Source organism: Macaca nemestrina, chromosome 4, assembly GCF_043159975.1.
Source record: "Macaca nemestrina isolate mMacNem1 chromosome 4, mMacNem.hap1, whole genome shotgun sequence".
Taxonomy (NCBI): Eukaryota; Metazoa; Chordata; class Mammalia; order Primates; family Cercopithecidae; genus Macaca; species Macaca nemestrina.
In genome coordinates, this window is record NC_092128.1 from 123,833,445 (window position 1) to 123,905,533 (window position 72,089).

The window sequence follows — 72,089 nt, forward strand, 5'->3', positions numbered from 1 at the left end:
TGTTAAGGGCAGCCAGAGAGAAAGGTCGGGTTACCCACAAAGGGAAGTCCATCAGACTAACAGCAGATCTCTCGGCAGAAATTCTCCAAGCCAGAAGAGAGTGGGGGGCAATATTCAACATTCTTAAAGAAAAGAATTTTAAACCCAGAATTTCATATCCAGCCAAACTAAGTTTCATAAGTGAAAGAGAAATAAAATCCTTTACAGATAAGCAAATGCTTAGAGATTTTGTCACCACCAGTCCTGCTCTACAAGAGATCCTGAAGGAAGCACTAAACATAGAAAGGAACAACCGGTACCAGCCATTGCAAAAACGTGCCAAAATGTAAAGTCCATCGATGCCAGGGAGAAACTGCATCAACTAATGAGCAAAATAACCAGCTAATATCATAATGACAGAATCAAGTTCACACATAACAATCTTAACCTTAAATGTAAATGGACTAAATGCTCCAATTAAAAGACACAGACTGGCAAATTGGATAAAGAGTCAAGACCCATCAGTTTGCTATATTCAGGAAACCCATCTCACATGCAGAGACACACATAGGCTCAAAATAAAGGGATGGAGGAAGATCTCTCAAGCAAATAGAAAACAAAAAAAAAGCAGGGGTTGCAATCCTAGTCTCTGATAAAACAGACTTTAAACCATCAAATATCAAAAGGGACAAAGAAGGCCATTGCATAACGCTAAAGGGATCAATTCAACAGGAAGAGCTAACTATCCTAAATATATATGCACCCAATACAGGAGCACCAAGATTTATAAAGCAAGTCCTTTGAGACTTACAAAGACACTTAGACTCCCAGACAATAATAATGGGAGACTTCAACACCCCACTGTCAACATTAGACAGATCAACGAGACAGAAAGTTAACAAGGATATCCAGGAATTGAACTCAACTCTGCACCGAGCAGATCTAATAGACATCTACAGAACTCTCCACCCCAAATCAACAGAATATACATTCATCTCAGCACCACATTGCACTTATTCCAAAATGGACCACATAGTTGGAAGTAAAGCACTCCTCAGCAAATGTAACAGAACAGAAATTATAACAAACTGTCTCTCAGACCACAGTGCAATCAAACTGGAACTCAAGACTAAGAAACTCAATCAAAACCGCTCAACTACATGGAAACTGAACAACCTACTCCTGAATGACTACTCGGTACATAACAAAATGAAGGCAGAAATAAAGATGTTCTTTGAAACCAATGAGAACAAAGATACAGCATACCAGAATCTCTGGGACACATTTAAAGCAGTGTGTAGAAGGAAATTTATAGCACTAAATGCCCACAAGAGAAAGCAGGAAAGATCTAAAATTGACACCCTAACATCACAATTAAAAGAACTAGAGAAGCAAGAGCAAACACATTCAAAAGCTAGCAGAAGGCAAGAAATAACTAAGATCGGAGCAGAACCGAAGGAGATAGAGACACAAAAAACCCTCCAAAAAATCAATGAATCCAGGAGCTGGTTTTTTGAAAAGATCAACAAAATTGATAGACTGCTAGCAAGACTAATAAAGAAGAAAAGAGAGAAGAATCAAATAGATGCAATAAAAAATGATAAAGGGAATATCACCACTGACCCACAGAAATACAAACTACCATCAGAAAATACTATAAACACCTCTATGCAAATAAACTAGAAAACCTAGAAGAAATGGATAATTTCCTGGATACTTACACTCTCCCAAGACTAAACCAGGAAGAAGTTGAATCCCTGAATAGACCAATAGTAGGTTCTGAAATTGAGGCAATAATTAATAGCCTACCAACCAAAATAAGTCCAAGACTAGATGGATTCACAGCCAAGTTCTATCGGAAGTACAAGGAGGAGCTGGTACCATTCCTTCTGAAACTATTCCAATCAATAGAAAAAGAGGGAATCCTCCCTAACTCATTTTATGAGGCCAACATCATCCTGATACCAAAGTCTGGCAGAGACACAACAAAAAAAGAGAATTTTAGACCAATATCCCTGATGAACATTGATGCAAAAATCCTCAATAAAATACTGGCAAACCGAATCCAGCAGCACATCCAAAAGCTTATCCACCATGATCAAGTGGACCTCATCCCTGTGATGCAAGGCTGGTTCAACATATGCAAAACAATAAACGTAATCCAGCACATAAACAGAATCAAAGACAAAAACCACATGATTACCTCAATAGATGCAGAAAAGGCCTCTGACAAAATTCAACAGCCCTTCATGCTAAAAACCGTATTGATGGAACTTATCTCAAAATAATAAGAGCTATTTATGATGAACCCACAGCCAATATCATACTGAATGGGCAAAAACTGGAAGCATTCCTTTTGAAAACTGGCACAAGACAGGGATGCCCTCTCTCACCACTCCTATTCACCATAATGTTGGAAGTTCTGGCTAGGGCAATCAGGCAAGAGAAAGAAATAAAAGATATTCAGTTAGGAAAAGAAGAAGTCAAATTGTACCTGTTTGCAGATGACATGATTGTATAATTAGAAAACCCCATCATCTCAGCCCCAAATCTCCTTAAGCTGATAAGCAACTTCAGCAAAGTCTCAGGATACAAAATCAATGTGCAAAAATCGCAAGCATTCTTATACTCTGGTAACAGACAAACAGAGAGCCAAATCATGAATGAACTACCATTCACAATAGCTTCAAAGGGAATAAAATACCTAGGAATCCAACTTACAAGGGATGTGAAGGACCTCTTCAAGGAGAACTACAAACCACTCCTCAGTGAAATAAAAGAGGACACAAACAAATGGAAGAACATACCATGCTCATGGATAGGAAGAATCAGTATTGTGAAAATGGCCATACTGCCCAAGGTAATTTATAGATTCAATGCCATCCCCATTAAGCTACCAATGACTTTCTTCACAGAATTGGAAAAAACTGCTTTAAAGTTCATATGGAACCAAAAAAGATCCTGCATTGCCAAGACAATCCTAACCCAAAAGAATGAAGCTGGAGACATCATGCTACCTGACTTCAAACTATACTACAATGCTACAGTAACCAAACAGCATGGTACTGGTACCAAAACAGAGATACAGACCAATGGAACAGAACAGAGCCCTCAGAAATAATACCACACATCTCCAGCCATCTGATCTTCAACAAACCTGAGAAAAACAAGAAATGGGGAAAGGATTCCTTATTTAATAAATGGTGCTGGGAAAATTGGCTAGCCGTAAGTAAAAAGCTAAAACTGGATCCTTTCCTTACTCCTTATATGAAAATTAATTCAAGATGGATTAGAGACTTAAATGTTAGACCTAAAACCATAAAAACCCTAGAAGAAAACCTAAGTAATACCATTCAGGATATAGGCATGGGCAAGGACTTCATGTCTAAAACACCTAAAGCAATGGCAGCAAAAGCCAAAATACACAAATGGGATCTAATTAAACTAAAGAACTTCTGCACAGCAAAAGAAACTACCATCAGAGTGAACAGGCAACCTAAAGAATGGGAGAAAATTTTTGCAATCTACTCATCTGACAAAGAGCTAATATCCAGAACCTACAAAGAACTCTAACAAATTTACAAGAAAAAAACAAACCCATCAAAAAGTGGGCAAAGGGTATGAACAGACACTGCTCAAAAGAAGACATTCATACAGCCAACAGACACACGAAAAAATGCTCATCATCACTCGCCCTCAGAGAAATACAAATAAAAACCACAGTGAGATACCATCTCACACCAGTTAGCATGGCAGTCATTAAAAAAATCAGGAAACAACAGGTGCTGGAGAGGATGTGGAGAAATAGGAACACTTTTACACTGATCATGGGATGTAAACTAGTTCAACCATTGTGGAAAACAGCGTGGCGATTCCTCAAGGAACTAGAACTAGAAATACCATTTGACCCAGCCATCCCATTACTTGGTATATACACAAAGGATTATAAATCATGCTCCTATAAAGATACATGCACACGTATGTTTATTGCAGCACTATTCACAATAGCAAAGACTTGGAACGAACCCAAAGGTTCATCAGTGACAGACTGCATTAGGAAAATGTGGCACATATACACCATGGAATACTATGCAGCCATAAAAAAGGATGAGTTCGTGTCCTTTGTAGGGACATGGATGCAGCTGGAAACCATCATTCTCAGCAAGCTATCACAAGAACAGAAAAGCAAACACCGCGTGTTCTCACTCATAGGTGGGAATTGAACAATGAGATCACTTGGACACAGAAAGGGGTACATCACACACCAGGGCCTATTGTGGGGAGGGGGTTGGGGGGAGGGATAGCATTACAGGATATACCTAACGTAAATGACGAGTTAGTGGGTGCAGCACACCAACATGGCACATGTATACATATGTAACAAACCTGCACGTTGTGCATATGTACCCTAGAACTTAAAGTATAATAATAATAATAATAAAAGATAACTCATATAAATGGAATGATGAAGTATTTGTTCTTCAGTGACTGGTTAATTTCACTTCACATTATGTCCTCCAGTTCATCCGTGTTGTCACATAGGGCAGAATGTCTTATTTTTTAGGTTAAATAATACTCACTTATATTTATATACCATAGTTGTTTTTTTCGTAATCCCTTCATCTGTCAACAAACACATAGGTTGTTTCTATATCTTGGCTATTGTGAATAATGCTGCAATGAACATGACTGTGAAAATATCTTTTGAGATGCTGATTTCAACTTTTAAAATATATATCCAGAAGTGAGATTGCTGGGTCACATAGTGATTCGCTTTTTAATTCTTTAAGAAAACTCTGTACTGTTTTTCATAGTAGCTGCACTTTTTTACATTTCTACAAATAGTGTACATAGATTTTAATTTCTCCACATGCTCACCAACACTTCTGTCTCTTTGGTAATTGTCATACTAATAGTATGATTTTGATTTGCATTTCCCTGATCAGCGATATTGAACATTTTTTTAAGTACCTGTTGGCCATTTAAATGTCTTCTTTGGAGAAATGTCTATTGAAGTCTCTTGCCCATTTTTTTTCAAACCATGTATAAGGATCATCATTATGGTATGTACGGTTTTTCAGGTATTTCCTTCATTCTATAGGCTGCCTTTTTACTGTGTTGATTGTTTCCTTTGCTATGGAGAAGCTTTTCTGCTTGTGTAATTTTTCTTTTGTCATTTGTGCTTTTATTGTCGTATCTAAGAAATAATTGACAAATCCAATGTTATGGAGCTTTCTCTGTATGTTTTCTTTCAAGAGTTTTGCAGTTTTAAGTCTTATGTTTAAATTTTTCATCTATTTTGAGTTTGGTTTTATACATTGTTGTAAGATAGTTATTGTTTTGGTGGGTTTCTTGTTTTGTTTTGTTGCATGTGCTTATCCAGTTGTCGTGAATTCCTATAATTTTGTGTTGACTCAGCATCAATTTTGAATATAAGTTGGAGTTTCTCATTCCAGAAGCAGGTTTCGGTCACCCTTGGGACAGTTGGCCCCACAAAGTGTGCTGCCTTCTTTTCTCCAGAATCTCTAAATATTAAAATTGCTTCTGTGATTTTTGTGTTTTGACCTGCGAGGTCTCTTTTGTGTCTCACCTGACCCACACACCCGAACCAAACTCTCTTCCTGGCCAGGGCTTTCCTAGAGAGTGATTATCTTGGTAGGAATAAGCTGGACACAGAGGAGACAAGAGCCATGATGCTGTCTGATAGTATAAACAGCTTTTCTCTCAGAGAGTTACTAGGTCATGGGTTGAACAAAAAGGCATTATGTCACTCACCAGCATAAAGAAGTGCCCAGGATGGGTACACTATTAACATCCAGAACCAAATCCCTGGAGTCTGTCTGGGCTAGGGTTCCTAGAAGTTCTCCAGTGAGAGACCTCATGAGCAAATTTGAAGAAAACACAACACCAGCTTTCCCAGTACCATTTGCTGAAGAGACTACCTCTCCCCATTGTGTGTTTTTGCACCTTTTTGAAGTGTACATGCATGGATTTACATCTGAACTTTCTGTTCTATTCTGTTTGTCTGTACGCATACTTTTTTGCCATGGCCACACTCTTTTGGTTACTGTAGCATTACACTATAATTTACAATCAGGAAGTGTTATGCCTTTGTTCTTCTTTCTCAAGACTGTTTTCCCTATTTGGGGTCTTTTGTGGTATCATATAAATGTTAAGGTTATTTTATTGTTGTAAAGGTTGTGTTTTTATTTATTCTGGCTATTATAACAAAGGAGCATAGGCTGGGAGTCTTATAAAAAGCAGAGATTATTTCTCACAGTTCTGGAGGCTGGAAGTCAAATAGGTGCTGGCAGATTTGGTGTCTGCTGAGAGCACATTTCCTCATAGACAGCCACCTTCTCTCTCTAACCTTCCATGGCAGAAAGGAGTAAGTATCTCTCTTGGGTCTCCTTTATAACAGCACTAATCCCAATCAAGAGGGCTCTGTTCTCATGACTAATTACCTCAAAAGCCTAACCTCGTAATACCGTAGACTTTGCGGGTAGAATTTCAACATATGCATTTTGAAGGTGCAGAAGCATTCAGACCATAGCAGAATGCCATTTGAATTTTGATAGGGATTGCACTGAATCTGTAGATCACTTTGCCTAGTATGAACATGTTAAAGATATTAAATCTCCCAATTCACAAACACAAGCTATCTTTCCATTAATTTCTTTTATTAAAGTTTTGTAGTTTTCATTATACAAATCTTTCACCTCTTTGATGAAGCTTATTTTTAAGCATATTCTTTGTTTCGTTATCATTGTGAATAAGATGACTTCTTAATTTTATTTTTGAATTGTTTGTTTGTAGTATAAATGTCTTTATTTTTAACCTAACAATTATTTATTTTCAAATGTTCTGCAGATACGTTCCATATTACTAAGAATGTTTAAAACTGAGTTCTGGAAGTACTCCTGATGTTTTATTTTGTTTATCTGTATTTTCCACATTAACCACAATGAATATTTATTTCCTTTTGTAATCAGATAAACTTATTTAGACAAATAATTCATTTCGAAGCTTGTAAGCATTTTAAAGTACTTATCAATACAGTATTTTGTTTCCCAGTGTTTTATCATGCTACAGTATGCCCATGGAGTGAAATTAATGAACATAAACATGCAAGAAGGCTTTAAATGCTTGCGGTAGCAAAGAAGGAAAGGTATTTTGATCTATGACAAATTGCTTTGCCACTTGTTCAAATTTATATCAGTCCTCAAACATTTTGCTAATAAAAGGTGATTCTGAGGGCTACGCTCTGTGAATTGAATGAGATGGAAATATCGTACGTGCCACCTAGTATACGGCTTTTCAATCTCATATCCTCTGAATTAGTCATGCAATTTCTACACCTGTCATCTAAATTTGCTCAGGAATTTCAAAAGAATACATACTGCTGATTTTGTTATTCTCTACTTGAATTAGGATATTATGAGTTGAATTGTAAAGCAGTAGAAACCACATAACACATTTAAGATAGCTGGAACTGGATAGGCAACTGCTAAGGGAATAAAATACATATAAAACATCAAGTTTGAAAATAAATGTTACCTAGATTGCAGTATTTTGTACCAAATTATCATTGATTAGAACTCAAGTCTAATTATTTAAGTGTTTGAGATTTATGCAAACTTTAGACATATATGTTATGCTGATTTTTGCAAAAATACTAATTCACAGTGCATATTACACTTTTATAGATACTGGTAATATTCCTCCAGAATTTACAATAGGTAGTGTAGTAGAGGTTGCAGGAAGATTGTGTTGCTTTTCTATTGCTGGAGAACAAATCACTACAGATGCAGTGGCTTAAAACAATACTCATATGTGGTGCAAGCCTGTAATCCCAGCTACTTGGGAGGCCAAGGCAGGAGAATCTCTTGAAAACAGGAGGCAGAGGTTGTGGTAGAGCCAAGATCAAGCCATTCCACTCCAGCCTGGGCAAAAAGAGTGAAACTCCATCTCAAAATACATACATACATACATACATACATACATACATACATACATACATACAAACAAACAAACAACAAAAAAGCAATACACATGTATTTCCCGTAGTTTCTGAGGGTCAGGAGTTCAGGCACAGGTTAGTTGGGTCCTCTGCTCAGTTTCTCACCAGGCTAAAATTAAGATGCTGATGAGCACTGCAACCTTATCTGAAACTCAGGGTCTGCTTCCAAGCTTATTTGGGCTGTTGGCAGAATTCATTTCCTTGCAGTGGTAAGACTGAGATTTCTGTTTTCTTCCTAGTTTGTATCTGGGGATCACTCTCATAATTTAAAAGCTATTCTCAGATTCTAGCCACAGGGACCTCTGACAAGACTCACTTCTTGAAAGTCAACTGGATAGTTTACTGCTCTTTACTACAACAGAGTCTTATGTAACATAATCTAATGAAAGGGGTGCCTAGAAAAATCCTGCTCAGTGGACCTGCTCACACTCAAGGGGCAGGTATTACACAGGTGTCTCCTCTAGTGGGTGGTAACCTTGGGGTCATTTGAAATTCTAGCTGCCACAGAGATGGAGCTTTCTGTGGGCTAAGAGACAGATTATGTCTTTCCCAAGGTCAGGACAAGAAAAGCCTATGAGAGCGTGGAATTAAAACTGCTCTGTGTCACATAGGGTGTTTTGTCCTCAAATAATAAGAATACTAATAAAAACTCCAACTAAAGTTATAGTAAATCATAGGAATATTTGTGAAGTGATGTTGCCAAAAATCTGGAGGAGGAGTAATTGTGGTGTTGGTGAATTCAGCTGCTCATTGACAGCCTGTAGTTGAAAGTGCATTCTCTCTATCTCTCGTGCTCAGCATGAAGATTATAGGTAAGAGACTCTTTGCAACTAGAATGTAGCTGACTTCATTAACAATGCTTATCTTTAGGTTCTGGATACATCCCACAGCAGATCTGAATAAACTGCCCCTTGTGGAAGGATATTTTATAAGGAGGGGAGAAATCTGTTTGCTGCAGGACAAAATGCCGCTGAATGGGACCGAATAAACAGGCAATCTTGGCTCCCTGGCCTGCTCCCTGGTAGGATTCTCAGACCCCTAGAGACTGGTGGAGGTGAGACAAGAAATGTCATCTTCTCTTTTGTTTTCTTTGACTGCTGCAGGTGAATGGATGCTTACATATGAATCCCCATGGAGAAAATGTCTCAAAATTTGGATGGAAGAATAAGCATTCCATCTAAATTGGAACAGAGCTTTAATAAACTCCATTACATTGAGCACAGAAAACAAAGTCTCAAAAGAAAAAAGGAGTAGAGAAGAAGTAAATTATCCAATAATATTTTTTCTTGGTTTTTCTATGGCCCTGGTTAAGGACATGAGAATGTAATGTACTGTGCATGACTGGAATTGTCTGAAAATGGCCCTAGTGTTCCTCTTTAATGGATGAGCTCATGGTTAACCAAGTTCATTAATATTCTCTTGGATTGATGACCAAATAATCTGTTTAATATATAATTTAATTTAATGATGTATATAAATTACTAATTTAATAAGTCATTATTTTAGTATTAAACCATGAGAAATCCTGCTACTTGAAAGTCATTACTAAAAGATTTGGAATGTGGATTAAGAATTCCTGGATTATGTCAGTGTCCAGTAGGTAAAATGTGATTAACAGAGGAAGAAGCTACTAGTTTGGAGTGTAAAATAACTTATAATTCTGTCCGAGTTAATAGTGCATCATATCCTTTTGCCATTTTCTTACATTAGCTTCATTTCAAAATGTTACAAATAAATTTTTATTCATGACCACATTCTCTAATATCGTAGATTATCAGCTTGAGAGAAGGGAGTCATTGGTCATAGTTTGGGGACCGGGACAATTTGGCATATGACTTTTATCCCTCCTTATTGCAGCTGATGGCCTCACACTGATCTTTCTGTATTGATTTCTCTTCTGGTCCCATAGATGGCATTGATGGCTAATTGTATGTGTCCACTTGACTGGGCTAAGGGATATCCAGAGAGTAGGTAAAACATTACCTCTGGATGTATCTGTGAGGGTGATTCTGGAAGATATCAGCGTTTGTATTTGAAGACGGAGTGAAGAAGATTGCCTTCACCAATGATGGTAAACATTAACTAATCTATTAAGAGCCAGAATAGAACAAACATATAAAGGAGGGGCAAGTTTTGCTCTCTCTTTTTGAGCTGAGACATTCATCTTCCCCTGCCCTCTGATATCAGTGTTCCTTATTCTCTGGCTTTTGGACTCCATGACTTACACTAACAAACCTTACTCCTGTTCTCAGGTCTTTAGACTAAAACTGAATTACACTTCTGTTTTGCTGCTTCTCCCAAGCTTGCAAAAAGCAGACTGTGGGACTTCTGGGCCTCCATAATCAGGTGAGCCAAACCGCATTTTATATGTGTGTATCTTCCTGTTTCGCAGGAGAACCCTAATACAGCTGGGTATCTTTGAGAGATCCCACATCACTGCAATATTTACAATGTTGCTTTGCATTTGCAGGCTTTTGAGACTGAAATCTCTTAGAAACTTGAAAAGACACTAACTTTATGTATATCAGGATTTCTTAATTCTGTTTTCTTTACTTTGTTTTGTCGTGGATCTTTAATCTCATCCTCTGTTTGCTATACCTGAGTAAATGATATTATTTGAATACATACATTTGGTACTATTATTTTCAATTTCAAATTCTGTTTCTTTGGGCTAATAATGTCAATAATAATATAATAATGGAAGTTTTGATAAAAACATGTTGGCTAATATGATCCACATGAGATGAAGAGTGTGGAATGATCTTTTTATGGCAAAATATATCGTGTTAGTACAATTTGCATTTACTCTTCTAGTCTTTAGATCTCAAGATTAGAACTGCATACATTTTCCTAACTATGATTCTGAAGGATAATCAATATATTTTAAAAAGAATGAGTATTCTTCAGACATGCCACTGTTCTTGTGGTGAGTGCACAATGTGTTTGTTATGCACACTGTTAGGTTGGGATGTGAATGCTCCAGCAGATCCCCATTACACAGGTGCCCTCCTTTCCACATCTGTGACCTTATTTGAGCTCAAGCTTTGAACAAACCCACAGATAGCATTTGTAGAAGAGCTTCATGAAAATCCCCCTGTTGCCAGTCTCTTTCTGCCCTGGTCAAAGGCATAACTGACACTTTCCTAATTACTTAATAAGCACGTACTCAACATTGTCCTCATCGACCCCCAACCTTTAAGCTGGTTTGTGCCAACACCTCATGTGCGTCCAGGCCCGTTAAGCAGCCCTCACCTTTATGGGTTAGTCAAGTCGGTCTGCTTATGATTCATTAATCACCCCTTTCATATTCCTGCCTGAAAACTTGGCCTGGGTTCCTTGTCCCATCCTCTTAGCTGTCTCTAACATTTTTTCTCTTTCTTTGACATCCAAAACTATGTGTCTCAAAAAATATTCCCAGGTTATCAAAGATAGAAATTTGTCTTTATTCCAATACAATTGATTGGTATACATTTCAAAAATAATCATCCTGACCTATATTTGATTATATCTTGAATTATATCTTGAATATAGAGATGATATATTGCCAGTTGTGCCAGGAACATACTTTCAAAAGGATGCTTTTCTATGAAATTCTTGTTGAAACGACAACTACTAGAGATGGGAAAAAGCTATTTTCTTCCAAGAAATGTTTTGGTTCACTACAGTCTTAGGTAGGTGCGGTACCCTTTTCTCAGTAGGTCTGGCCGGAAAGATGTCTAACAGTCTGGATGTTTCTTGTCTTTCTCCAAAAGCAACTTCTTCCTTATTTTCTTCCTCTCTGTCTCCCTCCTTCAATCTTCCCTTACCACAACTGCCATCGATTTTCCATGGCAAGCCTTCCTGGACCAGCTTTTGGTTTTGTACATAGGAGCGATAGGAGTGAAGGACCTTAGTGAAGCTTTGCTGTGGGCACCACTGTTCTCTCCCTTACACTTGCACCACAAAGGAGATTTTCTTCTGCATCTCGCCCTGTTCCCATATTTCTCAAGAGATCTGTGAGAAAAGGGTGCTGAGGGTTTCTATACTGTCACACTTGCCCACCCTTGGCCTCAATTATTCACTCAAAATTTAGCAGACTTCTTGTCATCAGCTGTATCTTTTCCCACAAATGCTCGCCTCCTTATCTCCCTGGAGGTTCTTTTTCTTCAGTTTGTTTTCTTGTCTTCAGCACTCTAGTAGGTTGAAGAAAGTGGTAATTTAATAGACAATCCAGCATGTTTTTGTTGTGTTTATGTAAGGGTGGAAACAATATTCCTTCCAGCTTTCTATATTCTAAGTAGCAGCTACATACACTGCATATGTTTAAAACCATGAAGCATAATTAAGACTTTTGTCAGAGAAAACTGATAATTTGATATTATTTGTATATATATACATAATCTCAAACTCATTCACTTTCTACTTCCCACACATCAACCACTGAGATTCTCTTTGTTGCCTTTTAGATCCAGAATTTGAGAGCATTGGACTTATTTCTATATGTTTCTTTTTAAGGTCACCCCCAGGCCACCTCTCTTCTCACCACTAATATACACGCACTTCAATGTTCTGTGTGATGGGTGGTATAGATAGGACACTCCATCTTGGCCCCAAGGAGAAACAAAAATATATCTTTCTTTCCGGAATAGAAATATTTAGACACAGTAATAAGATGGTACAATCAATGGGAGGTCTTGGATCCATTTCAAACATTTGGAAAGGTGCTCGCATCAAGAGGTGCTGAGCAGTGTATTAGTGTATTCTCACACTGCTAATAAACATACTCAAGACTGGATAATTTATAAAGGAAATAGGTTTAATTGACTCACAGTTCAGCCTGGCTGAGGAGGACTCAGGAAACGTACAGTCATAAAAGGGAAGCAAACACATCCTTCTTCACATATGGCCGAAAGGAGAAGTGCCCAGCAAAGAGAAAAACCCCTTATTAAAAAAATCGGATCTCCTGAGAACTAACTCTATCATGAGAACAGGATAGGAGGACCCACCCCCTTGATTCAATTATCTCCACCTGGTGCCTCCTACGACATGTGGGGATTATGGAAACCACAGTTCAAGATAAGAGATTTGGGCAGGGACACAGCCAAACCATATCATTCTGTCTCTGGCCCCTTCCAAATCTTCACATCATCACAATTCAAAACACCATCATGCCTTCCCAACCATCCCCTAAAGTCTTAACTTATTCCAGCATTAACCCAAAAGTCCAAGTCCAAAGTCTCATCTGAGACACAGCAAGTTCCTTCTGCCTATGAGTCTGTAAAATCAAAGCAAGTTAGTTACTTACTAGATACCATGGGGGTGGAGGCATTGGGTAAATACACCTGTTCCAAACCGGAAAAACTGGCCCAAACTGAAGGGGCTAAAGACCCCATGCACATCCAAAGTCCAGCAGAGCAGCTATTAAATCTTAAAGCCCCAAAATGATTTCCTTTGACTCCATGTCTTACATCCAGATCACGCTGATGCAAGCGTGGACTCCCATGATCTTGAAAAGTTTCACCCCTGTGATTTTGCAGGGTACAGCCCCCATCCTGGCTGCATTCATGGACTGGCATTGAGTGTCTGTGGCTTTTCCAGGTGCACGGTTCAAGCTGTCGGTGGGTCTACCATTCTGGGTTCTGGAGGACGGTGGCCCACTTCTCACTGTTCCACTAGGCAGTGCCACAGTGGGGAGTCTGTATGCGGTTCCAACCCCACAGTTTCCTTCCACATTGCCCTAGCAGAGGTTCTCTCTGAGGACTCTGCCCTTGCAGCAAACTTCTGTCTGAACATCCAAGCATTTCCATACATCCTCTGAAATCTAAGCAGAGGTTCCCAAACCTCAATTCTTGACTGCTATGCACCTGCGGGCTCAACACCACGTGGAAGCTGCCAAGGCTTAAGGCTTGCACTCTCTGAAGCCATGGACTAAGCTGTATCTTGACCCCTTTTAGCCATGGCTGGGATGCAGGGCACCAAGTCCTGAGGCTGCACAAAGCATCGAGGCCCTGGGCCTGGCCCACTAAACCATTTTTTTTTTTTTTTTTTTTTTCTGCTAGGCCTCTGGGCCTGTGATGGGAAGGATAGCTCTGAAGATGTAAAAAGTAAAGTAGAGGTTCTTCTTAAAAAACTTTCCTCACCATCTAGTTAAAAATAAATAGTAACTTCTCTTAGAAGTAAACTTTATTCAAAGACCTGTGCTAACATTCTTAAATATCTGCTAGCCGTAATGAAAAAAAATCAGTGTACTTTATTTTCTGAACTCCGACAATTTAGCCTAAATATTTGCCCTGGCATGCTTATACTAGTCCAAGTAAGCATTGGGTCATAGCCTGTTCCTCTTCCTTATTTAAAAGTGTTTTTACCTTTCTCAACATTCCACAAGTTACTTCCTCCTTCCTTTATTCTCCTCTATCTTTGCCTCTTTTAAAAGTTCTTAGTTGCTAGCCAATCAAGACAAATACAAAATATAAATTCCCGTTCCAGCCAATAAAAACCGGACACAGCAATAGGGTAAACGTGTCAGGTTATAAATGACCCTGTTTCCTTTGTTCAGTGTAGTCTCATGGCAAAACTGCTGACAAGTGTACCCCTTCTGCAAAAAGTAAAAATGGCCTTACTAAATAAATTAAATGTATGTTCAAGTGCTATTTCTTTCTGGTACCAGAAAACAATCATTTCAAACAAAGACCTCTGACATACCCTGGAGACATTTTCCTCATTGTCTTGGCGATTAAGATTGGGCTCCTCTTTACTTATGGAAATTTCTGCAGCTGGCTTGAATTTTTCCTCAGAATTATTATTTTTTTTTTCTATCACATCATCAGGCTGCAAATTTTCCATACTTTTATTCTCTGCTTCCCTTTTAAACATGAATTCCAATTCCAAACCATATCTTTGTGAACACATAAAACTGAATGATTTTAACAACACCAAAGTAAATTCTTGAACACTTTTATTGTTTAGAAATTTCTTCCTCAAGACACCCTAAATCATCTCTCTCAAGTTGAAAGTTCCACTTATCTTGAGGGCAGAGGCAAAATGCCACCAGTCTCTTTGCTAAAACATAGCAAGGGTCACCTTTAGTGCAATTCCAAACAAGTTCCTCATCTCCACCTAAGACCACCTCAATCTAGACTTCATTGTCCATATCACTATCAGTATTTTGGCCAAAGCCATGCAACAAGTCTCTAGTAAGTTCCAAACTTTCCCACATTTTCCTGTCTTCTTCTAAGCCCTCCAAACTGTTCCAATCTCTTCCTGTTACCTAGGTGCAAAGTTGCTTCCACATTTTTGGGTATCTTTAAAATAGCACCCCATTCCTGGTACCAGTTTACTGTATTAGTCCATTCTCATGCTGCTAATAAGGACATGTCCAAGACTGAGGTAATTTTTTTGATAAAGAGGTTTGACTTGCAGTTCATCATGGCTGAGGAGGCCTCAGGAAAGTTACAATGATAGTAGAAGGGAAGCAAATACCTCTTTCTTCACAAAATGGCAGCAAGGAGAAGAATGATTGCTGAGCAAAGGGTGATGCCCCTTATAAAACTATCATATCTTGTGAGAACTAACTTTCTATCAAGACTATAGGATTGGGGAGACCTCCGCCATGATTCCATCATCTCTACCTGGTCCCCCCCACACAACATGAAGATTCTGGGAACTACAATTCAAGATGAGATTTTTGTGGGGGCACAGGCAAACCATATCAAGCAGTGACTATGATTTACACATCACATCACATATATCACCAACAGTAGCAACAGAGCTACCCTGCTCTTCCTTCATTTCTCAATGCACACTTGGTCTAGACCTATGCCTTGAACACTCAGAAGCATCTAAGCAAAGTTTTCATGACACTGAATTACAATGAAGCATGAGCTATTTATACACACATATTAATGGTATGGCCACTGTGGGGAATGCATGTATATTATTTGTGTTCATTGATCAGGGCTGAGAGGAAAGGGGGAACAGATGCCGCTGACCAAGAGGGAAAGAAAGACCAATTAATTAAGTTCAGTTAAGTGTTACTTGAGAGGTCTGGGTAAGGCAGGGTTAAATAAGTTTCTTCCATGTCTTGAAAAGCCATCAAGGAAGCAAGCACATCAAAAAAGTCACATTTCTGAATGGGAAGGAATATAATATACTAATTGATTTTATAGCAACAGGAGAACGTAGGTTCCCATGATTTTTGAAATGCTAAAGAATTGGAGAGTAGATACCATTTAATAAAAGTTGATGTTGGCTTAATAATTAAAATGCATTATGGGCTGAGCATTTTTTTGTATATGCATTGCACTCGAACAAGACTGTGAGGGATCTTGTGAGCTTTTGCTTTGCTTTGTGTGCTTGCTTCTGTTTTGGCAGAACCTGGAATTGAGAAAGGGACCTGATAACTAATGTCAGAGGAGAATAAGGGACAATGGACTCTAATTAAATCCTAGGTAAGGAAAATTCATAAGAACTGCCATCTTGACATACCTATTTCCAGGCAGATGAGGCTCTAGGAGATGAATTTATGAATAAAAAAGATCCCTGAGGCCTGGATACACAGTCCATCACCCAGGAAACACTAACGATAAGATTCAGTACTTAAACTGGGAGAGGTCCAGCCATAAATTTCTCAGGTAATAAAGAAATAAATAAAAGAAAGATAGTTCTGACGCTTACCTGAAGCTAAATACTCGCTTCTGAGGCACCATGTGCTCTCCTTTGTGTAATATAACTTTTAGAGGAACAATTTACAAGTTGAGTAGTCAATGAAATTACAAATGCCAGTTTGCAGACTCTTAATGCAAGTGCTGCCTGAATTGCAGTGACCTCATCTATGTATTGTAGGTCGTTCCATATTTGCTGCAGAACTACATTGAGGAAGACATGGGGTAATGTTTGTGATGTATTCAGTAAAGTTTCTAAATATGGTGGATGATCAGAAATGGATATGGCAACTATAAATTTTTACATTAAATTATAGCAATCCATAATGAAAGAATAATTAGAATCATTTTTTTAAAATCTTGAACATAAGAGCCAATCAGTATTTGTCTATTGGAAATAAAGATGGTTGCCAATAAATTAAGTGAAAAGGACATTTGAGAGTCATTGAATATAGGACTTGAGGGGCAGCACCTACAACAGAAAAGGAAATGACAGCAAGTCAGGCGAGACAAGTTCTAGTATTCCATAGCACTGTAGAATGACTGTAGTTAGCAATAACATACAGTTTTGCATAGCTGGAAGAAGGATATTTAATGTTCCCAACAGAAAGAAATATTAAAAGTTTGAGATGATAGATATGCTAATTATCTTGACGTGATCACTATACATTACATGAATCAAAACATCAGTAGGTATCTCATACATGTGTACAATTATTATACATCAATTTTAAAATTAAAAAATTGAGCAAGAAAATAAAAGTTCAGAGCAGGAGACTCAGGATTCTGAATATTAATTTCAATGACATTATAGTTTAAACCAGGGCAAAACCCTGGAAGATCAACCTAAACTTATCTTATTCAACAGGCAGCTCCCTTTAGAGTAGCATCAAGTTGCCAAGAAAAGAATCCTGGGCCCTGGCCCTCACTGATTCTGAGTGGGCCAGCACGTGAAGGGGTGTGTGTAATGGGAGATAGGTGCTTTAATACCTCTGGGCATATTTTCCTTTTAATTCAAATGAAGGAGTTTAAATTATTTACAAAAAAAAAAATCTTAAAATAATCATTTCTACATTCTAATTTTTGTTGGTACTTATAGGCAGTTTGACAACTTAATGGCCTTGAATTGATAGAATATGAAGTATATATTAAAATAGATAAATGCACTCTATATGTTACATTAAAATATCAATCACTCAAATTTAATTTTAATAACCTAAAAATGATTATCTATAGCTGGTTGCTTTTGTCATTTTCTTTTTTGTTTGTTTGTTTGAGACAGAGTCGCTCTGTTGCCCAGGCTGGAGTGCAGTGGTGCAATCTCTGCTCACTGCAAGCTCTACCTCCCGAGTTCACGCCATTCTCCTGCCTCAGCCTCCCGAGTAGCTGGGACTACAAGGCACCAGCCACCACACCCAGCTAATTTTTTTTAAAATTTTAAGTAGAGACAGGGTTTCACCGTGTTAGCCAGGATGGTCTCAATCTGCTGACCTCGTGATCCGCCCACCTCGGCCTCCCAAAGTGCTGGGTTTACAGGTGTGAGCCACTGCGCCCAGCCACTTTTGTCATTTTCAATTATTCACATGTTCAATAAATATGTATTGGCCACTTACAATACACAAATAATGTGCTGTTTACTATGAATATCTTAAAGAACAAAATAGACACCACTTCATGGAATGTAAATCTATCAGAATGGATAACTATTATTTAATGTAGTAAAGTATATTCTGTAATTTTTAACAATTAGTGCAGTGAAGGAAGGCTAAGCAGATGTGAGGAACAACATAATACAAAAGGCGTGAGACAGTATTTCTCAACTAGAATAACCAGAGATCTTATAATGAATTTCAATGATAAAAAGTGAAGAACACTGGGGCTCAACCCAGATACCTGCTATATCAGAATTTCTGCAGGTCTGGTGGGGAAATACACATTTTTCATAATTTTCTCTATTGGTTGGCTTCCTATATACAGTGAAGCTCAAGAACCAGTGCACCAGGTGGTGTATAACACTTTTACCAGTGGCTAGAAGCAGCTGACTGCTTTTCTAGGTTACAAGTTACAAACTTTCAAAGGAATACTTTTGTTTGCTCGCATGTTGCAACTTACAAGGATGTGATATTGAAGTATGTGAATTTGCATTTGGAAATGAGTTCCCACAAATGTTTCCCCGTGGAAACACTAAGCTTGAACAATGTCAGGTGTTTCAAATACCCTTCTTGAATACCTGTGCAATAGGAAAACCCATTATGACACTATGCATATCACTTATATTGCAGAATGCTCATTTGACAAGAAAATTCTTTCATCTTCTGATATTCAGAATAGAAGAACTTACAAAGAACTTGAGATTCCCACAAGACACTGAAAACTAAAAAAAAAAGAAAAACACATGTCTCTATAGACATTCTTCAAAATTATATAGCTCAAACATTAGAGTGCTTAAAACCTTTCTAAATCCATGAGAACATACGTAGGAGATGAGAGTACTCCAAACTTCAATTACACTTCACTGTGAAGGTACTCAGGCAAGCAAGTTCAGCTCCATGTGGTGCACAAGAGCGTTTCCACAAAGAATACACAGGAAAAAAAAATGCAGCTGTTTCTTAATGGTGATGGGACTAGATAAAATCATGCAACAAAGAACAGGTCCCACACTGAAAGGAGATATATTGTAAGAAGAGCTGAGACCTGGAAGATCAGAGCACTCACTACCAACAAACGGAATGGAAGGGGCTCAGAAGTACACAGGGTCAGTGGGCAGTCCTAAGAGAACACTGATTCTAAGTAAGAAGCAGTGGCTTCAATGGGATGGTGGCCCTTGGGGTCTTGGGGATGAAGGGAGAGAAGAAAGGAGGTGATAAAACTTAAGAATCACATAGAAAAATGCCAGGCATGGTGGCTCATGCCTATAATCACAGCATTTTGGGAGGCAGATGCAGGCAGATCACTTGAGGTCAGGAGTTGAAGACAAGCCTGGCCAACATGATGAAACCCTGTCTCTACTAAAAATACAAAAATTAGCCAGGAGTGGTGGCACATGCCTGTAATCCTAGCTACTTGGGAGGCTGAGGTGGGAGAATTGCTTGAACCCAGGAGACGAAGGTTGCAGTGACCCAGATCGTGCCTTTGCACTCCAGCCTAGGCACAGAGTAAGACTCCATCTCAAAAAAACAAAAACAAAAACAAAAAAAAAACATAGAAACAAAAGCATCCTGGTGTCATTGGACATACCAACACCTTCCCAATGCTCTTCTTGAACCAAAAGGATGGGCACCTTTAAAATATAAAATCTAATAACTCATCCAAGGACCTCACCACTACCATAAAAATGCCTGTGACTTCTGGTCAAGTAACATCTAAGAAGGTGATTTAAGAATGTTAAAACACCTATGAAATGACAGATATTTGTGTAAGCTACCTTAAAATGAGATGGAAAATGAAGTATAAATTTTTCAGCTGATGAGAATACTTCCCAAAATATGAACCATGAAGCAGAAGGAAGTGACTACAAAATACTCCAACAAAAAATTAAATATTAATAAATGAACATTTGCAAATGTAAAAGAACAGCTCAAATCAGAATCTTAAAAGTTAGAAAATTAGAAAATATCCATGTAAAGCTTATCTAATCTAGGTTTCCCGGCAAAAGAAATATACCACCTTATTTACAATGAAATGAAATCAAGATGGTATAAGATTTCTTTTCCACAGCAAAAAATCAAAGCATGATGGAAATTAGCAACATTTTCAGAAGGAGGCTGGAAATAAATTTACGAGCCAAAGATTTTATATTTTGCCAAGTCATCCTTCAAACCTGAAGATTATGGAAACACATTGTAGGAAGTGTATACTCAAGGCTTCTTCCTGAGGGATTGGCCCCATCATGGCTTAATCATATTCTCCCTCTCTCTCTCCTTTGCTCACTCCCTCCATGCCCCCATCCACTTCATAATAGTGAACTGCTATTTGTAGTTCATCCTAGAGTAACTTTTTGAGAGTAGGATCAACTGTTTTTATGTTGCAAATTGTACCTCTCTCTTTTTTTTTTTTTTCCATTTTTGATGAGCTGTAACAATATTCTATTGCTTCCTTCAGCAGGCTGTTTGCCCCTTTTCCCCCTTGAGTCTGAGAAAACCTACCAGAAAAGGAGTGATCAAGAAAAGAGACAGAGAGAACTATGGTAGGAGACATAGAGTAAACTGCTGTTGTGGATCCTAAATTCAGATCAAAATTGTGGCTAGAGGGAGAAATAAGAGCCAAAAAAGAGTAACAGAAGAAAAAAGGTTATTGGGAAAGTGAGACTAGGAAAAGGAAAATATTCAGTGAAAGGACACAAGATTAAACACATATTTTTATTTGTGAACTTGTTCAAAAATGTCAAAGCAATCTGCAAGCAATCACAATTTTTGTTGACCTTTGAAAGCCTGTGTAGGTCACATGTACAAGTGCCTCAGCAGGGTTGCCTCTGACATAATGGCATTTCGCATTAAACAAACAAACAAAAATCCTGAATCCAGTTACCATTCAAATATATAATTCTTCTTCTGTTTGTAAAAATAATATTTATTTTATGAAAAAGTTAAAAGACATAAAATTCAGTCGAAGAATATAACAATAAATATTCTATTACTAATTAGAATATTAGTAGCATTTTGAATATCTTGATTTATTTTATTTTATTTTGTTTTTTTTTTGAGATGGTGTTTTGCTCTTGTCACCCAGGCTGGAGTGCAATGGCACTATCTCGGCTCACTACAACCTCCACCTCCTGATTCAAGCAATCCTCGTGCCTCAGCCTCCCGAGTAGCTGGGATTACAGGTGCCCACCACCATGCCCACCTAAGTTTTGTATTTTCAGTAGAGACAAGGTTTCATCATGTTGGCCAGGCTGCTCTCAAACTCCTGACCTCAGGTGATCCACCTGCCTTGGCCTCCCAAGAATGTGTGATTTTTAATCATGTGATAAAGTACTTCAAAATAGCGTGATTTTTATCAGACAAACTGTTCATTCTGTTGGCAAATTACGTAAGTACCAGACTCTATAACTACATATTTTCCATATAACATGTTGTTTAAAATATTAATGTGCCTCATAAACATATTTCTAATAGTCACTGTCTCTCTTCCTTCTAGCAGTTGTCAGACAAAAAGACTCTATAGTCATTCTACATAGGCTTCAGGATAGTTTAAGAAATATTCTTACCTATCATGGATTCTCGAAATCCCTGTCCATTATGGAGTAAACATTTGATCTATTGCCCAATTTATAGACATCTTTATATTGTTTTGAAAGATGGAAAATATTATTGATTCTTATCCATCCCCCAAACTGTTTATTCTATATTTGAATACATTACAGTATACATAAGATAATAAACAGACTAATGGATTTGAAAAAAGAGCTCAGGGAAGCATCAATGTATGTATGGAAAGTAAATATATAATGAAGTTAGTAACATAAACAAACTGTGAAAAATAAGTTGTTTAACGTGATGTTGGGGAAACTGCACTTAAGTTTCAATACAAATAAAAAAGTAAAGATAGAAATAAAAATGTAAAACCTAAATAGACTAAAATACAATTTTTAAAATATGGATTTATGTTCTTAATATAAAAATGTAAAATAATATTTTCTTGAATTTCTATAAGTGACATATTTTAAGCAAAACATCTAAAGCATAAACCTTGAGATAAAACTGCATTAATATGACTATACAAAAGCGATCAATTATCTTCAGAAAAGGGCACCATTATCAAAGTTAATAGGCAGATGAACAGATTGAGAAAGTGATTTGCTATGTCTAAAATGAAGAAGAAATTAATCTGAAATCCTGCATGCCATGGAGACACAGACAGTTGCTTCCATGGGAAAATGGGCTGAGGGTATGCAGGTGCAATGAATAGCAGAAGGAGCCATACAAGCTAACTGGCAAAGAGATGTTTACACCCATTAGTAAAAACACCAAATACAAATTATACATATAAAATATCATAAGGTATCATTTATAAATATTTTTATATATAATATATTAGTTTTAATTGATTAAACTCATAGGTGGTTATTGCTACACTTTAGCAGAAATGTGAGCATAGAGAAACCTTCATATTAGTGAAAGTGAGGATCAGTCCAGACCTACATTTGGCCACCAATTGAAGAGTATGACTAACTCAATCTGCAGCACTTGAAGTCCAGACCAGACAATACAAAACAGCACGTAATGACCACAAATCCCCCGTGCCATACAACTGCATTACCCCATTGTCTTTCTGGATGAAATAACAGATGCATAGCGCAGGGTACTTTGTTAACTCCCATGATGTAATAATATAAATACAATAATTCAACATCAGAAGGACATAGAACTGTGTTTCATCATAAAATCAGAGGAACATGATTAAAGTCAGAGCTGCATGGGACATTTGAAGGAAATGAGTCAGTGGGAGGAGGAGGTGACTGAGGAGGAGAGGAAGTGTGAGTGGGGAGAAGGGAGAGCAAGGGCAAGGTCAGGTGAAGGACAAAAGCAGTGCAGGAATGATTTTTTTTCTTTTATGTTTCAAAGAATCATTACCACTTTCCTCCTCAGCTGAACTGCATCTCTGCAGTTACCAGTTATGCTCTTCATGCTGCTAATCATCAGAGGGTTTCTTCTAAGAGGAGTCCGGAGGGAAACACTGGGAGGAGGAGCCTAAGCCACGAGTCCAGTAGCCCAGTGGTCAGACCAACGCTACTGCAGGGGGAGGTCCCAGGGGACACTAGGAAGGTATAGGAATTCTAAAAGTGCAAGCATCTCTCAGGTTGTGTTTAGAAGGGTGCTGTGCACCTTTTAAAATTCTCCTAGACCATCTGTCAAATTAACATCAGTTCCTGATAATTCAATTTATTAAGACTTCACATTGTGCCAGGCATTATGAAAATATGAATCTAAATAGATTATTCATGCCATTGAAAGATTCACTCTTAAGTAGGAACTATAAAATGTCCTTTTCTAATTGCAGTAAAATATACATTTTCTATGTGTTAAAATCTTCATTGGAATAAAAGAATGAAATTTAATTTAAAGGGGAGATGATATTGAAGCTGAAACTGAAGCCCAAGATGTTAGAGCTGAGATTTACCCATTTCTCCAGGAAGAGGGATTTGTGTGTATAAATTTCGTAAGGTAATTGCAACACTTGATTTTTATTGAACAAACACTGTGTTTAAATATCTGATTATATTATCTCATTTAACCCATATATAAACACTTAAAATTTGCCATTTTTATCCGTCTGTAAAGAGTGAAGAAACATTAAGTCAGCTGCCAAGAGTGGGAAGCTCAGCCAGACAGTGACTGAGCTACAGTTGTCTAACTAACTTCAGTTCAGTCTGCATTTTAGCCTCCCTGTATTTTCTCCCAGCAGAGAAACTAACATAATATTTTGAGAAAGTTTAGAGCTATTGCATGGCTAGAACATAGAGGATATTATCCATGTAAATATCTAAGAAAGATAAGTTAGGGCAAGCTTAGAAGGACCTTAATTCCCAACAATAAGACCCTGTACACAGTTGGAAAATAATATCAGAGATATCTTATTTGGCTTTATATTCTCTTGTTTTCTTTTTTTTTTTTTTAATTTTAGGTGGGATTTTGGGGGATTGCTCAACTATGATTAACTCTTCAGAAGAGAATTTTGACCTTACCAGGGAAAGTAAATTGTATGGATATTCTCATGTCAAAAAATATCCACAAATATGACTTTTACAATGGTTTAGGCAGGAGATGCTAAATTCCTTAATAAGACATAGAAGATGTTTGCTGAAGATTGAAAACAGAGGGATGGTAGCAAAAGAAGCAAATCAAGAACAGTGCCTTAAATAAAATCAATCAACAGATGCCCCAACTAAATCCAAGAGGCCAGAAAGAAGGCACAATGGAAGAATCACCAGAGGGTCTTGCTTTTTAGCTCTTTAAACTGTAAAGATAAGAAATCAGAGTAAAGCTACATTGATTAAATGAACTGGATTACACCCCCTGCAGAGAATGCTTCCACTCTTCCCTACCAGTTTTCTTTAAAGTTGTTCAGTTGATAGTCTTCTCTCTGCAAGTGAATGGATTTTCTGACAGGCCACAACATTTTTCTGTCCCAATCAGTTATGTAAATAGGCTTCTAGCCACTCTCAAATGGAGAAAGACCAAGACTAATTGAGCAATCACGTGAATCCACGCTCTTCCTCCATTTAAGGTTTCTCCCTGCTCAGTGCACCCTCAGCTTATTTCTGCGTGGGAAACCCAGCAGTGGTGGAATGGACTCCTCCTGCTTCTGCCTTTCAGGACTCTGCCCTCCCTTGCTATAAGCTACTACTTGTGTCCTCTCAAGACAATTCTTTCCTCTCACTGAGAAAGAGATTGGGGCAAAAATCATAGCTGTGTCTTATTGGACACTTGTCACCTGGATTCATTGCCTCTTAAACACAACAGTAAACAGTTTCCTGTAGGAAATAATTAATATAGAAGAAATAGAAATAAATTTAACTATCAGGTTGAGAAAATTGAGCCAGAAAAACTGAGCCAAGAAGAGAATCTAGAGTCATACACTATTACTGAGATAAGATGGATGAAGTCAATTATTCCAAACACTTGCAGACTAGTGTTCCTCCCAAAGATCAGTACTGGTGCACAGACTACCTGGCTGGCCCCTGAGAAACTAGTCAACGTAAGTACATTGCAATTCTCAAATAAAATGAAGTAAGCGAATTGTTCTTATTATGATGTAATGATCTTAAATAAAGTTTCACATTTTCTTTTGTATTATGTTTCAGTCACACAATAGATAAAATGTTTTCTTCTTAAATTTTATGTTTCATATAGAAATCAAACACCATTTAAAAATGTGTCTCTAGGGGAAGTGGCTTCAAGCAACTCCAAATATTCAGTTTACTGAAACAATCTTTTGTAATACAACCTATCTGTGAACTAGAAAGTGCTTCTGTGTGCCTATTGCATCACATTAGGAGAAAATTTGGATATACCATATATGGTACTTATACTTGATACACTTAAATAGAAATTATCAGGGAAAACCTCACCCCCGATATTTATCATGGGTTCTTTTCTATTCCCTAAGTGTCTTGGCTGGTTTGAGAAATAAAGGCAAAGAGTACAAAGGAGAGAAATTTAAAGCTGGATGTCCGGGGGAGACATCACATGTCGGCAGGTTCTGTGATGTTCCCCGAGCCGTAAAACCAGCAAGTTTTTATTAGTGATTTTCAAAAGGGGAGGGAGTGCACGAATAGGGTGTGGGTCACAGAGATCACATGCTTCACAAGGTAATAAAATATGGCAAAACAGGTAGAGGCAGGGTGAGATCACAGGACCACAGGATGGGGCGAAATTAAAATTGCTAATGAAGTTTTGGCATGCATTGTCATTGACAACATCTTATCAGGAGACAGGGTTTGAGAGCAGACTACCTGTCTGACCAAAATTTATTAGGTGGGAATTTTCTTGTCCTAATAAGCCTGGGAACGCTACAGGAGACTGGGGCTTGTTTCATCCCTTCGGCTTCACCATAAAAGGCGGTCACCTTAAGGGGGCCATCTATAGACTTACCCTCAGGGACATTCTCTTTCACAGGGATGTTCTTTGCTGAGAAAAAGAATTCAGCGATATTTCTCCTATTTGCATTTGAAAGAAGAGAAATATGGCTCTGTTCCATCCAGCTCACCGGCAGTCAGTTCAAGGTTACCTCCCTTGTTCCCTGAACATCGCTGTTATCCTGTTCTTTTTTCAAGACGCCCAGATTTCATATTGTTCAAACACACACCCTCTACAAACAATTTGTGCAGTTAACACAATCATCACAGGGTCCTGAGGCAACATATATCCTCCTCAGTTTACAAAGAAGATGATGGGATTAAGAGATTAAAGTAAAGACGGGCATAGGAAATCACAAGGGTATTGATTGGGGAAGTGATAAGAGTCCATGCAATCTTCACAATTTATGTTCAGAGATTGCAGTAAAAACAGGCATAAGAAATTATAAAAGTGTTAATTTGGGGAACTAATAAATGTTCATGAAATCTTCACAATTTATGTTCTTCGCCATGGCTTCAGCTGGTCCCTCTGTTCAGGGTCCCTGACTTCCTGCCACAAGAAACAACGTCATTATTCTCATAGAATCTGTAGTAAAATTATTTCTAATTGCCATGACTAATTTCTATTCAACACTTAAGCCACTTTCAGGTGCCAGGAAACTACTTTTCTTAGAAAAAAAGAAAATCAACCTCTTTAAATAGCTAAAATCAGGAACAAATTGAGGTGATTGTCTCTAACATAAAATATTCTACTAATAAGAGAATGATATTATTAATATATTCAGAGAAAACAAACTCTTGATAACACAATTAACAACCAGCTACAAATATTGAAATGTAAGTTAAATGATTAGAAGTAATGTGTGTGTGTGCATGTGTGTGTTTGTATTCTCAACTTTATTTCCCTAATCTTAAATCTGAGGTCTGCATATTTCCTATACATACCATCATTTGTCATAGTTGTCTTTTGCTTTTGAATTGGCAATACTAATGAATGGGGAACTGGGGACAATGGCTACTCTGAAAGCACTGGGGAATGTGATAACCTATGCCAGGCACATGGTAGGGCCTCAGTAAATGATAATTACTCTCCTTTTTACACAATCTTGTAATTAGCTGGGAATGGCAAATTGACAGACAAAGTTGTGCTCTCCAAAATAGTAATGCTGTAAATGTTCCTGTAACATTAGCCACCATAGGATGTAATTCTGAAAACTAAAAACCTACTATGAATTGAGGAAAGAAAGTTACATTAGAGTAGACAGTATTGTGCTAGAATATTTATCACAAACCACTTACTGTCCATGATCTTCCCACCAAGTTTAGACCACTCACTACCTCTCAGTGTCCTCTGCCACTGTTTTCTTCAGTTTCTCCTAAACAGGCTGGATGATACTCCCAATTTAATGATATCACTCATCTCTCTTAGAACCAGTGCATTCTAAAGGCTTCAAATAAAGAAGGAGCTGCCTAGAGTAACACTTTTCTGTGTCTTCTATATGAAATAGATCCTTACACGGGGGTCATAAAACTATGATCTGTTAGAATTGTATCAGTCAGTGCTCACTAGAGAAACAGAACCAAAAAGATATATAGGATCATTGATTTTTAAGTATGTCAATTGACTATGGATGTTAAGCACACCTACAAAGTATCCTCACAGCAATATCTAGATTAATGTTTGATTAAATCACTTGGTCATATAGATTAGTCAAGCTAACACATGACTCTAATCATCACAAATATCTAAAAATTGAATTTTAGATATTTTATGGCAGATTTTATTGATGGATTTTATTTTGTTGTGAAGGCTTTTTAGTGTCTATTGACATGATCATATAGTTTTTATCTTTGATTCTGTTTATATGGTGAATCACATTTGTTAATTCATGTATGTAGAAACAACTTTACATCCCACTTGATCATGTTGAATTAACTTTTCTATGTGCTACTAGATTTGATTTTCTAGTACATTGTTGAGGATTTTTCCAAGTGTATTTATCAGGAATTTTGGCTTAAAGATTTCCTTTTTGGTCATGTCTCTGCCAGATTTTGGTATCAGGATGATACTGGCTTCATAGAATGAGTTAGGGAGACATCCCTCCTTCTTGATTTCTTGCAAAAGTTTCAATAGGATTGGTATTAGTTCTTCTTTGTACATCTGGTAGAAATTGACTGTGAATATATCTTGTCCAGGGCTCTTTTTTGTGGGTAGATTTTCTATTATTGATTCAATATCTGGACTTGTTACTGATCTGTTCAAGTTTTTACTTCCTTCCTGATTCAATCTTTGGAGGTTGTGTGTTTCTAGGAATGTTTTCATTTCACTCAAGATTTTCTAATTTGTGTGTGTAGAAGTGTTCATAATAGTATATGAGGACCTTTTGTATTTCTGTGAGATTGGTTGTAACATCATCTTTGTCATTTCTGTTCGTGCTTATTTGGAGCTTCTCTTCTTTTTCTTAATTCATTAATCTAGCTAATGGTCTGTCAATCCTATTTATTCTTTTGAGAAATGAACTCTTGTTTTCACTGATATTTTGTATGTACTTTTGAATTTCAATTTTATTCAGTTCCTCTCAGACTTTTCTTTTCTTCTACTAGCTTTGAAGTTGGATTATTTTCTTCTAGTTTCTCTAGTTGCAATGTTGGGTCATTAATTTGAGATATTTCTACCCTCTTGATGAAGACAGTTAGCACTATAAATTTATCTCTTCATTCTGCTTTAGCAATGTCCCAAACGTTTTGATAAATTGTCTATGATTTCCATTACATTCAAATATTTTCTTAATTTCTGCCTTAATTTTGATGTACACCCAAGAGTTATTCAGAAGCACATGTTTAATTTTCATGTTTTTGTGTAGTTTTGACAGATCTTCTTGGTATCGATTTCTATTTTTATTCCAGTTTCGTCTGAGAGTGTGCTTAGTATAATTTTGATTTTTAAAATTTCACTGGGACTTGCTTTATGGCCAACCATGTGGCCATTCTTAAAATATGTTTCATGTGCAGATGAGAAGAATACATACTCTGTGGTTGTTTGATGGAATACTCTGTAGTGTCTATTACATTCAATTGCTCAAGTGTTGAGTTTAAGTCCAGAATTTCACTGTTAGTTTTCTGCCTTGATGATTTGTCTAACGCTGTCACTGGGGTGTTGAAGTCCCCCCTATTAATGTGTGGTTGTCTTTGTCTCTTCCTAGGTCAATAAGAACTGATTTTGTGAATCTGAGTACTCCTTTGTTGTGTGCATATATATCTAAGATAGTTAAGTCTCCTCATAGATTTGAAGCCATTATCATTACGTAATGCCCCTCTTTGTTCTTCCTGGTTGTTGTTGGTTTAAAATCTGTTTTTTTCTGATATAAGAAGAGTGATTTCTGCTCTTTTTTGTTTTCCGTTAGTTTGGTAGATCTTTATCCCCTTACTTTGAGCCTGTGGGTGTTATTACATGTGAGGGTGCATCTCTGGGAGACAGAAGACATTTGGGTATTCTCTTTTTATCCAGCTCGACACTCTATGCCTTTTAAATGAGGTGTTTAAACCATTTATATTCAGCATTGGTATTGACATATGAGATTTTGATCCTATCATTATGTGGTTGGCTGTTTGTTTTGTAGGCTTAATTATGTAATTGTTTTATATTGTCTGTAGGCTATGTGCTGGAGTATAGGTAGTATTTTGCTTCCATGTTTAGTACTTGCTTGAGAACTTTCTGTAAAAGTTCTGGTGGTAATGAATTCCTTTGGTGCTTGCTTGTCTGATAAGGATTTTATTTCTCTGCTTTTAAAGCTTAGTTTGGCCGACTGTTATATTCTTGGTTGGAATTTCTTTTCTCTAAGAATGCTGAAAGTAGGCCCCCAGTTTCTTCTGAGTTGTTAGGTTTCTGCTGAGAGGCTGCTGCTACCCTGATGGAGTTCACTTTACAGGTGACCTGACTGTCCTCTCTAGCTTCCTTTAAGATTTTCTTTATTTTTGACCTCAGTGAATATGATGACTATGTGCCTTGGTGATGGTTATCTTGTGCAGTATCTTGCAGGGGTCTCTGTAGTTTTTGAAGTTGTATGACCTCATCTGTAGCAAGGTTGGGGAAAGTTTCATGGACTATATCCTCAGATATGTTTTCCAAGTTGCTTACTTTCTTTCTCTTTCAGGAAAGCCCATGAGTCATATGATTTAGTCTCTTTGCATAATGTATTTCTGTTCATATTTTAAATTTCTTTTCTATTTGTTTTTTTCTGAGTTGATTCAAATAACTGATCTTCAAGCACTGAGACTCTTTCTTTGGGTTGATCTATTCTGCGGTGGATGTGTGGATGCTTCTGATTGTATTGAGAAATTCTTTTTTTTTTTTTTTTTGAGATGGAGTCTCACTCTGTCGCCCAGGCTGGAGTGCATTGGCACCATCTGCTCACCGCAACCTCTACCTTCAAGTGATTCTCCTACCTCAGTCTCCCGAATAGCTGGGACTACAGGTGTGTGCCACCATGCCTGGCTAATTTTTCTATTTTTATTAGATACGGGGTTTCACTACGTTAGCCAGGCTGGTCTCGAACCCCTGACCTCGTGAGTCGCCCACCTCGGCCTCCCAAAGTGCCGGGATTACAAGCATGAACCACCATACCCGGCTGAGAAATTCTTGAAGTGGATTCTCAAGTTCTAGAAGTTCAGTTTTATTCTTTTTTAAGATAACCATTTAGTCTTTCAGTTCCTGGATTGTTTTACTGGATTCCTCAGATTGGATTTCAACTTTCTCTTTGATTTCCATGAGTTTCTTTGCCATGCAGATTCTGAACTTTATATCTGTCATTTCAGACATCTCAATGTGGCTAAGAACCATTTCTGGGGAAGTAGTGTGTTCGTTTCTAAGGGGGAATTCTGGCTTTTTGAGTTTCCAGAGTTCTTGTGTTGATTCTCATGTGTGAGGGCTGATGTTCCTTTAACTGTGATGTAAGTTGAGTATAGTCAGTTGGCTTCATTTCTGGCTGTTTTGAGAAGGCCAGGACACTGTACAGAATCTATTTGTTTTCCTTGTTTTTTCCTTGGTTTTCACAGGCACTGTATATTGGCAAAATGTTTTGGTGTTGTTTCGGCGTTCTGATCCAGTAGATGATGCTTAAGAGTATTGGCCAGCAGATAGGCTTTTATTCAGCCAAATGACTCTTTTGAGTTTTGGCACAGTTGGCAGTAGTGCTCTGTGGTTGACGAAGAGAGAGATGACCCCTCACCTGAACTGCGCCTGAGCCTTGGAGGAGCCTCCTCTGATCATTGGCTCCATGCCCACATTTCCCTGGTTAGGTGCTCTGGCAGGCAGGGGTGGTGGTTGGCAGACAGACCCCATGCTTTCTGTGCCAGTCCTGTGGAGGGAGGCACACCCTGCTCCTCCACCAGCCCATGAATCCAGACACCTCATCCCTCCCATTGTTTCAAGAGTGAGGGCTCTCCCTTGCTCGAGTGCTACCATGCTGGCGAGTCCCATCTGCTAAGAGCAGTGGATGTGGGTGAGGTCACCCAATCCACTATCTGTGTGCTTCCCAGGGAGCATGGATCTGCAACCTCCCAGAAAGTTTAGGTAGAGATGGGTCCATTGTGTGGGAATCCCCAACTGGTGTGGCTTGCCAGACTAGGAGGAGCAGAGGTGGATGGGGTCACCCAATCCACTGACTGGGTGCTTCCCAGGGGGAACACAGAGCTGCACCCACCCACAGAGTTCAGGCAGAAGTGGGTCTGCTGTGCTGGTAGCCGCAAAAGGCATGGGGTTGCGAGCAACAGGAGCAGTTGGAATTGCCCACCCTGCTTTCCAGATGTTCCATGGGGGAACACAGGACTGCACTGGGCTGCACAGTTCAAGCAGAAATAGGGCACCGTACTGGAAGCTGGCACTGAGTCTTGCCCGGTGAAGGGGAGTGGAGCAAATTTACTGCTTTTGGGCACTGCTGCTGTGGCCTCTAATGTGACTATGGCACTGGTGCCAGGCTGCTCCGGGTCTGAGACCTGTGGAGGTCTCCATGGATATTGCGTGTTGTCTCCTGAAAAACTCTGGGCACTCTCTGTATAGTTTAGAGGCCCTGGGGAAGTTCAGGACGTTCCTCTCATTTACAGGCTCGGGCAGGTCGCTGCAGAAAGTGTGAACCCCTGGGGGCTGTGACTCACTCACTCTTTCCCCATGTTGGGAGCTTCTCCTGGCTCTGCACTGGTCCTAGATGGGATGCTGCTCAGCTTTGCCCTTCTCTGTCCTCTGCATCCCTTGCTGCCTTGATGGATCCTGCAATGTTTCCTAGGTGATTGGCTCACAGTCATTACTCAGGGCTAGTGTTCACCATCCACCTTGTTTTCTCATCCTAAGAGTGGTTCAAGAGCTGCTTCTAGTCTGCCATCTTGACTTGAATCTCATTATATTTTGTTTTATTTATGGCTTGCTTTAAGCTGTTTTCCTATTTTCCAGCTTTTCTTGAATATATTTAGGTATTTTACTTTATTTGTTTTATTTTCTTCCTTCCTTATCCTCCTCTTTCATTGTTACTTTCCTTCCCTTTATGCTAACTATGTTTTGCATCTCATTCCATTTTTACCTCCTACCAACTTTGGAAGTTATATACTCCATTACTGCAGTTTTAGTGGTTAAACTGAAAATGTTAATTTCTCTATTAAGAAGTTAAACTTACCATAGTATTGTATAAGGTATGCAGTACACTTTAGTATAGGGTTGCTCCATATTTTATCTTTATCCTAACTTCTAAATTTAGCATGTACATGTATTGTTCTATAAATCAATATTTATCATATTATTTTATTTTATTTTTTGAGACAGAATCTCTCTCTGTCATCCGGGCTGGAGTGCAGTGGCACAATCTCGGCTGACTGCAACCTCAGCCTCCCAGGTTCAAGCGATTCTCCTGCCTCAACCTACCAAGTAGCTGGGACTACAGGCATGTGCCACCAAGCCCAACTAGTTTTTGCATTTTTAGTAGAGACAGGATTTTGCCATGTTGGCCAGGCTGGTCTCAAACTCCCGACCTCAAGTGATCCACCCACTTTGGCCTCCCAAAGTGCTGGGATTACAGGTATGAGCCACCACGCCCGGCCAAAACAGTATTTATTTTTTATTTTTGTTTCATTTTTATTTTATTTCTATTTTTTAAAATTAGAGATGGGCTCTTACTCTATCACCCAGGTTGGTGAGCAGTGTCTCAATCATAGCTCACTGCAACCTTGAAATCCTAAACTCAAGCGATCATCCTGCCTCAGCCTCCCAAGTAGCTGGGACTACAGGCACACTTCACCTGGATGATCTTATTTGGACATTTGCCACGTCCAAATCTCATGTTGAAATGTAATCCTCAGTGTTGGAGGTGGGACTGGTGGGAGGTGATTAGATTATGGGGATGAATTTCTCATGAATGGTTTAGCACCATCCCCTAAGGCTCTCCTTGAAATATAGTGAGTGCTTTCTCTTGACATCTGGTCTTTTAAAAGTGTGTGGTACCTTTCTCTGCTTCTTACTGTTGCTTTTGCCATGTGACATGCCTGCTCCCCCTTTGCCTTCCACCATGATTGGAAGCCTTCTCAGGCCTCCCCAGGAGCAGATTCTAGTGATTCTAGTACTCTGCTTCCTGTACAGCCTGTAGAATTGTGAGCCGATTAAACTTCTTTTCTTTATAAATCACCCAGTCTCAGATATTTATTTAGAGTAATACACGAATGGCCTGGTACACAGGATAATTTATTTTATTTCGTTTTATTTTTGCAGATGCAAGGTCTCACTTTGTTTGCCATGCTGGTCTCAAACTCCTGCTTTCAAGTAATGATTTCATCTAGGCCTAGCAAATTGTGGGGATTTCAAGCATGAGCCACCTCACCTGGTGCAATGCTTCTTTATGTTTGTTCACATGTTTATTATTTTATTTTTCATTGCTTCCAATATTTCAATCTTTTGTCTGGAAGTTTACTACTTCTTATACAATGTTTTTGGAAATTCTTTGTTAAGATTATTTTGAAAACAAATTTCTCATTAATTTTTAAACTGAAAAAATCTTTCTTCTACCCTGATTTGTAAAACATTATTTTCTTACGCTTTTCTTAATTGAAAGTTATTTTCCATCACCACACAATGAAGATATTTTCCTACTATCTTCTGACTTCCAATATATACGCTCTCACATATTTATTTATTGTAATTTTCTCTCTATCTTAAAAATAGTCTTCCTCACTGTTTCTCATTTTCTGTTACTGTTTTTCAGTTTCACATAGATTTTCTATTTATTCTACTGAAATATGTTGTGCTTCCTGTGTCTGTAAGCCCATCAATCTTAGAACTTTCTAAACCATTATGTTTTCAAAGCTTTATTCTCATAACATTTTTCCTTTCTGCAGATCTGTGTAAATGTTTACTGTTCTTCTATTCCTTGCCTCCACATCTCAGAATTTTTTGAAATTTTTATTTCTCAAATTTATCATCTCCTAATATCTTTGTGTGCATTCTGAGAAATTTTTTTGATCCTTTCTCCAGCTCAACAAATCTCTTTTAAATTATGTATACTCTGATATTTAACCTTTCCATTGAGTATTTTATAGAAATTATGATTTAATACGATTTTACATGAAAATTTTATAACTGTAAATTTAATATAAAATTGAATTAAAGATTTATTCTAGAATAGACCAACAGTTAAAAATTCTATGTCTAAGCTCTTAAACCAGAAACATGAGCAGGCAATTTCCATTCTGCTCCCAGAAAAAGGGAGCGGTTGTTTGCTTGGTTGGTTGACTGGTGGGCTGATTGATTGATTGATATACACCTGTTCCTTTGCCTGCAGGATGTAGCCTCCTCAAAATGTCCCAGCTGTATTTGGATGTGGTGATTATTTCCCTGTGTTTTTGCTCATTACAACTAAAATTCTTATTTTTGGAAGGCATTTGTCTTCAAGATATCCAGGTGTCTAGTTTCATATTAGTATCCATCTCTGAGTGAATTCCTGTACTTTTATGTTGCCTCAGCATTATTCTTTGACTGTAAGTTGTGCTTTCTCATACCAGACACAGGGCTTAGTCACCCTTGACACAATTTCTAGTTCTCTGCCCTCCCCAGTTCCTCAAGGCCGTCAATCCAGATAACTGTCTTATACAACCAGCTCCTGGTGACCACCTTTTTATGGGACAGCTCACTACAACCTACTCAACTTGTCCTGCTGATTCCCATGTCCCGTGTGAACTGCACAGATACGGTGCAGTGACCATCTCTCAGTCATGCCGTGACTCCACATAACTCATGCCTGCTTGCTTGAAATCCACCCATCAGAATGTCGCAAGGGAAACCTGCTTGGTACCCTGGGACCCAATAAAAGCTTCAGCTCACAAGTCCCCCCACCTCTCTCTTGCTCTCCACTCAGTACATCAGTGTATATGTCCCAGACAGCTCCCACTTTCCACTGGCCTTCCAGGTGTGCTGCCCCCTGCCGTGTGGTATCTGTGAGTATTAAACTGATTCTGTTATTTCATGTGTTTTGTCAAGTGGCTTCGTCTTACCAATACACCAAAACCTAATTTCTTTTCTGGTCCTGTTCTCTCAGAGAGTGGCTGTCTTCGTAGGAATAAACTCAACACGTGTCAGACAAGAGCCACAAAGGAATCTTCCAATATAAATAAGTTTCCTGTGAGAGGCACACCTGGTCACACTTCAGCATTAGGCCATCTCCTGCAATAAAGAAGTACCCTGAAAGGCACACTATACACATCCACGAACAAATTCCTTGAGCCCTATCAGGGCAGGGCTGAGGTTTAGAGCCATTCTCTAGAGAAGGACCTCAAGATCAAATTACAAAAACAAATAAGCAAATAGTCTCCTATCTACTTTGATATATGTCTTATCATTTTTGCAAGCTCTGCTATGTTTCACATCATTTGCATAACATCTAATTTTTTTTTTTTTTTTTTTTTTTTTTGAGATGGAGTCTCACTCTGTTGCCCAGGCTGGAGTGCAGTGGCACAATCTCGGCTCACTGCAACTTCTGCCTCCTGGGTTCAAGTGATTCTCCTGCCTCAGCCTCCCTAGTAGCTAGGACTACAGGAGTGAGCCACCATGCCTGGCTGATTTTTGTATTTTTAGTAGAGACAGGGTTTCACCATTTTGGACAGGCTGGTCTCAAACTCCTGACCTCGTGATCCGCCCGCCTCGGCCTCCCAAACTGCTGGGATTACAGGCATGAGCCACCGCACCCGACCCACATCTAAATATTGTTTAGCAGAAAGACTTTTTGGCTATGTACTTCACAGTACTGTTGGAAGATGAAGTTTGTGGTTATTTTTATAACTTAGTTATAGACCCTGATCATTAGGGACTCTGCAACTTAATCATTACTATCCTAAAAAAAGCAATGAGACATTATGACTGCAAACTTCCAAATGTGATTGTACACATATAATATCTGAAATCTTTAAAGAGAGATAAACAATAAAGTCAATGTTTGTTATTTTTGGTCCAAGGCTTCACACAGGTGAATATCTTTCACTACTAAGTATACATGCTGACATTATACACCCTAGAAGAGAATAACAGAACTGTTTCTAGACAAAATTGGCAACAAAATAAACATGGAGGTAGCTGTGCCTTTTCCATTTTTGCAGGAAAATCAATTTTAGTCTATAAATGACCAAGTTCCTGGATAATTTAAAATGTAATTAAATCAGGGACTGTGAATCCAAGTTTAGATCCAAAATTTCATGATTAAACATTGCTGAGAACAGAAATTACAAACTATTTTATTGTTTCCTGTAGCATAGTATAATGGATTTTGAAGAATATACCTTCTAAAACTGGCTTTTATGTAGGAAATTTCTGAAATATTTAAGCAAATGCACCTGAGAAGGAATGAATACATTTGACACAAACCTCCATTACTTCAGATATGTGTAATGGTCATAACATTTTATAAGTTATTCCTTTAATAATATTCCTTTAATGCAGTCTTACTAGTTTGGGTTTCTTCTTGGCCTAATATAAATGCTCAAAACAAATCGTAGTTTAGAATTTTGATTGTAAGTCTTGTACATAAGCAGTAATCTATGTATGCCAATAAACTCGTTCATGTGTCTCAAAAATAGCAGTTTAAAAACAAGTGTGGTAAACTATGCAGTAAAATCATAATTCGCTCATTAGTTTGATGATTTATTGCATGAAATATAAACCTCTGAGCAATGGCAGATGCCTCTGTGGGAAATAACTTTAGAATATCCTCACAGGTTCCTCTAATGTCTCAGTGTGTTGAGAAACAGGATGTTGCTGAAACATGTATGTCGTGTGTTCTAATTTTGATCTGTACTTATAAACTATTCATTCGTATACATACTTCAAAAGATATATTAAAAGAACTGTGTATACTATTTGGTTTCTAAAAAGAAGGAGATCCTGCCATTTGCAACAACATGGATGAACCTGGAAAATGTTATGCTAACTGAAATAAACCAGACACTGAAGGACAAACACTTCATGATCTCACTTATATGGAGAATCTAAAATAGACTCAGAGAAGCAGAGAGTGGAATGGTGGCTGCCAAGGGCTGAGAGGAGGGGACAATGGTGAGTTGCGGTACAGTGGATGTAAAGTTTCCTTCATGAAGGATGAATCACTTCTAGAGATCTCCTCTACAACATTGCACCTGCGCTTCGAGATGTGTTAAGAGAGTAGATCTCATGTTGAGTTCTTAGCACAGTAAACAACAACAACAAGTCTGCATAGTAGTCCATGGAAACTTTATTGGCACCTACTCTCTGAATCTGCCCAAAGCTTTCTTCATCAGCTCCAATTCTACACAAGTGCCACTCTGCAGGTAGCATGCAGCTCATCCATCTCAGGTGTGAATATGTTTAGGCTGCTAGTGAATCGTGTTCTGGGAACTACAGAAATGATGACGCTCCTATCTTTCCTTTGAACTGCCAAATTTGCTCGTCTCTGGGGTAGCTCAAACTTGGAATTGCTCTCATGGTAGTGAAATGGCAGAAAATCTCACATTATTCCTGTTGATTTCCAAAGCCAAGTTTTACCTGTTCTGATTTTTTGTTTGGGTTGTCAGAACAAAGGGAAGATTTTAGAGAAAGGCTTCAGACCAAGCAGTGCTGGGAAAAGGAAAGAAAATGTAGTCATCAATTGGCACGAGCAAGACAAAGTGAAAAATACATACAAATACTTGTACTTTCTAATTTCTACTTAGAGATAAAAGATTGGAACAACTAGGGTTAAGTAGGCATAGCTTTCATCCCTTTGTTTGTAAGAGTAGGTAACTCACAATGATGGAGCAATAAAATAAAACCTGAAGAATTACTAATTATAGATATTTACATAATAAAATATGAATCATGTGTTTCCTTTACAACTTAGTATTGAGTTGTAATACATGGATTGCAGCAAATAAATATCATAAAAAGTGTAAAATAATAAACGTGATTTCTGAGTAAACTATGTTTATTTGAGATTAAATATAGTTTTCTCTCAACAGTATTTTTGCAGGCAAACAAAATTTTTAAGACATTATATTTTTAGAAATCTGTCTTTCATGAAAAAAGGAATGTTTTCTGTGATTTTAAGATCCTCAACAGAACATAGTAACAGTTTTGCACCTAAAGTAAAACACTCTCTCAGCTTGACTGTTTTATGTGTGAATTTTCTTCAGGCTAAAAAACAATTTGGGAGAAAGAAAATAATTTTCGAGGAGGTGCCATCTCCATTCACACTTACATGGATGAATCAAGTGCAAAGAAGAGACCAGGGGAAAAAGTGATACGACACCATAGTAACTAATTAATGCTATGCCTATATTTTCTTATAAAAACTAGAGTTAAGTAGGAGGTCAAATTCTTTTTACCCCACTTGAGGTTTTAGAGTCCAAAAATACTGTGAAATTCATTTTTTTTCTAATAATTCATGTTTTTCCAACAGGTTATAATTTTCCCTGAAAGCTAAGCTGCAGGCAGGGTCCATTGAAGAGGAAGTCCCTCAGCCCTAACCTGAGATCATTCATATGTGAATTGGCACACATAGGGTGTCTACAGAGCCTGCAAGGCCAAGTCCTGCCCACAGAGGCTGAGCTTCCACTTCCTCTCCATGACTCATCCCGGCATTGAACATGTCCTTGAAAGGAGAGAGCTCTGGGTGGACTGCTCTGAGCCAAAATTGAAGAGGAGATAATTCTAGGAGAAATGACTGGATATAGAGAGAAGGAAATAAATCTCAGACATGTAGAAGGAAAATTGTCCATGATATGCCCAGATTGAATTTGGTGACTTCTTTCTGTTCTTTTATATGAAGGTCAGCCAGGTACAGTCACAGGAGAAGACACAGCAGAAGCTCAGGAAAACTATGTTTGTTATGCTCCCCCATCCTAGATACAGCAGGCACCCATGTTTCACAGGTCACACAGGGAAGCACAAACCTTGGTCAGGAGGCCGAGGGGCAGGAACACGGGGAAGGACCAGGCCAGGCCATTACTGAAATTTCTGCAGGGAAGTCAAGGCAGAGCAGGTGAGCAGTTTAGAACTGACTAGTTTGCAGAATTTCAGTGGGCGCTAAGCTGAAAGAACGATCTCCAGTTACCTGGTACCTGGCCCGGACATGATTAAACAGAGCAATATTGCCTCCTGGGGTGCCAGGGCCAGATAGAAGAGGTAGGGCTCTGAATCTGTTAGTTTGCATACCAGAGAGGCACTCCTGTCTGGGCCCTTTGTATAGAAGACTTGGCTAACCCCAGGAAGGGCAGTTGCTTCCCTAACAGGAAAGTATGTAACATATCAAAACACCGTAAAATAGAGAAAGTGAAAAGTAAAAACAATCCAGTGACTTATTAATTTTTATTGATCATTAGAAGGAAGGATTATTTTTATGCCTATTTTGAAATAATTTTAATCAATTATATGCAAGATACAGGATATAACAAGTGATATTTTATTTTGCAGATCATCTGTTAAGTATAGAGAGGTGTTAGTGCAGGATATCAGGAGACAGTATAGACACATGTTGTGGTGAGGAAACTGTTCAAATTGGAGCACTGAATGTTGAATTACGACGAAGACTGGTGGCTCTAAAAGAGTAGATAACTCAGAAGCAGGGTTTCCAAGCAAGAGTTTGCTGAATACATGTTTAATGGCTAAACCTTTAGAGTCCGAATGAGAAAGGTGTGGCTGGGCCCCTGCTGCTCAGCACAGCGGCCTGCAGTCTGGTATGACGACGTGATGAGGCAGGCTTGTCCCTGATGACAGGGTGCCATCTGACCTTGTTTTGTAAATACTCTCAGAGAGATTCTTGGGGCACAGGGGGAGCCTGGAGAAAGGCAAGAGGAAGGAAAAGTGCAGAGAGGCGAGCATGAAAGTAAACTCCCCCATTGCTCCTTGATTAGTAATCCATGGTACGGTAAAGATGTGTTACTGCCTGCTCGATGCTCCATACAGTGTTAATGAGTTGAATGATATTTTGTGACAATAGCGAATGTATAACTCATGGTTGGGAAATTGTTAGTAATGATAAGATTTTCATTCTAATTGTCTTATAAGTGTGTTCCTGAGTGGCATCTGCAAAATCTTATTGGAATGAATAACAGTCAATCCAGTCCTTTCAACTGTGCCAACAATTGAATGAATCCATGCATAGACCAGTTCCAGCCAAAGCATCAGTAAACATTGACCAAAATGATCATATACACAGTAGATGAGGAATTACTCTTATTGAAACACCAATTCCCTCATAGCAATAACCCCCATAAATACATACATTAAATCAGTATTGGGGCATGAGTAAATTAAATATGATCAATGGGTAGTTGTTGAGCTGTAAAAAGAGTTAAATCAAATCTCAGGTGAAAATTTATTATTTATTATTTTCTTATATTTCCACTGAAATATTCATGACAATATACAAAGATTTAGAAACCACTGCATCTAGTAATATTAATAAGTGATCCATCAAATTATTGAAATGTATTCATGAATAAAGGCTTATATGCAGTCCTCAGGAAATATAATGGGGACACATAATGAGAAATGGTAGAAAATGTATATCCCGATGCTTCCTGTAGTAAAACTATAATTAGCTCAGAGTTATGGAATTCTTACTATATGTCAGGCATTATGTTAAATGCATTATCTTATTTAATCCTCTTTCAACACAGAGGTAGGAACTGTTATAGTACTCAATTTACCAATGAATAACGGGAAGTTAAAGAACTCACTACGGTCACATAGTAAGTGATAAAAACAGAAACTAAGAAACTTGCTGCACAGACTACACTTAACTAGAAGCCCAACTCACAGACATTAGGATTTTGCCTACTAAATGGTTTTGAGTCCAATGATACCGCAAAAACATGCTTCCTCTTTAGCCAAACCAGCCACTCACTTTCATCCCTCAAAGTATAACCTCTCCAAGATAACCATTGGTTGGAAAAAGATCATCTATGCAAAAGGAGATGTGGCTGCTCCAGAAAGTGAGGAATGGCCTGTGTGCAGTTAGAAGCAGATTGTAGTAGTCCATTCTCACAGTACTATGAAGAACTGTTTGAGACTGGGTAATTTATGAAGAGAAGAAGTTTAATTGACTCTCAGTTCTCCAGACTGTACAGGAAGCATGGCTGGGAAGCCTCTTACAATCATGGCAGGAGGTGAAAGGTAAATGTGATAGTTAATACTGAGTATCAACTTGATTGGATTGAAGGATGCAAGGTATTGCTCCTGGGTGCGTCTGTGAGGGTATTGCCAAAAAAGATTAAAATTTGAGTCAGTGGGCTGGGAAAGGCAAACCCACCCTTTTTGTGGGTGGGTATAATCTAATCAGCTGCCAGGACAGCCAGAATATAACGCAGGTAGAAAAACATGAAGAGACTAGACTGGCCTAGCCTCCCAGGCTACGTCTTCCCCTGTGCTGGATGCTTCCTGCCCTCAAACATCCGACTCCATGCTCTTCAGCTTTGGGACTCAGACTGACTTCCATGCTCCTCAGTCTGCAGACAGCCTGTTGTGGGACCTCACCTTGTGATTGTGAGTCAATACTCCTTAATAAACTCCCTTCTACATATGCATCTATCCTATTAATTCTGTCCCTCTAGAGAACCCTAATCAGGAAGCAAGTATATCTTACCATGGCAGAGCAGGAGAGAGACAGAGAGCTAAGGGGGAAGTGCCACACACTTTTAAGCCATCAGATCTCCTGAGAACTCACTATCATAAGAACAGCAAGGGAGAAATCTTCCCCCATGATCCAATTACTTCCCACTAGGCCCCTTCTTTAATTCAGATGTGAGATTTGGTCAGGGACATGAATCCAAACCATGCCACAGATCACCTCTTAGAAAAAAAGAGAGAAGATATCTGTGGAGGTTGGGTGCAATTTTGCCCAATGTAATGTACCTGGTCAATAATTCTATTCAGAATAGAAAGGGAGAAGAAAGTACCAGCAAATTTTATTCTAGTAAAAGTGATGGGAAAATATCAAGGATTTTGAGACAGTAGCAGATAATGTCTTTGAGGTTGAATAGCACATTCACCAAGGATACAGTTTGTCTCTGTAAACCAAGGCACCAGTGCCCAAGGCCGAAGCAGTGAAGTTCTCCACTGCCTAGTACTTACTATGTTGTATGTGCCTGCAGAGTTTCTAAACCTGATCCCTGAACAAATCAGGGCTTCCATGAGCAGCCCTACTGTGCAAACTTTCTACTTTATTATGTTAGAGTAAATACTGTTTTTTGCAACACAATGTGCTAACTGGACTGCTAAAAAATAAATTCCTTCTCTCCAAATAAGGCACATGTCCATTAAGTAATTCCCAAAGAACTTATTGAACACTACTACATGTCAGGCACATTAATACATCAGTACAAGAGAGAAAGAAGAATAACACAATGACTATTTTAAAGAATCCAAACTAGTGGGAAATACATAAAAGACTCATTTGCAGGACAGTGAATTCAAATGTAAATAGGAAAAAGTATTAAACAAACATGGTTGTATGAGAACATATAGGAGGGTCAGAAAGTCAAGTCTTGGGTTGGAACTTTGGAATAAGAAAAACAAAACAAAACAAAACAACACAGCATTGGAGAATTGACAGTGAGTTGAGTGACTTTACGCTTTAATCAGGAGAAGCGGTAGGAAGAGGTTCTCAGTCGGATACAAATTTGCGTGCAAATCTTTGGAGATGAGAGATCTCCTGGCACTTTTAGGGATCTGGTGATGGTTCCAGAAGAGCAGTAACTTAGATGGAGAGGGGGGGATTGCAAAGAAATGGTCTGCAGATCTGCGCAGGGGCATATGACAAGGATCCTCAGAAGCAGCCAGAGCACTGCGGAGGAAGTATATTATTGGGCTGGAGAGCAGATAGCCCACTATGCAAAAACGTATCAACTCGGTAAAAGGTACAAAGCCCCCAAAATCTTGGCTACAAGCTGTGCGCATCAATCATAATCTCAAATTAAAAAGCAGGAAGATTGAATTATCTCAGCAACCTAGGGAAATTTTAGAATCGGCTCATTTAATGGTATTTAATGGTAAATTCTAGCACTAGCTAAAACTCTATTAAAGTGAGCAAACAGGGAAAATTGACATCATGAAGCCAACAAAATATAATGAATTTAAAATAATGAAAAGATAAAGATAAAGAAAAGCTTTCCATACACAGGTTTGCTTCAGGAAAAAGAATTACATTATAGAAAACGTCTTTGTAATCTTGACAGAATTCAGGGAGAAATTAACTCTGTCAACATGGTAAGAACGATATGGCAATTCTATATATAATATAAATCTGCAAACATCAGTAAGAAATATAGGACAACCCTAATAGAAAAATAGTTTCTCAGTGATATGGGGACTAGGGTGTGGAAATATTAGATTTTCCCATTATTTCCTTTTCTCTAACAAAAAAAGTCAAAGGCCTGATAATTTTAAATTGTAGCACATATAAGCCAGATGACATCATTCTCAAACACTAGCAATCAAAGTTATTTACATTAAAAAGACTATGTTTATTTTCTGTCCTAATTAGTAAGAATCACGATTTTCTAGCAAAATAACCCTTCTCATACACTCTATGCTGATAGTAGTGATACAGAAGCAGGGCAGGGAAGTTCTGGGTAGAAAAGAGTGGGTCTGGCTGGGCGCAGTGGCTCACACCTGTAATCCCAGCACTTTGGGAGGCCAACGCAGGCAGATCACGAGGTCAGGAGATCAAGACCATCCTGGCTAACACGGTGAAATCCTGTCTCTACTAAAAATACAAAAAATTAGCCAGGCGTGGCGGCGGGCGCCTGTAATTCCAGCTACTCAGGAGGCTGAGGCAAGAGTATGGTATGAATCCAGGAGGCAGAGCTTGCAGTGAGCCGAGATCACGCCGCTGCACTCCAGCCTGGGCGACAGAGCGAGATTTCATCTCAAAAAATAAAAATAAATAAATAAATAAATAAATAAATAAATAATAAATTAGCCGGGCGTGGTGGCGGGTGCCTGAAGTCCCAGCTACTCCGGAGGCTGAGGCAGGAGAATGGTGTGAACACGGGAGGTGGAGCTTACAGTGAGCCAAGATGGTGCTGCTGCACTCCAGCTTGGGCGACAGAGCAAGGCTCTGTCTAAAAAAAAAAAAAAAAAAAAAAAAAGATAAAGTAAAGGGTTGGGTTGGTCCCTGGCTATGGCTTCACCCTCAGGCCTGTGCCCACGGACCTAGATGAGGACAGGCCCTCCTGTTTATGCACCCAAATGTTGCCTTTTCCAAGAACCACCCTGGCTCCCCACTCCATCCTGTGCCAATAAAAACGCTGAGACCCTAGTGGGTACAGACACAAATGGCTGGATGTCTAGAGGAACACACTGGCAGAAGAACACACCAGCAGATGCGGGCAGGCCGTCCACGTTGGAACAGCGCAGAGGCTGAGGGAATTTGGTTGGAGGAGAGTGTGGCTGAGGGGAATTTGATTGGAGGAAAGATCGGCCGCTGGGTGGCCCCACTCCATGGGAAGACCACCTTCCCACTCCATTCCCCATCAGACCTCCCCATCCACCACCCAATAAAAAACCTTACATCCATCCTTGAAGCCCACATGTGATCCAATTTTTCTGGTACACTAAGACAAGAACCTGAAATACAGAAAGTTCTCTGTCCTTGCAATAAGGCAGAGTGTCTAACTGAGCTGTTGAACACAAGCCACCTGCAGGTGGCTAAGCTGAAAGGGCACACTGTAACATGCACTCACTGGGGCTTCAGGAGCTGTCAACGCTCAACCCTGGAGGCTGCCATGGCGTCGGAGCCCCAAGACCTGCCTGTCTGCATCCTCCCTCTAGGGGTATGAGCAACAGGGTACTGAAGAAGCAAGCCACAACTCCATCACGTGCCCTATGACTGGGGGTAAGGGAACTTTTCCCATTTCAGTAGGAGTTTAAACAGGAAGATTTAAAATAAAAATTGTCAGGCCGGGCGCGGTGGCTCAAGCCTGTAATCCCAGCACTTTGGGAGGCCGAGACGGGCGGATCACGAGGTCAGGAGATCGAGACCATCCTGGGTAACACAGTGAAACCCCGTCTCTACTAAAAATACAAAAACTTAGCTGGGCGAGGTGGCAGGCGCCTGTAGTCCCAGCTACTCGGGAGGCTGAGGCAGGAGAATGGCGTGAACCTGGGAGGCGGAGCTTGCAGTGAGCTGAGATCTGGCCACTGCGCTCCAGCCTGGGTGACAGAGCGACACTCCGTCTCAAAAAATAAATAAATAAATAAATAAATAAATAAATAAATAAATAAATAAATAAAATAAAAATAAAAATTGTCAATGGCTGGGCCAGGCGCTGTGGCTCACGCCTGTAATCCCAGCACTTTGGGAGGCAGAGGTGGGTGGATCATTTGAGATCAGGAGTTCGAGACCAGTCTGGCCAACATGGTGAAACCCTGTCTCTAGTAAAAATGCAAAAAAAAATTAGCCCGACATGGTGCCTCGTACCTCTAACCCCGGCTACTCAGGAGGCTGAGGCAGGAAAATCTCTGGAACCCGGGAGGCAGAGGTTGCAGTGAGCCAACATCTTCCCTTTGCACTCCAGCCTGGGAGACAGAGCGAGAATCCCTCTGGGGGAAAAAAAAAAAAAAAAGCCATTGTCACTAGCTATGAAATCATTTTTTTCTTCTAAAAATAATTGAACTATTTCACTTTTTTGAATGTATTAACAAAAAGTTTTCTATATGAGTGTTCAATCACATAGCATTTGAAATTATAAATATTAGAAGTAATCTAAAATTCAAGAACACAGAAATTGATTAAATAATATGTGCTGCATCCTTCTGGAAGGATTACCACTACCAAGAGGCTTTAAGAGCACAGGTGGTGAGATAATAGATTGCACAGTCTTCATGCTCCATATATTCCACATATTGTCAAGTGAGAAGACCATTTTCAAAGCTGTATATACAGTGCAATTTCAATTATGTAAAAGTCTTGTGTGGCTGTAAATGCTGACTTCATCTAGTTGTTTTATAACCAGCAATTCAAAATTTTATCGGATTTTCTGCATATTACCAGGTAGAAAATATTATGCACCTATTTATGTTGATAGGTATTTATTTAAGTCAAAGAGCATATTACACAGACATTTTATTTGACAATATTTGCTTATCTTTTGCAACATTTTAGCATAAAATTATTTTATGGAAAATAGTTACAGTAAGAGTTAAAAGGATTTCCTCACCGTGTTTTCACCACTGCAAAGAATCTTGATGAGATTTCCAACTGCTACACCTTCCAACAGATTCCAAATTACCCTCAGAACATCTTACAGAACTTCTGTGGCCCACTATGGTTATTTCATTTCATGCTTTGCAGACAGATATGGAACATATGCTTCCCTGCCAACAAGCTCCTACCAAGGAAGACATGGCTGATTATCTGATGTCATTTGAATAGCATCATCTTTGGGAATCTCTCTTTCTCAAAACCAGTGTTCAGTGTGCTGCCAATAATCTGTGTTGGAGGCATGAACAATTATTGTTAATTTAAAAATTCCCCCTAAGAGATGAAATAGTCCTTTCCTCTCATTTTATTATATCTAATATGCTCACGGGAGATTCAGAATGAGACTCCTGGCATCAGGATTACCACGAACAGTTCCTCTCAGGAAAAATCATCATAAAAAGTCAAAGTAGACAGGAGAGTATTGACTAGGATTTTATTTTGCTATGATAGCTGAATATCTGAATTACTTTAAAAAATTATTAACACTTTTTATGGAATATTAATGAAATATAAAGGTTGATGAGAGGAGCTAAATTATTATTTTAATGATAACCAGAAATCACAGAAATCCTAAAATTCTTGTTATAGGGAAAAGTTAATATATATATATTTATTATTATTATTATTTTTATTTTGAGATTGAGTCTCGCTCTATCACCCAAGCTGGAGTGCAGTGGCGCGATCTCGGCTCACTGTAAGTTCTGCCTCCCAGGTTCATGCCGTTCTCCGGCCTCAGCCTCCCAAGAAGCTAGGACTACAGGCGCCCACCACCACGCCTGGCTAATTTTTTGGTATTTTTAGTAGAGACGGGGTTTCACCCTGTTATCCAGTATGGTCTTGATCTCCTGACCTAATGATCCGCCCATCTCGGCTTCCCAAAGCGCTGGGATTACAGGCGTGAGCCACCGTGCCCAGCCTCTAACAGAAGATTTAAAATATTTAATAGAAAATGTCTCTAGATAATATAGTAAGGTAAAAGGCAACATTGACATTAAAGTTGTACAATTTTCATTATTGTTTTCCTAATCCAGGTATTTATTTGGTTGTTTATTTATTTTAGATTTGGGGGTGCATGTGCAGGCTTGTTACATGGATATACTGTATAATGGTGAGGTTTGGGCTTCACCCAAATAGTGAACATTGTACCAAATGGGTAAGTTTTCAATCCTCACCCCCTTCTCATCCTACCCTTTTTTCAAGTCCCCAGTGTCTATTTTCCTCTGTATGGCCATGTGTACCGATTGTTTAGCCCCCACTCATAAGTGAGAATATTCAGTATTTGATTTTGTTTCTTCTAATCCCTTTATGTTCCCAGTCTATTCAAACTTCATTCTTTCTCCTCTACCTTGCAGCTCCAAGGTCTCCTTCACCCTCAGCCACTCATTCATAACAGAACCACTCATTCATAACAGAACCACTCATTCGCAACAGAACTTCCAGCAAATTTTCACCACTGCCTCTTCTACCTGCAGATACCCCAGCCATCCACGCTTAGCTCTTTGCTAAGCCTAGAACAGAGCTTTATTCATGCACTAGGGCCCAAACCTCCCTGCCAAACAACAGGTGTTGCTTCAGCAATTTCCAATCCCTCTTTCTGTCAAAAATTGGTGAAACATTAGTTTTTCACCTCTATACTTCTAATTCTCATCAATATACAAGTATTGTGCTATTACTACCATTATGAAAGAAAATCTCACTTGACTCCACTTCCAGTATCCATGTACCCTGTTTTGATGACGTTTTTTGTTTTAAATCAAAATACTTTAATAGAATTGTCTCTGTCTCTAAACCCATTCATTCAATTTCCTCTCAACTCTATTAAAATCAGTGGCTTAACAGCACCATTCACAGACACTGCCACCACTTGACTAATGCCAGCACTCGGTAATTCTCAATCTTTTATGACGTGGTCAAGTAACTACAGCTGGGATAGTTGATCTTTTTTTTTTTTTTTTTTTCCTTCTAGAAACCTATCATTCACAGACTTCCAGAATACCACATTCTCCTGGCCTGTTGGTTTTAGTCTCTTTCTCTTGTTCCTTACACCGCAACCCAAACTGTCCCAGATCTCAGGTCTGAGAGCTCTCTTCTCAGACACACATTTGGTGAGCTGCTTGAAATATCTACTCTACTCTGAAAAGTTCATTTACAGACTCGACCACTCCACTGTAGAACATATCCGCAGAACCACGTGCCTTCCCTGCATTGCCACTGCATGCCAGACACCACAATGTAAACACACACCTAAACAGCACCAATGTCTGCTGCACTTACAGTCTTCCTTTCGGTTTATTTAAACTAAATAACTGCAATTGACGAAAGAGACTTCCGCCTCCTTGTATTTATTTTTCCCATCCACACAGCCGTCTCATCATTTGTGTTCCACCCTCAAAATCCAACCTGAGGGTGATCACTTTGCATGACTTCCACTGCCATTAACCTCACTCAAGCCCTGACTCTGATTGACTGATTACTGCAGTTGTCTCTTATTAGGGCCCTCCATTCTACCCATTTCTTTTCCCTGTTTATGCTTAGCACAGCAGCCCAATGAGCCTTCCAAAATGCATGCAAACCTTTGCTAAGAATCATCTCATGGCCTGCTGCATCACTCAGTGGAAAGGGCAACTCATCTAGAAGAGACTGCAAGGCCTTTGACAAGCAAGCGCCCAATAGTCTTCTGACTCCATCTCTACTATTCTATGCCTCCCTAGCTCACCTCCAGGACATCAGACTCTGGGCTCTTCCGCATACATGCCAGCCCTGAACCTATCTTTGGACCGCTGCACTTGCTGGTTCCTTGTTCAGGAACGGTCTTCCTCCGAAGTCCATGAGACACAAAATTTTGCTCAAATGTTACCTTCTTAAATTAATGTTTCCAACAGTCTTTATTGCAACTCTTCCAACTCTTCCTTCATCTTTCCTCATTAAACTTATCACCTTTGAGCACCCCTAACTTACTTCTTCAGCTTGCCACCTGATTCTGTACTATAATGTAAACTTGGTGAAAGCAGAAGTTTCGTATGTGTTTAACCGCAGTCATCCATACTTCAAATAGTTTACAACATCTAGTGTGTGCTCAAAATATATTTTTTGAATGAATTAAGAATGTGGTTTTTCAAAGTCCTTCCCAAAGCGTTCTTGTTTTTATGTTTAAATGCTATGTTTAATGTGCACCACTGCCTAGTTAGGTAGGGAAAATCGAACGTTGTGGCATCTGGAGTCAGAGTCCTGAGCTCTAATCTCGCTGTGCAAGCCACCACTGATAGACCTCCGTTTCCTTTTCTGTACAATTAGGGATATTCACAAGACCTACCTCATGGAGCTGTGGGGAGAACAGAATGAGTAACTCCAAGTAAAATCATTTAAAGAACTAAATAGATACTGTATAAGTGTTCACTGCTATGAATTCTGTTACATTTTCAGATTTTATTTTATCTGCCAAGGGTGTGTGTTTGAAAAAGAGGTTTTTGTCTTTATTTATTTTTTTTTGGAGACGTCATATAACATCAGGTTTCAGCATATGCTAATGTTGTCATGATTTGGTCTTTGTTATTCTCACAATCTGTTAGCAGGAGCAACTCTTGTCTCCTGGTTGCTAAAGAAGAGCAAAATCCTGGAACTTATGTAGAGATTTGGAAAGATTGGGAGGAGGGAGAGCTGCTCCGAGTGGAATTTAGATGTAACTGGCTTAGAGGAATATGGTCTGAACTCATTTGCCTAGAGTTCCTCCAGCCAGGAGCAGTTAAATTAGATAATTACCTCTGGGGTTAAACATCTCAAATGATGTTTAGTGAAAACGAATTGGAGGGAATAGACACACTGTGTTCTAAATATGAAGGGTTCCAAAATTTTAGACCTTTTTATCTTATGTTGTTCTTAGTCTCCTCTCTCGCTCACTTTCTCTCTCTCTCTCTTTAATCTTTCTTAGTTTTCTCTATATAAGGTATCTGTGTTGCCATCTTCCCTGTATATTTTTAGAAATAATAAAATTAAATTTCTTAATATAAAATAAAAATTAACTTTTGGATTATGGTGCCATCTGATCAACAGCCCCAGTACAGCCTCACCAACTTTTCAGTATAGAATACATAAATGCAAAAGAAGACAAAATTATACAATAGAGAAAATGGAAGTTAAGCCCAGTTTGCCCATATTTTGCTGCATGAGCAATTACTTAGCTTTTCTTTTATCAGTGAGTGGGAGGTAAAAATACCTAGCTTTGGTTGCGATGGAGAGGGAAGGGATAATGTTTATAAAGCAATTAGCATAATGCTCTATAAAATCTACCAATATATAAATTATAATAAGCATACCTATAAACATACACATATAATCTTCTTAGAATGACAACTAAATATAAGGCTAATGGAGAAGGGAGTCAGATTAACTACAACACTCACTAAACTTCAAAAGAACAATAAAAAAAGCCTATCCTTCCTATGCTATCTACTTGCCAGCCCAGAGAATGCGTTTCTCTAACAGTCCAAAAATGTAACAGTGATTTCTGATCTAAGATTAATGTTTTCAAGAATTTCTGTTGCACATGTATCCTATTTTTATTGATTATAAAATAGTACAGTTTTCCAGTTAAAGGAGGAAAAAAGAAAGCCTTTCTCTTTTCCAGTATTCCTTTGAGAACAATAAAAGACATAACTTAGAGATGAAAGTCCATCTTCAGGGGCCAAAACCATAGGTCCCAGGCTATAAAGAATAGCTACAAAATTGGTAAAATGTGGCCCAGAATGGTGGCTAGGGAATCAATCTTCTCTTACAGCACACACATTTCTGCCTGGATTTGAAGGCCCAACTGACAGCCTCTCCCTTAGCCTATGCTTGTGCAGCCTGCAGGGACAGTGAGAGCTCAGAGGGCAGAAGCAGATGCCTGTTTTGGAGGGTCATAGAAATATTGGGGACAATCATCTTTTCAGCTGGTAACTAGAGTCATCTGGAGGAAAACACACTAATGAAATTCTCACTGTTAAGTACCTGAGCCTCCACTGGGGCCACACTCATCGAGGGAGAATGAAGCTCTGCTCTGACATCTAACTCCACTCCCACTGCCCGCAGTCCTCATGTGACTTCTCTGCCCAATGCCCTTCCCCATTCATCCACACATCTTTTTGTTAAGTAATTTTTTGGCTCAGATAAAGAGGACTTAAAATTATGACTTCAAGCCTATGAATGGATATGATAAGAAAAGGGCAGGTAACAAATATCATTTTGTAAAAAACAAATAACACAGAAGGAAAACTCAGGAACGAAAAGGTGCTGAGCAATTCCATTCCCAGGGTGAGAAATGATGCATCTCAGAATCAAAGGCTCAGAGAAACAGAAATGTTACAAACTCAGACAAAAGGAGAGGAAAACAGACCCAGCAGAGCAGAGAAACAAAGCAGAAGAGAAAAATAACTCCAATACAGAAATGAAAGGGACATTGGACAAAGCAAAATAGAAAATAGATGTTGATGCAAATAAAGTCAGGAACATGAAAGATGACCTTGTTAGGCTCAGGCATAAGCGGTGGAAAACAGAAGCAAATGGTCAAGGATTAGAATAAACATGAGAGAGATGAAAGGTGAACACCTTGATGAGTACATTTGCTTTCCTACAAACAGGGCAACCAAAGAGACAAACATAAAATTGAAGGTGAAACCAATGATGGTTTCCTAAAAATACAACCTGTAATCAATTTATCTCATCCCTGAAATATCAATGATAAAATATATACTAGTGATTGCTGTAAAATTTTAAAAATAATAATAAAATAAGAAAGAAAAAGAAATTAGAGATCCATTTAAAAAGTAACGTCAAGGGGGGAGAATAGGCTTTTCTCAAATTTCCATGGAGTAATGTTCCATTTTAAATGACAATGTAGCAATGTTTACCAAATCCAATAGTTAAGAATATAGGAGTCCTATAAAATAAGTAGTCTTGATAGGATATACCTGAAAGAGAAAAGACTAAAATTAGAAATTTCTAAAACAAGACCATACTTTCAGGAAATAGTGATGGGATGAATAAATTTTTTGTATCCATTTACACACAAATATGTACAGCTTATTGTACATAAATATGTATTAATAAAGTTGTCTTAATAAAACAAGTTAAGACTTTCAGTTCCCAGTCCATCATGGAATAATTTTGGAAATCATTACTCTTGTCTACGTAACAAGAGAAAACCTGAACAAACTGAAAATCAACAACCCTTCTTATATCTGTGAGAGAATGGAGGTAGCAGGGCACATCACTGCCCCCACATCGCAGAAACAGACAGGTAGAAACATAGAATAACAGCTTCACAGAGCTGCTGAACCCACAGACAGAAACCTCCATGGGCACCGGTATTGTGGAAGAAAAACTCAATTGTTTTTGACAAATGGCTGGTGGATCAGTGTGGAAAAGTTTGAGAGTGTTACAAGAGCAACCTTACACAAATTAAATTTAAAATAGTTTAACTGAGCAAAGAATGACATGTGAATCAGGTAGCCTCCCAAGCCAAAGTAGGTCTAGAGAGACACCAATGCAGCTGCATGATGGAAGAAGATTTAAGGACAGAAAAAGGAAATTGTCAAACAGAAAATGGAGCTGAGATACAGAAACTGCTGGATTGGTTACACCTTGGTGTTTGCCTTATTTGAATAAGGTTTGAAAAGTTGGACACTCTTGATTGGCTGAAACTCAGTGTTGGCACAAGAGTAGATTATAGTCTGTTTACACTTTCAGTTAGGTTATAGTTCATTATGTACAGAGAAACCTTCAGGCTGAACTTAAAATATTTAAGGGGCAGCTTTGATCTAAACTTCATGGAACAATTTCATCATTTTGGTTATCTTCTCCAATATGAGAGACCAAAATGTGAGGAACATGTCTCTGTCATCATCGCAATGTACTTATTCAGTCTCAAATCATACTGGGAAATAGCGAAAAAGTGGGTTTGGGGAGGTAGAAACAAGGTCTTTAGGTTATTTTTTAAGGAGTTACAGTAGAGGGGACTTCCTTGTTCTGGCTTCTCCTATTTTGAGAAGAGAAAAAAAAAACTTATCTGTTTTGAAATCTACCAATTTCCTTAAGGTTTTAGTTGAGTATGTCACGTTTACATGTGACTCTATTTTGGTTTGGTCTTGTCTGTTGGGAACTAGTGCATGAGCTTAGTCTAAAGCAATGGCCTCCCATAATTTTGTTTAACAATTTCCCTCTTTTGATCAAGTTGTCACTTATATGAGAGCGTGAGCAAAACTGAGGGCCTGAGCATCACTCTGTTACCATCATTTTGAATTCTGGTTTCAGCATGACACTCATAGGTTAAAGTTTTTAAAAATATGGAGCAAAAGGAACATTTGTAACATAATATCTAAATTTGTATCTACTCAAACGATCTAAATTCGGTGAATTTAATGAAGAAAACTTTATTCTCTTGAGCAAAGTATGTATTTGTAAAGTATGTATTTGAGCAAAGTATGTATTGAAACAATCATATATACAGATATATTTTTCTTGGATGCATAGACATCATTATAAATGCAGATTTTTTCTTGATACAAAGACAACATGGTAGAGCTGTCATATTTCTCTATAGATATGACAATCTAAAAATTTAATTATTTTTTAATAAGTGACAGCAGATATTCTTTATCTTGATATTTTTTTAAAGATCATATAAAGATTTAAATGCTTGAGAATATCCAAAAACATTCTGAAAAAAAAGTTAAGTAATGACGGAGTACTATCATCATTTGTTAACATGTATTAAAAATTGCTGTAAGAAAAATACCAATGGGCCGGGCGCGGTGGCTCAATCCTGTAATCCCAGCACTTTGGGAGGCCGAGACGGGCGGATCACGAGGTCAGGAGATCGAGACCATCCTGGCTAACACGGTGAAACCCCGTCTCTACTAAAAAATACAAAAAAGAAAACTAGCCGGGCGAAGTGGCGGGCGCCTGTAGTCCCAGCTACTTGGGAGGCTGAGGCAGGAGAATGGCGTGAACCCGGGAGGCGGAGCTTGCAGTGAGCTGAGATCCGGCCACTGCACTCCAGCCTGGGCGACAGAGCATGACTCCGTCTCAAAAAAAAAAAAAAAAAAAAAAAGAAAAATACCAATGGGTGCAGCACACCAACATGGCACATGTACACATATGTAACAAACCTGCACATTGTGCACATGTACCCTAGAACTTAAAGTATAATAATAAGAAATAAAATAAAATAAAAGACCTTATGATTAGCATGTTACTTGAGAAACTGATCATACAAATAAAATAGATACAAGTAACACAATAATTCAGTCTACGATGAGAAATATCATCAGAGAGAAATATGCTATTAGGTAAACTAAAATGTTTTTTAAATCCATGTATAATTGTCATACAGCAAAATCTCCTCTTTGGTGCCCAGCTCTATGAGTTTTAACAAATAAATATTGTCGTGTAATTGTCAGAGAGACAAGACCCACCACCTTAAAATCTTTGCTCATACACCTTGGTTGTCAAACCTGCTCCTCACTCCCAACTCCTAGGCACAACTAATCTGTTTTTCATCTAGGTAGTTGAACTTCTCCAGAATATCTCAAAAGTTGAACGCTATAGTATGAGTCTGACAAATTTTTTTAAATGTTCTATGTAAATAATTGTGTCATCTGTGACCAGAGACAATTGTATTTCTTCTTTTCTTACCTATATACTTCCTATTTCTCTTTTTTGCCTTCCTGTACAAGCTAGGACCTTGAATTTAGTTGGAATGGTGATAGTGAACATCCTTGATGGTTTACATTCTGAGGGAAAATAACTCAGACTTTGACCACAATATATGATGTGAGTTGTTGTTTTTTGGTAGGAGCCCTTTTTCAGTTTGATGACATTCTCTTTATCTATAGTTTCCTAACATTTTTGTTCTGACTAGATGGTGAATTTTTAAGAATGTTTTATCTCTATCCATTAGGATGGTCCTGTGGGTTCCTTCTTTAGTGTGTATATGGGCAATTGCATCAATTGACATTTTTTTCTTTTTCAAAATATACCAGAATTCATTTATTTACTTGTATGACTATGGACATATTAATTGTTTCAAATTTGAACTGTTATAGGGACACATTGATCACCTTCAAGCATGTACCCTTGTACACCCAGTTATACATTTTCTCACATTTGCACCTAAAGATACTAAGGATGAGACTGGTGTAGGCTGTAGGTTTTGTCCAATATACTAGATATTGCCAAATTCTTCTTGAATTTCTATGCCTTAAGCAGGAACTTGTGTGAGTTTCTGTTTCCCTACGTCCTCTCTAAGACTTGACATTTCAAGACCCTTTGGTTTTCCCTGACTGGATGGCATGAAATAATTTTCTCCTTGTTTTAATGATATTTCCAGATAACTAATGAGGTGGTGTTGATTTTAATCTTTAATTATTGCTTACTTGCATCTTCTCTTCTAAGAGTTGCTATGCTATATCCTTTGCCCATTATTCTATTTTATATTTGTAGAGGTTTGTTATACAATCTGTATGATAATTTCTTATTATTAATATATGCTGAAAACACATTTTCCAGCTTGTGACTTGCTTGTTTTATTAATATATCGTAGTCATACATATTTTGGGGTACATATGATATATTGACACATATATGCAATGTATAATGATCAAGTCAGAGTAATTGGGATATCCGTCACCTCAAACATTGACCTTTTCTTTGTGTTGGGAGCACTGCAATTCTCTCCTCTAGCTATTTTGAATGTTTAACCCACTTTGCATTTCTGGGATAAAATCCAGTTGAACACAGTATATTATCCTTTTTATATATTGCTAGAAGTGGTCTGTTAATATTTCGTTAAGTTTTTCTTCATAAGGGATATTTATGATTACATTTACTCTCTGGCAATATCTTTGTGTGTGTGTGTGTGTGTTGGTTGATTTTATCAGCAATGTTGCCTCCAGTAAATAAACTGGGAAACAGTTTAATATTTAAATTATTATCTTTAATATTTAATATTTTGGAGGACTGTGTAGAATTGATATTATTTATTCCTTTAAAATTTCGTTAAATTTGGCCGGGTGCCGTGGCTCAAGCCTGTAATCCCAGCACTTTGGGAGGCCCAGGCGGGTGGATCATGAGGTCGGGAGATGGAGACCATCCTGGCTGTAATCCCAGCTCCTCAGGAGGCTGAGGCAGGAGAATGGCGTGAATGCAGGAGGAAGAGCTTGCAGTGAGCCGAGATCGTGCCACTGCACTCCAGCCAGGGCAACAGAGCGAGACTCCGTCTCAAAAAAAAAAAAAATAAATTGTTAAGTTTGCCCATAAAGCTATCTGAAATATCTGAGCTCCAAAGTTCTTTCTTCTGCTTCTTTGATTTTTATTGCTGAGGCTTTCTACTACCTTTTGCATTTCTCTAAGTGTGTCCTTTATTTCTTGAATTTGTGATTGTTTTTTATTTATGCTATCTATTTCACTGAAGATTTCTCCCCTTATATGTTGTATCTTCTTTAAAATTATCTTAAGTTGGATTTCACCTTTCTCTGGTGCCCCCCTGATTAGCTTAACAATCAATCTTCCGAATTCTTTTTCAGACAATTCAGGAATTTCTTCTTGGTTTGGATCCACTGCTGGCGAGCTAGTGTGATTTTGGGGGAGTTGTTAAAAAACCTTGTTTCATCATTTTACCAGAATTGTTTTTCTGGTTCCTTTTCATTTGGGTAGGCTATGGCAGAGGGGAGACCTGGGGCTCAAGCCTTCTGTTCAGATTTTTTGTCCCATGGGGTGTTCCCTTGATGTAGTACTCTCCTCCTTTTCCTAGGGATGTGGCTTCCTGAAAGCCAAATTATAGTGACTGTTATTTTTCTTTTGGATCTAGCCACCCATCAGAGCTACCAGGCTCAGGGGTGGTACTGGTGCCTGCGCAGAGTCCTGTGATGTGAAGCATCTTCAGATCTCTCAGCCATGGATACCAGCACCTGCTGCAGTGGAGGTGGCAGGGGAGTTAAATGGACTCTGCCAGGTTCCTGTAGATGTTTGATGCACTAGTTTTGTGGTGGTTGACCTCCTGTCAGAAGGTGGTGCTTTCAAGGGGGCATCAGCTGTGGTAGTATAGGGAGAATCAGGCAGTGGGCAGGACCCTAGAAGTCCCAAGAGAATATGACCTTTGTCTTCAGCTCCCAGGGTGGGTAAGGAAGAACCATCAGGTGGAGGCAGAGTTAAGCGCATCTGAGCTCAGACTCTCATTGGACAGGGCTTGCTGCAGCTGCTGTGGGGGATGGGGTTGTGGTTCCCAAGTCAATGGAGTTATGTTCCCAGGAGAATTATGGCTGCCTCTGCTGTGTCCTGCAGCTTGTCAAGGAAGTCAGAGAAAGCCGGCAGCTACAGGCCTCAACCAGCTCCTGTGCAACCCAAAGGCTGGTCTCACTCCCACTATGCCCCCCCACCCCACCTCAGTAGCATTGAATTTTTTTCCAGACAGTGGGTTAGTGAGGCTGAGAACTTGCCCCAGGCTGCCAGACTCCCAGCTGAGAAAGCAAGCAAGGCTTTTGTACCTCCATGCCTGTCAAGTCTACACCGGATTCGTGCCCTCCCCGGAGTTCTGGCCAGGAGACTTCACATTTGGTTGGAATTGTTACAAAGTTTAGCTGGATGTTTCCTTCTCACTGTGGTCTTTTCCCAGTTCTTCTGGCAGCCCTCCCCAAGGACCCCTGTAAGACAAATCAGAAATGGCTTCCCTGGGGCCCAGGGAGCTGACAGGGCTTTTCCTGCTGTTTCCTCTACCCCTGTATTTCATTCAGCTTTCTAAATTGACACAGTTGCAGGTAAGGTAAGAGTCTTCTCCTGTGATCTAGACCTTCAGGTTCCCCGGTGAGAGTGTGGATGATCTCCATTTCCCATTTTCACAGTTTGAGCACTCACAGTATTTGAGCTGTCTTCTGGGTCCTACAGGAGCAATCCACTTCCTTCAGAGGGTCTGTGGATTCTCTCAGCTTTCCTGGTCTGTTTCTGCTGTAGTTCTTGGAGCAAACATTCATGATGCATGTCTCCACATGCTGCTCTGTATGTCCCAGTGGGAGCTGCAACTTAACCCTGCCTCTTATCCACAATTTTCCCTCGTCCAAGATTTTAAAAAACACTGTTAATGGGAGAAACAATTGTAAGAATCATGGAGGGGAGCCCAATAGAACTGAGCAGAGAAACTCTATACATCCTTCATGCGGTGTCCCCAAGAATACCCTGAGGATCAAGGATTCATCAGAGGGACACATGAAACTTTGAAATTGTTATACTCGTGGTAATAGTTTATGACAGGAAAAGGATGGAGGGCAAAATTAGCAATGGGAAAAGGCACATGGTGGGCATGGGGTGGAGTCTGGAGGAAATCAGGTCTAAACTTCCAGGTGCTCCTTCCAAGGAGAGAAGCATGGGATGTGCTTAATTCTTCCAAAAGTGATGTGAGACAACACATGCAAAATTCTGCCAACCAGGGAGGCTCAGGTGAGCCTTAGTGTTTAGCATTTTCATTGAGAGTTAGCTTTCTAGGGATATAGCACCTGTGTGATTGACTTCAGTTACTCGAGCTTCAAACCCCCATAGAAAAAGCAGATGTTCATCCTAAATCACATTTTTACCATAATTTATCTGGACAAATGGGAAGAGTATGGCTCAAGGTTTCAGGCATGCCGAAACACTCTTATCAGACAGGATTTTCCAACAGCTTGGTCCCTTGGAGTCAACCAAAATCCAGTTTAGAAAACAGGTCTTGCTTGGAAATGTTTAGGGTTTGAGCATCTAGACCTGCCCAGTTTACTCTTTCCTGCACACTCTACAATCTAGGTTTTCCTATTCCATTCTCATTCCATGCACACAAGTTTTCTTCTTTTCCTTGTACAACCTTTCATTTTATAATGTTTGTCTTGCCATTGGCATAGCCAAAAATATAAGTATTCAAAAAGCTTGGGTATTGTGCAAGTCCTAGATTAGAATCAACTTTTTGTAAAGTCCTTGTCCATTTTCCCAATACAAGTGAACATTCTGCAACAGTAATCTCTTTTTCTCTGAAATATTTAAAACTGTACTCAGCAGAAAATACATTATAAAATGATGATACTTTGTCATTATCAGAATTAAGAAAAATTGACTTAAAAGAGCAAACTACAGTGTGTGCTAAATAGTGCTGGGAAAAAATTGAGTTTGTACAAAATCTTCTTGTACCACAAGCTGCAACTATGTATGATTCCTCCTTATTTGAAAAACAATCCAGTACCTCCACACTTTGGATTGCTTTATATAAATATTATTTTTAAGTTTGAGTGGCATAGAACTCTTGTGCCTGGTTACTTTTATTTATTGTGTTTGGACTTAGGAACCTAAGATTTAAATTTTCTATTGGGAATTTAAAGACTTCAACTTTTAGCTCATATTTAAATCCACATCCACACTCACTAGGATTGAACAATTTAAGATACTTTTAAGATATTTTAATATAAAAAATAAAACAAATGACTTGTGACTTAAATAATTACCATACTATTCCTCATCCTCTATGTGGACTTGACATAGGCAATACATTCACAAATACATTGAAATATGTGTTTGATACTCTATTTATAACCTAAAATGCCAATCAAGATTTCCCAGAGAATGAATATCATTTTTAATTCACATTAAAGTTCTCACAAAAGTAGTTCAACCGATATGTAAAATCCTTAATTTCATATGTAAATGAGCAGTCATACTTTTTAACAATAACTTCTATTAGGCCAAGTAAAAATGTTCTACTTGGGGTTGGGGCTTGCTTTATGACATCTTTAATGACTGAAAATTTTATCAACATTTTTCTAGTCCTTATACTAATTCTGTAAGATAGATCTATCTACACACATGTAGGTATACATGCATGTAAGGTATGTATATATATTTGTTAACATGTATATATATTAAAAATATGCTTTTCCTAGATTGCTCCTACCACTCCAACAGAGAATTCTTTTTTAATAATTGGCAATTTAGTATGTTTTGTTTATAAGTTCTTGGTGCATGTTTTCCCACTGCCGATAAAATACCCAAATTTCAACACGTAGACAAAATAAAATATTAGTGTCTCAGTACATAACAACACTCAATATCTAATAATCAGAGTTTAAAATATATCAACCTTGACTTTCTTTTAAAAAAAAAATTCATAATGCATTACAAAACAAAAGAAAGAATTTTTCTTCAAGGAATTTCGTGCCCTGCCATGTTCTTATAATTCACATACCAATTTATATAAGGTTCTCTCTTAATTATAAGAAAATATAAAGCACAAATTTGTTTCATGGTTTAAAAGAAGGAGTCATCTGTGTTCCCATCAGTCAGTCGTATTCAATTTCTTCTAGAGACACATGTCTCTTCTCTCAGCCCAGGAGGAGTTGTGAGGCATGGCAGGGCAGAATTACTGTTCAGCTAGAGAGTATCAGAAATGAATAAATCCTGCACTGCTGCTTTTCTTACCGCTGCTCCTCCTCCGCTGTCTTCCTTGTGGTATGAACTCCGAAATGAGCTAGGCTCACCTCAAACCCAGGAGAAGGAAGAGGGAGTTGCATGATTTTAAGGAAAGTGTCAGAAGAAAATATGTTCTTACTGAGATGTGGAATTATAATGTGCATATGAATAGGGAAAGAGCATTTCATGTAAACATGAATTTTTTTAAGAATATAACATTTTCTTAAGGTTAATCAGGAAACTAACATATAAGCTAATATAATTTTGAGAGATAGGTTTTAGAGTAGCTTTCGATGCAACCAACACTCAAGAAACACACACATGCACACAGGGTAAAAAAAGTACCATCTTTCGTTTCATGCACATTTGAGGAAGGGAAAAGGGTGTTAAATTCATTTAATATAATATCATGCATCCATTACAAATGACCACATGAGTCTAGGTTGTCATGGAAATATATTCATAGAATTACGTCTGTGGTAAGAGTGTTTCAAGAGAGATGCCTATTATGATTTCATTTTACTGAAAAAAATATATATATACACACACACATATATATACATATATATATGAATACTTACTGTTTTGGTCAATTCTTGCATTGCTATAAAGAAATGCAAGATTTTATAAGAAAGGTGATTAATTGGCTCACAGTTCTGCAGGCTGTACAGGAAGCATGGCAGCATCTGCTTCTGGGGACGCCTCAGGGAGCTTTTACTCATGGCAGAAGGCAAAGGGAGAGCAGACGTCTCACATGGCAGGAGTGGGATCAAGAGAGAGATGGGAGGTGCCACACACTTTTAAATAACCAGATGTCATGAAAACCTTATCATAAGAGCAGCAGAAGGGGGGTGGCGCCAAATTATCAGAAACAGCACCCAAGATCCAATCACCTCCTGCCAGGCCCCACCTCCAACACTGGGGATGACAATTCAACATGAGATTTGTGCAGGACACAGATCCAAACCATTTCACTTACAAGAGAACTTGGGAAGAATTTCACAGTGAAATTATTCATGGGTTATAAGATTGTGTGGTGGTTAATACTGAGTGTCAACTTGATTGGTTTGAAGGAGGCAAAGTATTGATTCTGGGTGTGTCTTTGAGGGTGTTGCCAAAGGAGATTAACATTTGAGTCAGTGGCTGGAAAAGGGAGACCCACCTTTGATGTGGGTGGGCACAATCTAATCAGCTGCCAGCATGGCCAGAATATAAAGCAGGCAGTAAAACATGAAGAGACTAGACTGGCCTAGCCTCGCAGCCTACATCTTTCTCCCATGCTGGATGCTTCCTGCCCTCAAACATTGGATTCCAAGTTCTTCAGCTTTAGGACTTTGACTGGGTTCCTTGCTTCTCAGCTTGCAGATGGCCTATTGTGAGACCTTGTGATCATGTGAGTTAATACTCCTTAATAAACTCCCATGTACTTATAGATCTGTCTTATTAGCTCTGTCTCTCTAGAGAACCCTGATAATACAGACTGTAGGGATTATTTATTTAGTTTGTAAATTTATTAATCTGTTTAATGTTTTATTTACAAAAATGTAATTTATTAGATTACTAAAACAATAATCTGGAAGTAACAGCTGGTTTTTAGAGAGAGAGAAAAGTGTTAGCATTAAAATAGAGGTCAAACAATGAGTGGCATATTAATATGCACATGTGTGTTATTTATGAAGATAGTGTAAAATCTGAATCCATCTATAAACTATTTACCATCTATCTACACCTATATAACTAACCGTGATCTTTTACTGCACAATGGCAGAACACATATTCTTTTGAATGTACAAGGTACATTATTGATTGTAACCGAATATGGGCCGTATAAAGCAAATATCAATAAGCTTCAAAGAATTGCATTGCTTCTCAGTATTTTATTTAACCATAGAGAGATTAAGATATAATTTAATAGCAAAGGTGAGTAGAAAATCCTGACATATTTCAATATTATTCGATAGATTCGTACTTGCAAATAACTTCTGGTATAATTTTTCTGTGCTATTTGCTCAGCTTCACACCCAGTATAAAGTACCAGCACACTACACACTTGCTCTGCTCAAGCTTGAGGATAAGGAATACTGCTGCAGCTGAGGAATCTTTTCATCAAACCACATGGGCAAATGATTACCTTTTGTGTAGTCAAGGGGAAAACTCTATTGAAACTTGCAAGTAATGTTTAAAAAAAGAAAAAAAAAAAAAAAGCTTGCTACCCATGATTTATTCTTTAAATATCTGTCCCTGGTTGTGTAGAATATTTTAGCTTGTACTAGCCAAAATATGTCAGCGAAATGATATTCTTCTATACAGCACATAAATATATACATTCTGTGTGTACTGAGGAATTGTATGGATAACACATAGACATTTATTTCGCCAACCACAAAATTGTAGAATTTAGCTGGGACATCAATAAATAAGTTAACTCAAGGTTATATTTATATGCATGCAATGAACCTTGAAGTTATGTCGGCAAATGAAAACTTTAGAAATACTGTAGAAAATTGTCAATTTTCATATTTATGGGATAAACAACATGTATATTATATAAAAACATATCATAGTATAATATTCAAATGCTACCCATAATTGACTCTTATATATATATGCAAGATTCATAGATTCAAAGGGTTATCAAATTTCCCTTCCAAAGAAGGAGTGACATCGGACATGTAGTTTAAGTGTCACATTTTATAGCTGGAAAATATATGGTTTGTGCAACAAATACCTCACCAATGTCTCACATGCATATTCTTATTGTAAAGAAAGTATCACCTAAAAAGGCTTTGTTACCTACAGTTTGATATTTGAGGAAAGACCTCTTTTAAGACCTTTTGTAAAAGTTCTTTCTCATTTGTAGTGTACCTGCAGAACGTCATCTGTGGTTGTAACATAGACATGACATGTCTCAACTTATTTAAAAAAGGATATGGTGATTCACTGGCCAGTAGTATAAAAAATTGGCCTACCAACTAAATTCAAGATAGCTTTAAGTCTATTTAATAGACACAGTATAAATGAATTACTACCAAAATCTTAGAATATTATACCTTAAGTATGCACTGACTAACCGTGCCAGACAAAATTAATTCTTATGTAATTGAAGCCAACAGGAGTAAAACATTGGCTAAAAGTCAATTTGTGTGATAAAGAGGAAGCTAGGCAGCCCCAAACAGCTTTTAGTGAATGCTTTTTTGCTTTTCTTCTATCATTGCTGAAGCTAAATGAGCAAGAGATAAAAGTCAAATACATGCAGACTATATTCTCCATGTCATTCTATTCTTTTTCTGAAAGTAATAAATTGGACCGTGAGGAGTGTTGCTGAGGTTATATCTTTGCTCCTTAGAATAAATGAAAGAAAAGATAGAAAAGCCCCTGAGTTCAGGTCGATTTGCACAGCCAAAAAATGTGTTTCCTTTTACTGTATTAATGATTAAAATTGCCTGTACTGATTAATTATATTGATTGACTTTATAGAAATTCATCTGTCGAATTCACAGCAGGTTCTGAATTAAAATGGAAAACTCTTGGAATAATGTAAGTGGACTGTATGGACGTGGGGCAACTTTAAATGTATGTATCTATCACTGTGTGTGTCTAGACTAGGGCTTCTCAACCTCAGTACTGAATTTTTTGACAGATAATTCTCTGCTGTATAATCCTGTACTCGATTGCACAGTCTGATGAACTATGGATGTTTGGCAGCACTCCACTAAATTCTAGTAGCATCTTCTCCCCCCAGTTGTGACATCCGAAATGTCTCCAGACATGCCCTGGGGTGGAGTGACAAAATTGTCCTATTTGAGAACTATTGCCTACGTCTTCTATCTGAGTCAGTACAGCCTGGATTTGTGATACTTCTAGCTAAGTGCTAGTATAATGCCTATTATCTAATTCCCTAATTCTTCAAAAATAAATAATCTTAAAGTGATTACTTAACTCTAAATCCCAGTGTTGCCTCACAGAGATTAGCTGAGCTATGACATTTCACATTTAACTTCTACTCTAATGCTAGCCATTGAAGAGTTTAACTATTAAAAGTGCTAAATGTATTCTCTACAATCCACCCGCCTGACTCAGAAGGGTTTTTCCAAACCAGGGGCTCTTGACAAGCAGCATCTGCCTCCCCCAGGTGCTGATAAGAAATAGACATTTTCAGTCCTTCCCAGGACGTAGAGAATTGGAAAATCTAGGCTTCATGAAGACACATGAGGACACACAGCATCATCAAACTGGACTAGCACTTTTTATTATTCACTACCTATCTAAGTTGCAAGCTGAACTAGCCACTTTTTAATGAAATATTACTTTTACTTGTAAGACTGGCAGGAAAACAAATGCTTTAGCAGATACTTTCATAAAAATTAACAGTGAGCCAGTAATTCCAAGGAAAGCATTTGATGGCCTTTGTTGCCGATGATAAAATGTGAGCATTCAAGTGATAACTCTCTGCATGTTGGGAACGACTGTCTATCCACCTCGCTCAGTCCACACAGCAGACAGCAGCTCTTGTCATGAGGAAAGCAATAAGCAATAAGCTCACCTAAGCCTTCACCTTATACCTCCTGAAGAAAGTACATCTGGCTTCCAGAAAATACAATGATTTCAGAGATGATTTTTAGAAATAACAGATACAAAAATGGAAGAAGTGCACTCCCATGCATTGCCAACCAATTGCTGCATTATAGATCTCACTAAAGCTCAAAGTAACCCTATGAAACCAATTTTGTCATCCCTTGGGAGAATGAATAATGAAGCTGTGAGAAGTGAAATAAATTGAGTAGCTTTTCTCTCCCAGCAAATTGTGAGGCTAGACTGCATATCTCGTTCCGATTCTCTTCTAAATCCACTTTCTTTTCATTATGCAATGATTTAATTATATTCAGGAATGAAACAAACTAACCCATGAGAAAGTGTTTCTCCAATAGTAGCTAAACAAATAATGTTTTATAATAATAAAGAGCATAGTTTGTTAATAATTATTGTTTACTCATGTAATCACAGAGGTCAGGATCAGAATTTTAATAGTACAGAATATTTTCGTAAGTCCCATCCCAATCCCAAATGCTTCCCTCACCCCAAAATAATGGCCACTCTGTCTGCCTTTTTCATGATCACATTCTTTCTCCTCTTTATAATTTTACCATCCATAGATTATGGTTAATGTATTTGACTTTTGCTTTTTTTCACCCAACCTCTGGCATTTTTGTTATCATTCTGTAGCATACAATTTTATGAATAAAATACAATTTATTCTATCCCATTGTTAATTAATATTAAATTTTATGTGACTTTCATTGATTACAAGGAATATTATTAACATTTTTGTTCACTATTGCTATTAATATCTATCCTGTTGCACAACTGCATGCACTTTTCTAAGATGGTGGTTCGTATACATTTTGGTCTCAAACGTTTTTGTAATTTAAAAATTATTGAAGACCTCAAAGAGCATCTGTTTATTTAAATTCTATCTTATCAATTTTTGCATATTATAAATTAAATATTATTAAAATTATTAGTATATTTAAAATAATAAATCTACTTATGTTGATATAAATATGTTTTTTAAGAAATATGTTCACTCCACATTCACTGCCATATTATTCACAATAGGCAAGATATGTAGTCAATCTCAGCATTCATCAGTTGTATGAATGGAGTAAGAAAATGTGGTGGATATTCAAAACAGAGCGCTATTCAGCTTAAAAGAGAAGAAAATCCTGTTGTTTGCAACAATGTGGAAGAACCTGGAGGAAAATTGTGTTGACAGTGAAATTAGCCATGTGGTATTTTCTATAGATAAATACCACAGGATCGCACTTGTGTATGGAATCTTAAAAAGTTGAACACAGAAAAGAAGAGTAAAATGTGGTTGCCAGGGACTAGAAGATGGGGAGAGATGTTGGTCAAAGGCTACTAAATTTCAGTTAGAAAAGAGGAATAAGCTAAAGAGGTTTATTATATAATATGGTGACTATATTGTATTCCAGAAAATTGATAAAAAAGTAGGGCTTAAGTGTTCTCGCTATAAAAAAAAAAGTATGTGCATTATAGAGTATGTCAATTAGCTATATTTTAAAACATGTACACAATAAATATATAGAATTATTATTTATCCATTTAAAAACATCATTGGTATATATCACAATCAATGTCATTTTATAAATATAAAACCATATAATGGGCCAAAGAGAAATCTGAAATTATTAATACCAGCATATTATGTTTTTTGCTGGATAGTATTTATGTATTATTTTACTTTGCCCAATGTAACAAGTTGGCTTAAATCAACCAATTACTTAATATCACTTTTAATGAAAACTATGACTATACTCCCCCCAAAAACAGCAAAATCACTGAGTGAATTAAAATTGGCTTACATTTTTATAAATTCTTTAATGTTTGACTTAATTGAAGGCAACTGAATTCTGATAGCTAATTATTCATTAAATTTGTTGGATCACACACGGATATGTAACTGAACAGTGGAAGACAATTTTAAAATCCTTTTTAGATTATTATGGATATTCTTATTTGATACTACATTAAACTTAGCAAATGGTAATTTTTAAACATTTACTTGCGGGGGGGCGGAGCAAGATGGCCGAATAGGAACAGCTCCAGTCTCCAACTCCCAGCGCGACCGACACAGAAGACCGGTGATTTCTGCATTTTCAACTGAGGTACTGGGTTCATCTCACTAGGGAGTGCCTGACAATCAGTGCTGGTCAGCTGCTGCAGCCTGACCAGCCAGAGCTGAAGCAGGGCGAGGCATCGCCTCACCTGGGAAGCGCAAGGGGGAAGGGAATCCCTTTTCCTAGCCAGGGAAACTGAGACACACAACACCTGGAAAATCGGGTAACTCCCACCCCAATACTGCGCTTTAAGCAAATGGGCACACCAGGAGATTATATCCCACACCTGGCCAGGAGGGTCCCACACCCACGGAGCCTCCCTCATTGCTAGCACAGCAGTCTGCGATTGCAAGGCGGCAGCGAGGCTGGGGGAGGGGCGCCCGCCATTGCTGAGGCTTAAGTAGGTAAACAAAGCTGCTGGGAAGATCGAACTGGGTGGAGCTCACAGCAGCTCAAGGAAACCTGCCTGTCTCTGTAGACTCCACCTCTGGGGACAGGGCACAGCTAAACAATAACAACAGCAACAAAAAAGCAGCAGAAACCTCTGCAGATGCAAACGACTCTGTCTGACAGCTTTGAGGAGAGCAGTGGATCTCCCAACACGGAGGTTGAGATCTGAGAAGGGACAGACTGCCTGCTCAAGTGGATCCCTGACGCCTGAGTAGCCTAACTGGGAGACATCCCCCACTAGGGGCAGTCTGACACCCCACACCTCACAGGGTGGAGTACACCCCTGAGAGGAAGCTTCCAAAGTAAGAATCAGACAGGTACACTCGCTGTTCAGCAATATTCTACCTTCTGCAGCCTCTGCTGCTGACACCCAGGCAAACAGGGTCTGGAGTGGACCTCAAGCAATCTCCAACAGACCTCTAACAGACCTGACTGTTAGAAGGAAAACTATCAAACAGGAAGGACACCTACACCAAAACCCCATCAGTACGTCACCATCATCAAAGACCAGAGGCAGATAAAACCACAAAGATGGGGAAAAAGCAGAATAGAAAAGCTGGAAATTCAAAAAACAAGAGCACATCTCCCCCTGCAAAGGAGCGCAGCCCATCACCAGCAATGGATCAAAGCTGAACAGAGAATGACTTTGACGAGATGAGAGAAGAAGGCTTCAGTCCATCAAACTTCTCAGAGCTAAGGAGGAATTACGTACCCAGCGCAAAGAAACTAAAAATCTTGAAAAAAAAGTGGAAGAATTGATAGCTAGAGTAATTAATGCAGAGAAGGTCATAAATGAAATGACAGAGATGAAAACCATGACACGAGAAATACGTGACAAATGCACAAGCTTCAGTAACCGACTCGATCAACTGGAAGAAAGAGTATCAGCGATTGAGGATCAAATGAATGAAATGAAGCGAGAAGAGAAACCAAAAAAAAAAAAAAAAGAAGAAAAAGAAATGAACAAAGCCTGCAAGAAGTATGGGATTATGTAAAAAGACCAAATCTACGTCTGATTGGGGCGCCTGAAAGTGAGGGGGAAAATGGAACCAAGTTGGAAAACACTCTGCAGGATATCATCCAGGAGAACTTCCCCAACCTAGTAGGGCAGACCAACATTCAAATCCAGGAAATACAGAGAACACCACAAAGATTCTCCTCGAGAAGAGCAACTCCAAGACACATAATTGCCAGATTCACCAAAGTTGAAATGAAGGAAAAAATCTTAAGGGCAGCCAGAGAGAAAGGACGGGTTACCCACAAAGGGAAGCCCATCAGAGTAACAACAGATTTCTCGGCAGAAACTCTACAAGCCAGAGGAGAGTGGGGCAAATATTCAACATTCTTAAAGAAAAGAATTTTAAACCCAAAATTTCATATCCAGCCAAACTAAGTTTCATAAGTGAAGGAGAAATAAAATCCTTTACAGATAAGCAAATGCTTAGAGATTTTGTCACCACCAGGCCTGCCTTACAAGAGACCCTGAAAGAAGCACTAAACATGGAAAGGAACAACCGGTACCAGCCATTGCAAAAACATGCCAAAATGTAAAGACCATCGAGGCTAGGAAGAAACTGCATCAACTAACGAGCAAAATAACCAGTTAATATCATAATGGCAGGATCTCATAACAATCTTAACCTTAAATGTAAATGGACTAAATGCTCCAATTAAAAGACACAGACTGGCAAACTGGATAAAAGTCAAGACCCATCAGTCTGCTGTATTCAGGAGACCCATCTCACATGCAGAGACATACATAGGCTCAAAATAAAGGGATGGAGGAAGATTTACCAAGCAAATGGAGAATAAAAAAAAGCAGGGGTGGCAATACTAGTCTCTGATAAAACAGACTTTAAACCATCAAAGATCAAAAGAGACAAAGAAGGCCATTATATAATGGTAAAGGGATCAATTCAACAGGAAGAGCTAACTATCCTAAATATATATGCACCCAATACAGGAGCACCAAGATTCATAAAGCAAGTCCTTAGAGACTTACAAAGAGACTTAGACTCCCATACAATAATAAAAAGAGACTTCAACACTCCACTGTCAACATTAGACAGATCAACGAGACAGAAAGTTAACAACGATATCCAGGAATTGAACTCAGCTCTACAGCAAGCGACCTAATAGACATCTATAGAACTCTCCACCCCAAATCAACAGAATATACATTCTTCTCAGCACCACATCGCACTTATTCCAAAATTGACCACATAATTGGAAGTAAAGCACTCCTCAGCAAATGTACAAGAACAGAAATTATAACAAACTGTCTCTCAGACCGCAGTGCAATCAAACTAGAACTCAGGACTAAGAAACTCAATCAAAACCACTCAACTACATGGAAACTGAACAACCTGCTCCTGAATGACTACTGGGTACATAACGAAATGAAGGCAGAAATAAAGATGTTCTTTGAAACCAATGAGAACAAAGATACAACATACCAGAATCTCCGGGACACATTTAAAGCAGTGTGTAGAGTGAAATTTATAGCACTAAATGCCCACAAGAGAAAGCTGGAAAGATCTAAAATTGACACTCTAACTTCACAACTAAAAGAACTAGAGAAGCAAGAGCAAACACATCTGAAAGCTAGCAGAAGGCAAGAAATAACTAAGATCAGAGCAGAACTGAAGGAGATAGAGACACAAAAAACCCTCCAAAAAATCAATGAATCCAGGAGCTGGTTTTTTGAAAAGATCAACAAAATTGATAGACTGCTAGCAAGACTAATAAAGAAAAAAGAGAGAAGAATCAAATAGACACAATAAAAAATGATAAACGGGATATCATCACCGACCCCACAGAAATACAAACTACCATCAGAGAATACTATAAACACCTCTACACAAATAAACTAGAAAACCTAGAAGACATGGATAATTTCCTGGACACTTACACTCTCCCAAGACTAAACCAGGAAGAAGTTGAATCCCTGAATAGACCAATAGCAGGCTCTCAAATTGACGCAATAATTAATAGCCTACCAACCAAAAAAAGTCCAGGACCAGACGGAATCACAGCCAAATTCTACCAGAGGTACAAGGAGGAGTTGGTACCATTCCTTCTGAAACTATTCCAATCAATAGAAAAAGAGGGAATCCTCCCTAACTCATTTTATGAGGCCAACATCATCCTGATACCAAAGCCTGGCAGAGACACAACAAAAAAAGAGAATTTTAGACCAATATCCCTGATGAACATCGATGCAAAAATCCTCAATAAAATACTGGCAAACTGGATTCAGCAGCACATCAAAAAGCTTATCCACCATGATCAAGTGGGCTTCATCCCTGGGATGCAAGGCTGGTTCAACATTCGCAAATCAATAAATGTAATCCAGCATATAAACAGAATCAAAGACAAGAACCACATGATTATCTCAATAGATGCAGAAAAGGCTTTTGACAAAATTCAACAGCCCTTCATGCTAAAAACGCTCAATAAATTCGGTATTGATGGAACATACCTCAAAATAATAAGAGCTATTCATGACAAACCCACAGCCAATATCATACTGAATGGGCAAAAACTGGAAAAATTCCCTTTGAAAACTGGCACAAGACAGGGATGCCCTCT

The 72,089-nt window shown here is 38.4% G+C and overlaps 1 long non-coding RNA gene across 1 annotated transcript; it reads left to right on the plus strand.

Moving 5' to 3' along the window:
• Positions 1 to 8,904: 8,904 nt before the first annotated feature.
• On the plus strand, positions 8,905 to 39,450 carry LOC139362556 (uncharacterized). The gene is made up of 4 exons (XR_011621707.1): positions 8,905 to 9,053; positions 9,909 to 10,070; positions 10,252 to 10,345; positions 39,151 to 39,450. It is a non-coding gene; the product is annotated as an uncharacterized lncRNA (long non-coding RNA).
• Positions 39,451 to 72,089: the final 32,639 nt, after the last annotated feature.